Source organism: Teleopsis dalmanni, chromosome X, assembly GCF_002237135.1.
Source record: "Teleopsis dalmanni isolate 2A chromosome X, ASM223713v2, whole genome shotgun sequence".
Lineage (NCBI taxonomy): Eukaryota > Metazoa > Arthropoda > Insecta > Diptera > Diopsidae > Teleopsis > Teleopsis dalmanni.
This window is the reverse complement of record NC_051848.1, coordinates 10,430,730-10,489,416: the sequence shown is the minus strand read 5'-3', so window position 1 is coordinate 10,489,416 and position 58,687 is coordinate 10,430,730. Positions and strand designations below refer to the sequence as shown.

Below are 58,687 nucleotides of genomic sequence, written 5' to 3'. Positions count from 1 at the left end.
ATGTGTATGTGTATGTCTTATTATTCAATATAGATAGATGCACGTTTAGGAAAAGAGCATGAATTGAATCTATTGCTGCAGACCTTGTGAAGAAAGTTGATTTAATCAATGATATTAAAAGTAGGCTTGAGAATTTTAATTATAACCTCCATTATTTTTCAGCTGAACATCTTACTTATACGTATATACATTTTTTCCACTGTTGCTCTAGTAAATCTATCGGTCACACACGATTCACAGCTCATTTTGTCAAAGTCTGAATAACACCCCAGCGAAACAGGCTTTTTGGTTTGTGCAGGCCAGCATTTAATACATATTATCAGTACTGAATGCAGAAGCATTGAAAATTAGGTTTTGTCCCACTTTTTGTCCATTCACAAGATCATTGCTTATGTTCAACTGTTCAACTAATTGACCAAAGTGAGGAAAAAACAATTATTATTTGCATTGAGGACTGTTTCACTTCTCCGCGGTTTTACGGCTTAGCTGCATTGCAAATTTGAACAAAACTTTCTTTCGGAAATTCGTGACAAAGTCGCTTAACCTGATTTTCAATTTATTTATAAACAAATCACTTGTCAAATGAGCAAGATATTGTAAAAATACAGGGTGCTTTGTCGCATGTGGCGGTGTTGTTGTTTCATGCGCGTTGATGTTACAGAGCGACTTATTAAGCTTCGCTCATTAATCACACCTTAAGCGGACCTACAGAAACCGATATGAGAGATACTCGTAATCTTCTGCTTTTTATCTTGTTGCGATTCACTCCACTGCGTATCTGAAAGATGCAGATAACTGAAAAACAAATTATAAAAATATAAATTATTTGTATCTTTTGCTATTTGAAGCAACAGTTGCACTATGTGCGAAAGATGTCAATGTTTAATGGTTTAATGGTGTCGTGGAGGCCGTATATGGTTCCATTCGTATTATTTTAGTATTACTGGATTGTTTACTGTTTTGTTTGTTTATACAATTGGCATCCAAGTGTCGAAGCCATAAAAAATAATGTCTGTTCATTGTGGCAAAAAAAAATTTGAACATTGAGACACTTATATATCAGTCCATTTAATTACTAAATATTCACGTATTCATAATTTATTACAAGTATTTATTATTAATGGCAATCACTATTTCGGTTATTGAGAACCTGAACTGTATTATAGCGTTTTTATTTGGAGTAACCAAAATAATGCTACTGGAGCGAAGCGATCCATATTAGTTCCAAAAAATAGTCACCTGTATATAATTTATTGTGAGTGGCATTCCCTATCTCTCTATCACTATCCCTCTTTTTATTTGGAGTGCAACGAAGAAGAATGTAATTCTTCTATCAAAAACCTATCAGTTTTTTCAGACGACGTAAAGATATTATAATATTGATATGCAGATGTCTGAGTTGGTGATACAACACCTTAACTCTATTTTGTCTGTGGACAGTTTTAAGTCACACTAAGAATATCAGTTATTATACTAGGCTTTATAATATGATGGATCTGATGTCTTTGTATCTGCCTGTGTTTATCTGATTTCGCTGAATTTTTAGGTTGCTGAGTGTTGGATTATTGTGACTGTCAATTATATTGAACAATTTCAGTGCACGGTTTTTAATGTATTTTTCGACTGAATCGACTCTCAGATCTTTGTGGATATCCGCAGCGATCCATATTAGTTACACAATTGATTATAGCTTTTTTATTTGGAGTGTGCCGAAGAAGAATGTAATTACCTATAGATTTTTGTAATTCATTTACATTTCAGAACGAAAAGGTACCGGAGCGCAGCAATCGGAAGGCGTCGATATTAATATATGTAGATTATTATTTGAGAATTATAGAAATTATTTGTAGATTGCAAGTGCAGCAAATATTTTTCTCCGTGTTTTGTTTTTCAACCTAAACAATTACAAAGGTACACCAAAATGTCTTCATTGTACATCATACTACCAATGGCCAGTAGAAACCATTTCGCTGCTCTGTAGATCTTTCCATGAGTTCTCAGTGCTATCAAAGAAATAAAGTCTACGTCCTAAATTAATTGGTACTCATGTAGTTGGTACTTATATAGTACACAAAATAGTATATATTATAAATATCCTCACCTTTCAACTTTTATTTTATGTAATTGTGCCTAACAAAATTTTAAGATTTCCTCTAAAATTTATTAAAAAAAACTACGGAAACTAGAGATTACTAATGCCTAACATCAAAGTCCGCAATTCCGACTGGATCAATGTGGAAACCCGCGGGCAATGATTTTGTGAGTGCAAATATTGAACGCACTTGATTATTATATATAAATATGCATGTATTCGTACACTACAAATAAACATCGACGAAGGCATGAAGATGCATAACGCAAGCGTAGACCGAAGAAAGTGCCGCCTATTAACCGATTGCAGCATGTTACTCTCTCCGCAACGGAATGTTTAGTATTAGCCGTCGTCCGCTTGGAATGATCTTGACACTACAACAACTCTGTTGCATTCTTAATTCAACATTGAAAAGGAAAACACAAGTTTGTGTAGTGCGCATAAAACAAAAACCAAATAAAAAATAATAAATTAGTGCTGAATTATAATAAAAAAAAAGGGAAATCACAAGTCGGTACCTAAATGCTTTGACCACAGATGTCTATATTCATAGACAATAGAATGAAGCACAGGACATACACAAGATTTAGGTATTTTGCTTTTAAGCCCAAAAGACATGTGAACGAGGTCTTTTCGGTATTAAGACATACAAATGTTAATGGGAAAGTACAATGTGGGATCCATAACATATCTGGGCCATTATTTTTAGTTTGTTTTTCATTGATAATAAGTATATGTGAGGCAGTGCCTACATTAGCAGGGAATGCTTCTCAATTAGCACATGTACTTAGTAGGCGCAGTTGGCCGTCCTTAAAGCATTATGACATCTGGAATAGTGATTTTGCGGATAGCAGTGGAACTGATAATAGTATTGATACTAGAGATGCTGATATTGATTTTGAAATTTTAAATAAAGGAAATAATTTTCAAATTATATCAGAGTCATTCACAACAAACGCTCAACAGAACCAAAACTCTGTTTTCAACGAGACATTATACAATATATCAGAAAACGCTCAACATCAGCAATTAGCGCAAATTTATGCAAGCAGTAGAAAAAGTAAAGGTACGATATCTAATCTTTAACACTGAACTCAAGTTACCCATTTCAATTACACGAAATTCAGTAAAACCAGAATCCTTCTTTCCTTCTGTTTCTTTTTGGGTTCAGGCTAAAATATCTTTGAGTTGTATTTTAAATAAAGTTGTTTGTTTTTCACAGTAATACATCTATTCCCAGTACCAGTTGATGGGGAATGTGTTTCAGATGATGGCCGTCGTACAGGATCATGCTTCAATCCTTATGAGTGCCGTATGAAAGGAGGTTCAGCTAAGGGAGAGTGTGCAATGGGTTTCGGTGTATGTTGTATATGTAAGTCCACTGTTCTTCTACTATTATTTAATAATATACTTGCTCTTTTAGTTATTGCAAATTGTAACGAAACCATTATTCAAAACCTTACATATATCGTTTCGCCTAATTTTCCAAGTTTTATGCCCAGTAACTTTAGTTCTTGCACTATGAAGGTAAAAATACTCAACGAAGACATTAGTCAATTACGTATCGATTTTTATCATTTCTCATTGGGACAACCCAACAGACGTTCGGGTATATGCGACGGTGATATATTCAATGTGACCGGTGGACCTGCAGGCACTTTTTCACTTTGCGGACAGAATAGTGGGCAACACAGTATCTACTTACAATATTATTTTCTTGTATATTTTCTAATATTTATATATTTCTTACAGTTTATTATGATGTTGGCGGAAAGTTCTTACCAAGACAAACACTCTATGGTACTCTACGTCCATTGACATACAACCAGATATATCCAAATTTAAATGCTTCAGAATTCGGAAATGGAGAACAGCTCATTGAAATTTCATTGAATTTCTCAAAACGTTTTTTACCAATCAGACTATGGGAAATACGTATAGCGCAAATTCCATTTAGTCTGCGTGCTCCTGCAGGCTGTCTGCAATATCACACTTCAAATGAAGGCATTATACAAGTAAATGATTTTAATTCAATTCCTAACTGATATTTCATCTCATATTCTCCTTCAGACATTTAATTTCGCTGACAATGGACGCCATCTTGCTAATCAGCATTATCGCATTTGCATGCGTCAGGAGATTGAAATGTGCTCCATAGTTTATCAGCCATGTGATGAGCAGTCGTTTCGAATCGGTCCTAGTATCCCAGTACGCACGGGTATAATTTCCAATGGCGCCATCGATCTAAATACTATGGGTTCTATTATGAACATGAACACTAACAATGTAAACAACAATATGTTATTTGACCAAAATGTTATTATGTCAACCACAATGCCGCAAGAATCCCTGATATCACAGACTACACCTTTTCGTCCTACTAATATCGGTATTAACATGACAAGTCCAACAACAATGTTAAGCGTAGAAACATCTTCCACAGCAATGGCCATGCCAATAACTTCAACAACATTAACAACACCATCTACATCTACTATACCTACTACATCAACCATGTCTATCGCTTCAAATGCACCAGATGCGTTACCAACAACAGAATTATCAGCAACTACAGCAGTAGTGACTACAACACCTTCTCCGCCAGCTGCAAGTAAATCAAGAAATTACTTTCTTCAAAACTTAACATTACCTATTGTTTTTTTCAGGTACAAGTTCCGATACCGACGCAGCACCTGCACCCGCACCAGCGCCAGCTCCCAGTCCTGCACCTCCACCTGAAAGTTCTACTGCTAGCCCTGTCAACAACATAGTCAGCACGACAACTACGACAACAATTGCCCCCCAATTGAGCGACGACATTGATGGCTCAGGTGACGGAAGCGATATCTCAGTGACACCGTCTACTGGAACTGGAGCTTCACGCAGACCGCAAACAACAAGTGGTGGATTTGATCTTCTTGGATTTTTAAGAACTGCGTTTGCACTTGGTTTCCGTAACAAACGAAATGCCCGACAATTTTATAGTACATGCTCTGATCGTATTACCATGCCCTGCATAATTGAAGACTTTATTAATATTGGTCTTGGACCTCTACCTGGGTGTGAGCCTGTACATTGTGGCTTTCAGTTTTGTTCATCTGGAGTGTGGCCATGTATGATTGAATCAACTGTTACACCTTTTTATATTGGAATACATTTCGGCAATGGCATTGGTAAAGGAAGCGCAGAAGATAATATTGGCGCATGCCTACGGTTTAAGCAAGTTCAGTGCCCATAAAATAGGAAAAATGAAATGCAGTTTCGAAATAAGATAAATGTAAAAGCATAATATTAAATAATAAAAGATATGTCAATATGGGAAAAAATGAGTTTTTTACAGTTGTTGGAATAATGGCTAATTACTCAAATAACTATGCTTTCGAAAACAACCTAAACTTCTGTGCTTCCGCTCTGTTAAAAGAAATCCACCAAATATTTCATAATTTTAACCAGTAATAGTTTTAATTATTGTAGTCTCAGCAATGTTGAGATTTAAATTGGAATAGATTAATAGTCTCTTCTAAAACAGCACACCAGCCAATAGCATGACAGACGATGCAATAATCCAAAAAAATCAATTTATTTATTAAATTAAAATAGATGGCATTGAAATGATCAAAAAAGTTGAAAGCTTTTTCTATTCAGGAACAAACCACATAGAGTGATACTTGAACCCAATATATGCAATCCAAATACTTATATTAAATTAAAAGAATTATATTCAGCCATTTAGGTCTAACGACTTCTCTTGAGTCTATATCAAAATACATTACAGTAGCAATACTATGTAGAATTATTGTTAGTAGCATCAAAAGACATCACTTGATATAGTGGTATCATAAATATTTCACTTTTTACAATACATATATGTATATGTCTCTATTCTCCAAACTATACTGCATTACCTCTATGCAGTATTAATTATGATACCATTTCCTTTAATGTCAATTTATTTTGTTTTATAAAAAAAATGTTGATGTAATTTCTATATACAAATATTGTAGTACATATTTTCCTAACAAAAATAAAAGAAATTTCAGTAACTCATTTTGTACTTTTGCTATCAAATCTGTAGTTCAGATTACAGCTACAATGTCTAAAATACCAGAACATATAACACCTTTGCACGAATCGTTGTACAGTACTATTCTTGAAATTGCTAGTACTTCAAGCGTTATTAATGAAAGTGACTTGGATAAAATCTTTCCCGATAAATGTGACCATTCACATACTTTCAGAAAGGAGATAGCGACTTATGGTAGCAAGTCTACGCAAAGTACAGATAAGGACCGCGATCTCTCATTGACGTCGAAAAGTAAAACAGGGAAATCTTTTGAACAACCGTCTGACTCTTTACGAGCTAGTGATACGGATTCCGATAGCGGTTGGGTTGTTGTGTCACCATCTAAATCACTTATGATGCAACGGCGACCACCGCATTTAAACTCATATCTATTGGAGCAAAAGGAATTGAATCCTCCTCCATATAGTGCTTTAACATTAAGTGAAGAAGAAATGCTGCCTGGAATAAAACCAACAACAGATGAGTGCTCTACATACGCAGAACGATATTTATGTCAAGATATAGAACCTGAAGCGGAAGCATCAACGAAAACAACTCAATCGCGGATAGAAGAACGATTTCCATCTCGAATAAACCCAAGTATGGAACAGCTTCCTACCTACGTTGGGCGATATCTATGGCAGGAAGTGGATTCTAAGGCAAATTCTTCATCAGCTGAAATCCAACATCTGAGAGAAGAATGTACGCTGTCTCAAATAAAATCTACAACAAAAAAGTTGCCTGCATATGAAGGACGATATCTATGGCAAGAAACAAAAGCAGGGGCGCAACCCTTAGTGGCAAGTGGTGAAAATCCAAAAGAAAAAACAATGTCTCAAGTAACCCCGAGAGATCAACATTTGCCCTTATATGTAGAGCGTGCCTTGTTTCAGAAAATGGGATTGGAATGTAGATCTACACCAAATAATATTCAGCTACTGAGAGAAGAACATATGTCATCTCAAATTAAACTGTCCACACAGCAACGATCCATAAATGCCGATCGATGTCTATTTGAGGTAACACAACTGAATCCGAAACCGTCAACCAATGTCAAACTGCTGAAGCAGGAGAACAATCTGTCTCAAGCAAAACTAAAACCACAACAACTGTCCTCATATGCAAAACAGAGAGAGGAGAAGGAAGAACAGAGGTCACCTCAAATGAAACATATATCACCACAACTGTCCACTAATGCAGGTCGATACCAATTTGAGAAAACAGAAGCAGATCCGAAATCTTCATCAAAAGAAAAGCTACCCGAAATAAAATCTGAAACTCGGCACATACCTATCTATGTAGAGCAATGGCTATTTGAGAAGACGAAGTCAAAACTGAAAGAAGAACAGAGATCATATCTTATTGAACCAATAAAGTTACAGCGGCCCACAAATACAGATCTGTGTCTATTTGAGAAACCAGAACCAAATCGGAAATTATCACCAACTAGAGCAGAAATACTAAGGGAAAACGAAAAACAATCTCAACTAAAAGCAAATACTCAGCCCCTGCTCAAATACGTAGAGCGATGCCCATTTGAAAAGACGGAATCAAGACCAAAACCACCACTGGACAGTATTCAACAAAGAGAAGAACGGAGGTCATCTCAAATTAAGCCAACAACATCACAAGTTTTCATTAATGCAAGCCGTTCTCCGGTTGATATAACACTGCCATATCGGAAAGGTGTACAGACAATATCAGAACCAATGAAAGTAAAAGAAAAACAGAGCTCATCTCAAAATAAGCCGGCAACGCTACAACTGTCCACTAATGTGATTCGAAGTGTATATGAGAGACCAGAACTGTATGGGAAAGCCTCACAGACCAGAACAGAATCATTAAGGGAAAAAGAAAATTTATCTCAAACAAAACATACAGCTCAATTCTTACCTTTACATATAGAGCAGTTGCTATCTGAGACGACAGACCCAGAACGAAGATTTACACATGATAAAATTGATTTACTGAGAGAAGAACACAGATCATTTCAAGGTACACCGATAACGCCTACAAGTACGGATGGATATTTATTTGAGAAACCAAAACCGACAACTGAACTGTCCATAGAACCAGATCGATGTATATTTGAGAAAACAGGACCAGATCGGAATTCTTCACCAACCACAGTCCATCTCATGCGGGAAAATGGAAATACGTTTCGTAAAAAACCAATAACACAACACCTATCAACAGTTATAGATCAATTTCTATTTGCAGACACGGATTCCACTCGAATTTCATCATCAACTAGCCCCCAAAAAATAAAGGAAGATGTAGATCCGTCTCAAATAAAATTGAAAGCGCAACAATTGACTACATATGTAGATCGAGTTCTGTTTACGGGCACAGAATCGAAACGAAATCTTCAAGCGTCTAGTCCTCAGTCACTGAAGGAACAGCAAATATCGTTTCAAATGAAACTGACAACGCAAAAAATGTCTCCAAGTTCAAATCGATGTGCAATTGAAAAATCAAAATCGAATCAGACATCCCTTACAACTGCTGTGCAACAGCTGAGGGAAGAACAGGTGCCATCTAAAATAAAATTATCCACATACGTAGATCATTGTTTAACTGAGAAACAAGAATCGGAGTTCGATAGAGATCGATCAACGAGGGAAAAGCAGACTGCAATTCAACAGCCAACGCGTAATATAGGTCAATGTCAACATGAGCAATTAAAATTGCATCAAAAACCTTTGCCAAATAATATTCAGTTGATGAACGAAAAACAAATGCTGTCTAAAGTAAAGCAACTATCTACAGACGCACATCAACGACTATTTCCGCAAACAGTTTCCGATCGAAAATCTTGCCACGATACAACGAGACCACTGAATGAGAAACAGACTTTATGCCAAAAACAATCGACAATTCAAACACTGCCCCTAGATGATGTTCGCTGTCTACATAAGAAATCAGAATCGAATCAAAAATGTATGCCAAATAATTTGCAACAACTAATGCAAGAAGGGAGTTCGGTAAAATCGACAACACATTGGCTACCACCGGAGATAAATCAATACCTAATAGAGCAGGGAGAATTGGAGCTGGAACTGTACACATGTACAGGCCAATGTTTATTAGAAAAAACAAAATCAGAGAGATCGGATCAACCCCAAACAGTGAAGGAAACACAGATACCGTCTCAAAGAAAATCGGTAGCTATAAATATAAATCGACGTCTGCGTGAGCAAACATCGGTTCAGATGCCTTCATCAAACATAACTCAAAAAATGACTGAACAACAGTTACTATCCACATATGCTAACTCGAATATAAAGGAAAGAGCAGAGAGGAAGAGCGAACCTCTGCAGCATACAGTTCAACTTTCTGGAAAAGAACCTGTGTCATCTGAAATTGAGCAAACGGCTAAACGGCTGTCCACACAAATACGGCTACCTCCATCGGGTAGTGCTCAAATGGCAGGGGTAGGAGAGTTGGAGTTTAAAAAAAAACCAAAATTAGAACACTCACCCACATATGTAGAACAGTGTGGATGGGAGGGAATACAATTTAAGTCAAATCCCCGACCGCAAAATGCTCAACCTATAAAAAAAGAACATGTATTACACCAAATAAAACCGACAGCTCAACAGCAGTTGGCATACACAGGATCACAGACCGCAACTCAACCATTGGTGAAAGAAGAGTTGCTATCTAAAATAAAAGCAAAAAATGAGCAATTGCATACATATATAGATGGATTCATTCGAGAGAAAATGGAATTGGTGTCAAAAGATCCTCAAGTCACGTTTCAACCAATTATGGAACAACGAATGTCTTGTCAAATAAAATCAACAATAAAACAACCCACAGTTGAGGAACAATATATGTGTGAAAATAATGAATCGGTATCGAAAACTCTAACACATGAAGCTTCAGCACTGACAGAAGAAAATAAGCTACTTCACATAAAATCGATGGCACATCAGCTGTCGGCATATGTAGAGCAATGTTTGTTTGAGAAAAAAGAATCTGCGATAACATCTACAATGGATAAAACTGATTCAATGATGGAAAAACAGGATCCATCGCAAATAAAACATACATTACAGCCACAGTCCACGAATGTCGATCAATGTATACTTGAAGAAGTAGAATCTGAAGCGAAACCTCAAGCGGAAAAAGTTCAACCAGTGACGAAAACACAAATATCGTCTATATTTAAACCAATAACACAAACGGTGTTAACATATGTAAATCGATATATATTTAAGAAAGTAGAATCAGAGACAAATCACTTACTGGATCAATCTCAACCTCAACCCTTGAAAGAGGGACAAACCTCTATAATAAAATCGATAACACAATTTTTGTCGACAAATAAAGAGGTAAATCAAAAGTTGAACACTCAAACGGAGCTTAGTCAAAATGTTGATGAAGCAATAAAAGGTTTACCAATCAAATACCCAGCTTGCTTTGACATCTTTATAGATAACGACGACGAGTTGCAAATGTTTAGAAATCAAATCTTAGATACTTATAAAAGAAGATTGGAAGAAATTAGGATTTATGCTAACAATGATATAAATGTGAGTTAATAATTAATAATAATAATAATAATAATAATATATCTAACAATCTAACAACATATCATATAGGTACATATTTTAGTATGTAGTTTCATGATAGCACTTTAATCAATTAACTTATATACTATTATTATAAAATTTTTCAATTGAACTTACTTGAACTTATATATTTCTGATGTGGTTTACAAAGCATAATGATATCTAAATCTTGACGAAGGACATGCTAAACTTGTTTTCTGTATTTTTCGAATATATTTTAAGAACTATTTGGCTGCAAAATTGCGGCTGTGGGTCATCAACTTTGCCACTTCTGAAATCCATTACAGCTTTCAGAAACATCCAATTATAGCAATGTATTTTAATGAAAGTTTCCAAATCTACAGAACTATGTCTTTAATTATACACTTGCATCTCTCATCTTTTCTATATAACTACAGATAATACTATATAGTTTCAGTCGCCTTTGAGCATTTATGAAATGAAGTCTGCCTAGATTTTGTGATCGGTCGCTACATTCTATAATCGAAAGTAATTAAATTTATTAAAGTACATATGTGATTAAATTATCGTACAAACATATGAGTTAGTCCTTAGATTTTGAACATAAGTACATATTACATAAAGTGTATATCCAATAATTAATTAGAAATATTTTTAACTTCCAGCTCAGGAAAATAACTTATGAGGAACAGGAATCAATTATGGGTAAATTAGCCAGTTCAATGGCAGCTAATACTAAAGAGTTTGAAGAGGAACTAATGGAGCTCTTAAATAACGCTAAGGCCAAAACAAAGAAGAAAGCAAAAAAAGGTGGTAAAAATCAAAACAAACGCAGATGCGAACAATGCCGCAGCGATTTAGAAGAAAAAGTACAATTGGTTCGTAGCTCTTATAATAATGATAACTAGAACTGAGATAGTGCTTACTTAAAAACCGTATCTGTATCTGTAGATGTTAATTTTAATAGCTTTAATCAATTCTTTGCTTTAATCAAATTCTTATATTTTCTTTCTTTCCCTGCAGGATGAATCTAATGCGTGATGTGATGAAGATAAACAAAATTGGAAGTCTGGATCCTTAAATTAAATAGTTTCAATATATTTTATAAATTTAAATTATTGGTAGATTTTTTCGGTGAAGGCATAATATAACAAATCCTATTAAATTTGAAAATAGATTTAATTCATTAACGCCACTTTTTTTCTACTTAAAATGAAAATAAATTATAATCACATCGTGCGTAATGTAGACTATTTAATCGTATACCTCATGATATATTTGATATTTTAAAAAAAAGGACATACATTTAGCTTTAAGTTACTGTAGTCTATAAGCAAATTACTATGGATTACATGTTGTAAAATTATGTATTGCTCACTAGAGAATGTATTACAGTGTTATATGATTACATATGATAAGTTCCAGCAGTGAACCAGAAAACCACTTCATTGTCTTGATAAAACAGATAGTAGTTTTAGTATCTATAGTAATGATATCGGAGAGGCACTTAAGGAACGGAGATTGTAGAGCGTATAGATATTGCTGTCCAGTTAGCGACAGCGTAGATAAGTGAAAATACCTCTTGTGTTAATCAACGTAATCAACAACTATCTAAGCAATATTTACGTGGCACATAGGTGGTCACCGTAATAATATATTTAATAGTGCCCGTTGTTACCAAATGCTCCATTCGCCGTCACATTCCTTCGTGTCATGTTTATATTGACACTAATTGCAATTGAGCTAACATTAGTGATGTCGAATATAAACCTGGACTAACAGCCCTCAATACAGATGCAGTGTCCTCTTCGAGACCATAATTGCATAACAACAAACAGAACTCCCATTAATATCATCCAATTGTCCTAGCCCAATTGAAGTCAGGATATAGCTATGTACCAAACAGTTACATGCTACGCATAAATTATGTTGCCCATCTGTTTTCATACCCCAATGTACACACCAATTTGATTTTCGAGTTCTCTTCTCCTCTTAGCTCTCTTTCTACAGCTACGCATACAGCGCATCATTATCATTATATTAGCAGTTTTGTACCTGCGAAAGCAATTGTTTATAACAGGCTATCTTTCAGCTTGCTCTTTCAAGGAATATTGAAAAAAAAAAAACTATTTGATTTTTCAATTTATTTAGAAAAATTGAACTACACAAATAACAATATTTATTATATTATTCAGTTTGTTGTTTCGTAAATGTCTATAAAAAATGTATACCTAATATTAATTCTACAAATTAATTATAATTATTATAATTGATCTGAAGCTTTGGTTAGTTTGATATCAACATTCTATACAAGTGTGCTCATTTATAACTGAATGTTCCTTGCATTTCTATAAAAATGACATGAGAGCAGATTCATTCATTACCGTAAACAAAATAAACCAATATGGGCAATTAGAACCGATAATCGTTGATAATAGTTATGATTCAGTAGTTATACAGTATTATTCAAGTTATAATATATAAAGCTAATAGTTAATTATATATATATATATATAAAAATTTATGAGAGGAAATAGCCAATATAATTTTTTTCAATTGCACATTTTGGCTTATTTTGTTTAAAGATTCATTAATTCTAAAAGTTTGAATCGCGCTTATCGTCAAGTCACATTTAATTTTATTTAAAGTTAAATTATATTTATTTGAGCAAATTGACACAGACTCACAAGTCGGTCAATAGTGATTAACACCAATGTATGGGTATCAACGAGCATCTAAAAATTTGTACATAAATTCATAATCATACAGAAATTGTATATTTTTGGATTCGTTATATGTATTAGCGTTATATTAGATGTTCTAAAAGTATTCGCCAGCCGCTGCGTAAGCTTTTGGGCAGTTTAATTCAGCAAATTTTGCGTACGGTGCATTCGAACCAACCTTTACAAGCTTGCCTTTCGAATGCTTATTCCAAAAATGTAATACATATGATTGTTGTGTGCGAGCTTCTACGTCTTCAAGGCAGGTTTCATCAAAAAAGGCTTCCCAATCTACCCAGGGTATGGCATAAAAAGCTTCACGTGAAAACACGTTAAAACCCAAGCAACGAGTACGATCGTTAACCAAAAGATCCATATTTTCAGTGCTACAAATTGATTGCATGACACGTGTGATCACACCAGGACCATTATTACCCCAATCATTACCATCGAATTTTGTTTGAAAATCATGTAAGCATTTTGCGGCTATATCATGTCCAAAGCCATCAGGAGCAAAATTAATAACACCAGCTGCAATAAATCTATCTGATTCAGCGCCACTAAAATTCGGTGCTATGTCTTCAATTGTTTGCAACATTATTATGTCCATATCCAAATATGTACCACCCCAACGGTACAACGTTAAAAATCGCAAAAAATCTGATATGTGCGATATCACATATCTAAAAATAACAAGTATAAATTATTGGCTTCATAAATTCATACTACAAATAATCTTTAAAAAGTGCTCACTTGGATTTGAAAAGTTCGCCATCGAGAAACCATTCATGTATAGGCGTATTGGCAGCATATGTCCACATATTTAAATTCCGTAAAAATATATTTGGGTAGGACAGTAAAGCTTTGATAACAGGATGATGAAGAGTTTGGTTCGTTTGGTATGTTGGACTAGCAAATAAAACAAATACATCTAAATTTGGATTGTGTAGTGCGGCAGACTCAATGGCGCAAGCTTGACGAGCGTTTAATTCGACTAAATTAATATGTGTGTTTAAAGGTTTCGCTAACTGTCGGCAGCTAGTCTCATGAAAGAATATACTGCGTCCCGGCTTTGGTTTCAGTTCTGCTATAAGTACATCCTCCAACAATTGGGGGACAGTATTGCCAACAGATGGGTCAGTATATGCAACCATTTCGGGCATCTCTGAATTTATATAGCAATACCTTATATCCACATTTGATTTAAATATAATATATATCAACAATGGTATCGTGAACACCATTAAAATCACCAGCACAATCCGAACACGAAGTACAGATCTCATAAAGCGTGCTAATAAGTTGTGGAACATTTTTACGTTATCCAATGGCAGATTACTCACTATAGCTGCCAATTGATACAAATTCAACGATTATATATAATATCTTACATATTTATTATCATTTGAAAAAGACTGACTTAACACGAAAACAATAATGCACAACAAACAAATACAAGAAAATCATATGTCATTTTGACATTTGCTTTTTAACTCTTCTTCACAGTATCCTTGTGGTGTGATGTTATATATGATAACACAGTATCAAAAAATTTATCTGTTTTTTAAAATAATATATACAATACAAGTAAATATGCAGACTGAGATTCGGTGGTAAAAACTCCAATGATAAACATTATATGTCTTACAACGTAGTTATATTATACTGGCATTGTTAAAAAAGATAGGAACAGGATATCACTCAGTGTGAATTATCTCTATTATAATATCCACACGATTTAAAATCTTCTTATGGCTCATAAAATTTTAAGCCTGCTATAACAACCCTTAAATGATTTTGGTTTAATCACTTATAACTTAATAATAACAATTCATTTCATATATTTAATATTAGGAATTTTCGTGCTGAAGGCAAAAGTGAATTTGCCGAAATATGTATAGATATATACTAAAAATTAACGTTCGAAGTAAAAGTTAATATTCTTAAAAAAAACCGACTTTAAAACAATTTATTATCAATTTTCGTAAAAACCATCACTTTGAATCAGTATGTAAATACATTAAATCTAGTTTAATGTAGCTTCAAGTTTCAAAACTTTAAAATTTATTTTAAAACAGATTAAAAGTAACAATATTAATAAACTTAATTCATCAAAGCCAGAAATAGGCACAGTCAGACACAGTTATTAACAATATCTAAAATTCTTCCGAAAAAATATTTTATTAAAAATAATGATGGTGAGACAATTTAAAAGAAGTCAAAAAACAATGAATTGACATGAAGAATATTGTCAAGAGGACATGATATTAATTAAATTATCATCTAACAACAGTGGCGTAACTACATTTTTTAGGCCCATAAGCGAATTATAATTAGGGAACTCCTACTAATATCTTTTTATACCCTTTACACGAAAAAGTGTAAAAAAGCTATATTAGGTTTGTGAAGATTTTCGTATCGTCTGTTTGAAGTCTGTTTCAGTTTCTGAACAATGTGTCAATTTATTCTGTGTATCACAATTAGCAAAGGCATCATTTAAATCGTTTACTCCTTCAGTTTTGTTTTCATTTATTTTAAGAAAATTGTCTAGTTTTGGTAATTTCTTTAATGTTAATAATGAATGCATAAATTTATAATGGGGCCCCCTAAGTTCGGGGGCCCGAAAGCGTTGCTTCCAGTCGCTTCCCTGTAGTTACGCCACTGTCTAACAATAAAGAATTAGTAATCATTAATGCCATATACTTTCAAATAGTTATAAAGAAAGGAAACTATACGCATTTGTAATGTATATAATCACGAAGAACTTTTTTTTCAAAGGAATAAATTAATTCGATTTGTTAGGAGTTGATTCCTAGCCACAAGGGCTAAAGAAAGGTACAGAAAAATTGACTATAGTGTTATATTTCAACTTTTTTGACTTTTAGTTAAATATTCGATATTCCAAAAATATTATTAATAGCGTTTTGATAATGCAAAATTAAATGAAAATTTTCAACACAACTCTAAATAGTAATATGGAAAATTTAGAAAAAAATGCGTGAAAGACATAATTTTAGTGATTTAATTTATTTTTTTTTTTTACAACGGCAGGACTAAATGTTTAGGCACACAAAATGACTTATTTCAATACTCAGACATTTTTAGGCTTGATGCACGATTAGGAGAAAAAACACTTTATGTTACCCAGTTTTTAATAAAATTCCAGCCTTACTGCAATTTCAATCATCCAAACTTCTATAATAGATCTGTTCGTAGTAAAACTCAAGTAAATCATAAGTAAAGTACAAACTGAGAGCGTAACACAAATAAAGTGCCAAATTACGCTCTTTACACAGATTTTCATGGAACAGCTTTGTATTAAATCTGGTGAGAACACCGGTACCCCGCAAATAAACAATACAAAAATATAAATTCAAACCAAAACAGCTGATTCACACAACACAAATATTTCTTGAAATAAAATGTTTGAGTAAAGTTTGTGTAGCATTTTCAAATTTCGACAGGGATGTTATGTGCTCTCAGATACACTCATTTATTCGAAAATTTGCTTGTGGAACGCACTTGTGTATACACAGAGTTACTCAAAGTTACTATGAGTAGCTCGTGGAACAGATCTAATGTGAATGTAAACTTTCAGTAATAAATGTAGGTGTATCATTTAATAATAAAATATGTCTACAGTACGCATTAATTTTTCTTAGTTTTTACTGCTTTTTGCCAGTTTTTACTTGTACAGAATAAATGAGCAAAATCAGGCACAATAAGAGAGATAAAGAGAAATTGTTTTTACTGGTAATATTTTGACAAAAATTAACGATAATAAGAAGGCATTCAAATAAAATTAAATAAAAATTATAACTCCATTAAGTTGCAAAAAGTATTTTTATATTTGTTATATGTGGGTTTTATAATCATTCATATAAATTTAATTAAAAATTTTAATGTAACAAATATTTTGTGATTTTTGTTATTCAACTTGTTTTTACTGATTTTGTGTTTTCATACATTAATCAGCAATTGACAAAAGAATTTTTACACACTTCATTTTAGGAAATCATAAATAAAGGAAGTATTAATTCATGGCAATATCGAAGAGCATTAAATTAATAACATAAAACTATTTCTCAATTTTTGTTTGCGTTTCAAAAGAACCTTGTAAAAGAGTGCAATTTGCAATTTTCTAAATTATTAAATAATATGCAAAGATAAATGACATATCAATACAATTGGTTTAAATTCTCGTAACGAAATTATCTCTGATCTATTAACAATACCAGAACTGTCAAGTATTAAAATCCGTATGTCTGACAGTCAGAAAATATACTGATACATAATTCTCGTGACGAAATTTTGACATCAAAAAACTGAATTCAAACAACGAAATTACTCAGAAACTATCTTATTTTAACAAACACCGAGGTAAGTAAGGACGGATGGGCAATATAACAAAACCAGGAGGGAAAAATTATTGATTACCATTACTTAGCATAAGGTTTTTGTTTTTGTACGACATAATATTTTCGCCTTATCACACAACATTTTAAATATTATTCCTATAATTCAGAAATTTTTATAAACAATTTTTCAAATAATTCTCAGTTTCTTTTGCTTCTCTTCTTTGGTTAATGTGTTTGAAAGAAATGTTTTTTTAAATAGCGGGAAAATGCAACTATGCGATTTTTGCTTGTTTCTTTTGTGCTGTCATTTTCGTACGGCTAACGCCGCTGTTGGCGTACAAAATTTTAAGTATATTTGTAAACGGTTCCGAGAACTTTACAAATTCGCAAAACATGCTAGTTATGCGGAATTGATTGAGCGTCAAATATAAAGTAAGAGCAAAAAGACAATTGTAGCTGAAATAAAAATTGGTGCAAGTTTCGTTATTTGCTTCTTGGCTGATTTATTTGATTGAGGTTAAGTTTCTGTATCTAAATTATTAAAGGAACAGTCTGGAACTAAGAAACGGTCTTCAATATGAATGGGCCACCTGCAGCTGTGCCTGTGCCGCCTGCAATGGGTTACCCGCCGTCAATTGTGCCACAATTTAGTATTCCGCCTCCGGGTTTCGGTGCACCTCCAGCTGAAATTGTTGCATTTGGTGGTGCATTACCTACTACCGAGTGGACTGAACATAAAGCACCGGACGGGCGTCCATATTATTACAACAATACAACAAAGCAAAGTTCTTGGGAGAAACCCGAAATATTAATGTCGCCCGCTGAACGTATTATTTATCAATGTCCTTGGAAAGAATATCGTTCAGATGTAGGCAAAGTGTACTTTCATAACATTAAAACAAAAGAATCATGTTGGGAGGCGCCTGCTGAATATATTGAAATGCAAGCGAAAGTTAAGGCTGAAGAGTAAGTAATTCAATATGCATTGCGATTGTAATTTTACGATTTGATTAACTTTAATGTATTTTTCTTTATAATTTGAAGAGCTGCTGTTGCTGCTAAGGCTGTGGCGGCGCTAACTTCTTCAACGTTAGTGGGAATAATGCCACCTGCTGCGCTTGCTAACATTATTCCTGCTACGTTACCTACGGTTAAAAAACCAATTACTCCTGATATACATTCTCCATTAACCCCAGGTAGCAATGAAAACTCTTCGTCAGCGTTAGATCAAGCAATGGCTGCAACATTGGCAGCGATTCAAATTCCAGAGCCAAGTCCTGAACTAAAAGAAGGTAAATGTAATGATTAAATGTTGAAACTTCATCATTTTTACACTTCATATTTTGTTTTAGATAAAAAAGATATTCCAGCTGAAAAAACAAAAATTGTGTTTAAAGATCGTAGAGAAGCAATAGATGCCTTTAAAGATTTACTGCGTGAGAAGAATATACCATCCAATGCCAACTGGGACCAATGCGTCAAAATTTTATCAAAGGACTCTAGATATAGTGCCTTTAAGAATTTAAATGAAAAGAAGCAAACTTTTAATGCGTATAAAACTCAAAAATTAAAAGATGAACGAGAAGAATCTCGTTTACGCGCAAAGAAAGCAAAAGAAGACTTGGAACGCTTTCTTATGACTACTGACAAAATGAATTCGCAAATGAAGTTTTATAAATGTGAAGAAGAATTTGCAGCTAATAGAATTTGGACAAGTGTTCCGGAACAAGACAGGCGGGATATATACGAGGATTGTGTATTTAATTTAGCTAAGCGCGAACGGGAAGATTCGCGTCAACTTAAAAAACGAAACATGAAGGTGTTAAGTGAACTTCTAGAGTCAATGTCTTCTGTTACTTATGGATCTACATGGTCTGAAGCACAAGTTATGCTATTAGAAAATGCTTCTTTTAAAAATGATGTTAATTTGTTGGGTATGGATAAAGAAGATGCTTTATTAGTATTCGAAGAACATATACGTAATTTGGAAAAAGAAGATGAAGAGGAACAAGAACGTGAAAAGAAACGCCTCAAACGACAACAACGTAAGAATCGAGATGCGTTCATTAATTTACTCGATCTTTTACACGAAGAAGGAAAGCTGACATCGATGTCGCTTTGGGTAGAATTGTATCCTGTAATATCTTCAGACCTTAGATTTTCAGCAATGCTTGGGCAACCGGGCTCTACTCCACTCGACTTATTTAAATTTTATGTTGAAGACTTAAAAGCTCGCTTCCATGATGAAAAGAAAATTATACGTGAAATACTCAAGGAGAAAGAATACGTTGTGCAAACAAATACTACATTTGAAAATTTCGCAACGGTTGTTTGTGAAGATAAACGTTCAGCGAATCTAGATGCTGGCAATGTGAAATTGACATATAACTCACTTTTAGAAAAGGTAATAAGGCATAAAATACAACAACAAATATCACATTTATACGATCTATTTTTTCATTATACAGGCTGAAACGGCAGAAAAAGAACGCGTCAAAGAGCAAACGCGCATTCGTCGTAAATTGGAAAATGACATTAAAACCGTTTGGTTAGAAGCTAATTTAAATATAAATGCAACATATGAGGAGGCAAAGAAATTGGTGGATCATTTAGATACATCTTCTCATGTTGATAAGGCAACTGAGGTACGACGTATTTGGGAAGAGTATGTTAAAGAAAGTGAAGATGCTTGCAGTCATCATCATGTTCGTCCTAAAAAATCTAAGAAGAATAAAAAGCATAGAAAGAGAACTTTGTCTAGCTCGAAATCTGTAAGTATATTAAAGTATTATTTGATAATATATATAATGTAATTCCTTAATCCTTAACGTAGGATATTGAAAATGAACAATCAGATGTGGAGCGCGACAAAGTTAAGAAAGTTAAAAAATCCAGAACAAGATCGGTGAGTGATTTTTGTTAAATTTTTTTTTAGAAATTTAAAAACACTATTTGTATTTTTTTAATTTGTTTATGTTTTAAGTGCTTGTAAATAATTTGTAAACTTCACGAGTGCTTTCACGAATAAGTTTTCGTAGATATTTCGAAATTTGTACTGCAATTAGGTATTAGGTATTTCTGTTGGGTTTTCACCATCACTTGCTAAAAGGTAAACATACGATTTAAAAATTGGTGGTGGTGGATAGATTTTAAGTAATTTAATATTATTAACGAAAACTTGTTCATGTAAGCATTTTACGATATTGTTACCGATTTTTTTGCGATTTGGTATGTTATTAATAGAGTATTGTTACCATTTTTTGTTTCTGTTTTTTAGCGCTCACAAAACTCAAGCGTTGAAGTTGAGAATGAAATTGTTAAGAAAAAGAAAAATAAACGAAAAAATAAGGCTTTCTTTAAATCGGTAAGTAGATCGAACATAGTGCAGTGAATATGCAGTAAATATGTTACAATTCAGTCCTTCAGTTTCTCAAATAAAAAGCATAAAAAATATATAAACATAAATGTTAAATAATCTTCATACAGCGTTATTTTAATAATTTTTTGGTGTCGAATCTTACCTAAATCAAATTAAACTTTGTTAAAAATAATAAGGTAACATACTTAGAAAATAGGATACTGTTAAAGGTATCTTCACGATACCGAGCTTGATATACTCTGTAAGGTTAAATGAACTTTGGCTGTACGCATCCACTATTCAATTGGATATTAAGTGTTTGGCAGTGTTGCTTTATATGTGACCATTCGTGATTCGTGACCAGATCACAAAAGTTTTAATGAATTAGATACTATACTCTACTAAATTTTACAGTTGCTGCTAGCTAATAGCACTAAAAATTAGGAATGGTTTGACAAAAACCATCTCAAAAATGGCAGTAATTGACGAATAAGTGTACCACTATGCTTTAAAATGTCTGAAGAAAACTTCTGTACAAACAATTTCAATGCTAAAAACATATACTATATTTTGAAAGTGTCGTCGATATTTCTTTATAGCATTCAATAGATCTTGATGAATTGTGCGAGTTATAGTTTATGCTAACATAATAAAATGTAAACAAATATTTATATTAAATTTGAAAATGTGTTTCTTTTACTTCCTTTTAGAGCTCGTGTGAATCCGATTTAGGATCGTTTACCGGTTCCCCATCAATTATACAAAATGATGATATAGTTAGTGCTAATTCTAAGAAAAAAAAGAAAGAGAAAAAGAGTAAAAAGGACAAGGAATCACGAAAACATCATTACCACCGACGATCAGTTACACCGTCTAGTCCTGCAGTCAGTAATTCAGATAATACAAGCTCGCACAATGGTGATGATCAAGCGCTCAGTGAAACTGAATTGGAATCTAAACGTGCAGCCCTTTTGGCTCAGCTAAAAGAACAAATGGATGAATGACATGCCAAAATTCTCAAATAATAGCACAAGTATATTTATACAGAAGTCTTAATAAGAAAGGTTCCTTAAAAAACAAAAATTGATTTTTAGTTTTAGAATATTGAATCAAATATAAGACGTTTTGCATCAAAAGCCTACTCCATCAATGATGGGATTACACATCTAGAACCGAATTGTTCGCAGTTTCAAACAAAGCTGAAAAAAGTGTCCCAAATGCCTTTTTTTTTTTTTTTTTTTAATTTTTAATTACAATTTTGAATGTAATTATTTGTTCTTTAATTAAGCATTTATTGATTCTTAATTTTATAAAAATACATTCGATTTCAAAAACACGCTCCAAAACCCTTTCGAGTATTTTAGATGTTAGTGAAGACAACGTACTCCTGTGCTTTCGTTATTTTATCAGCGATAAGTAAAACAAATATCATGTCGGGAATGCATATTCATTGAAGATGTTTTTGCAACAACATATGGAAAAGTTTTCATTTGTATATCTTAACTTCAATATATATACTTATGAATGTAAATTTTTGTATGTTAATATTTTTTATTAATTTAAAACTTAAATACGAAATAGCTTTTAAACACTAACGAGGACATATTTTAAAATATAAGAATTATGACAAATAAAAGTACAATCTAAAAAATAATTTATAAACGGCATTTTATTATTTTTATTCAAGTTTAATTAATTTGTATTCAGGTTCTGAGTTTTTTTATCAGTCAAGGCTTGGACCGCCTGGAGCGCAAATTGCGCAGATTACTTGATTAATCGCGCTCGTTAACATTTCTTTTCAAACAGTTTGATTTCCTTTTTATGTTAAAATCGCATTACCACTGGCGAGAAGTGCTCTATGTGTATCGTCACCTTGCGTCAAAATATTTTATTTAAGATTTTAACTTCAATTGAATTTGTAGGGATATTTCCGTTGTCGAAAATTCTGCTGAGATTGTAACTTCTTTTTTTCAATTTATTTTTAATTGGTTTATTGTTAAAAATTCCTACATCTTAACGATATGAAAAATAAAATGTTATTTGGACAAATTTTAATTTTGGTTTAGAATTTGAATTCTTTATATTTCTTAGTGGTTTTGGTTTGTTCAGTTTGTTGACGTTTCCGTTTGGATTTCTGGCGTGCTACATGTTCTGCCAACATATCTGAAAGATCTTCTTTCTGTAAATTATTCTGTTGTTCCCGCATTTGTTGTTCGTAGCGCATAGCCATAGCTTCGTTGTCCATATCCAATTCGGATGGATCAAGAGCTAACTCAACAGTGCCTTCCCTTTCTACAGCTACTGTGGTGCGAACTGTGGCTTGTTTATTAACGCCGGCCATTTCGTATACATGAGTGGAGCCCATCATAGATGCTCCGACACGTTCGCCTCGTTTTTCAGGTAACACTTGGTACAATACAGGGGTTTCATTACTAGGATAAAAGACAAAAATTATTTTTCTTCAGTAATTGTGATAAAATTATCTACTCACTCTTCAATTTCAGCTTCAATCTTCTTTTTGCGCAATTCAATGTTTTCTGGCGTTTCCATTCCGGCAGGTACGCTAGTAAGGCCAGATGGAGTTACCAAACCTCCAGCTGGTGTAATCAGGCCACTCTCATCTTGTCCAGCGGTTAGATCTTCACCATCTTCATCTTCTTCATCGGATGATTCCTCAGATTCTGATTCTAGTTCACCCCACTGGTTACGTTCAATATCACCTTCATCTATACCAGTCTATAAAACAGAAAAAAAAATTATTTTATTATAGTATTTTTTAATAAGCTTTTGTAACTTACGTCCATATCCATAATGTTGGTACCAAAAACATCACCATACAAAGGTTTACCATTCTCATCGACTGGTGGTTTTCCCCAACCTCCAGCATGATAACCGAAGGACGTAGCTTCGGGAATCGGTGCATTCAAACCAGGTATCTTGAGGTTTGGGTATGATGGTGGAGGTCCATATCGTTGTTGTGCAATTAACCAGGGAGGTGGTATTTTATGTGAATTTGGACCCACTGGCATACCTAAAGCAATACGCAACTCTTCAGATAAGTCACCTGGTTTCTTTTCTTTAAGACGTGTTTCAAATTCTTTTCCTTCGTAGTATAAATCACCATGTATAGTCATACGTGGTTTAGTTTGCCATTTAAAGAATGCATCATGTAGTTTTTGATAATCTATATCGATTTTACCCATTTTTGGGCGAACACGTTCTCTCATTTTGGTTTTCAATGATTTAGCATCATCTTTCTCCTGTAGTGATTCTCGCATCTCCATTATACCAGTTTTCTTGATAAATGCAGGAAGGTCAAAAGGTGGTTTTTCAATACCTCGCTTGCCTTGCAAGTACTTACGTTTGAAACACCAATGCCGTGGCACTTGAACCGTATTACGATAAGCTTTTAATTGCACTAACAATTTGGGATCACGCGCAGTAACGTCATGCATTTCGACCACATCAGGACGTGAAACTAATTGCTTAAGTTCTGCGACGCTTAGTCGAGTTAACTTCTTTAATTTCCGTTTTGACAGCTTCTCTTTGTCTTCCTTGCCTTCCTAAAAATTAAAAAAAAAAGTTACAAATACATTTCAATATAGTAAAATTCGTGTTCATACTTCTTCTATTTCATCATCATCGTCGTCTTGCGACTTTTCATTAAATTTTCTGTGCGCATTAGGACCATTACTTTCACTAGCTGCTTTATCTTTTTCTGTGCCCTTAGGTTTATTCTCTAATTTAAATATTTCAAAAACTCTGTAAAATTGACGATACATTGGCGCTAAATCGGCTATTGTAATTTTTTCAGGCACATATCTGCAATTAAATTAGACTATAGAATCATGCATTAACAAATAATGAACTACTTACTCAATAGAGACATCATCACCTGCTTTGCCTTTGTCTTTGGTGGTATTCTTTTCCACAATTTTATTACTAGATTTCTTATCTTTAGGTTTTTGTTCAGACTTTTCATGGACTGTACTAACATCAATTTCATGCCTTTCCAACGTAAATTTCTGTTGTTGTTGTTGTCGTATTTTGCGGTTTTGCTTCTTACGCTTCTTCTTCTTTTTATTTTTTTCAGCCCTACTTTGTTTCTCACTTTTTGACTTCACACCATTATGTGTAGCATCATCCAATTCATCGTCAGATTCGTCGCCACCATCTACATAATCACTACTGATCACGCTGTTTGTTAAATTGTCTTTCATGTTTGAACGTGCGTTTCTCTCATTTATATAATCATCATTTTCATCAAATGCCGCAGCTCGTTGGTCCTTTAAAGCCAAAACATCCTCTAAAGCTTTAGGCAACACTACTTCTACAGATTTCTTTGTTTTGTCATCCAAATTTGCATCAGCATTCTCATTTGAAGTACCTGAATTATTCAATGCAGCATCTGACATGGGCGACTGTTGTTTGGAAACTTGCTCTGCGATTGTTTCAGGTCTTATTGACGGATTCCACTGCTGAGGTGGAATGTTTGGTTTATTTACACCGATATTTGAGAAGTTGGGAGGAGTTTGCATAATGATCGGAGGTGGCGTACGCAAATTTGGCATTGGCATAAGCGACGAAGCACCTGGCGGCATCATTTGTTGTGGCGGAGGGGGAAGACGGTGTTGGACCTGCAAAATTATAGATGTTAAATAGTTGAATGGCATTAAATATAATAGCCTTTCATTACCTCAACAATGTGATCACCCATTTTAATATTACTTATCTTTTTTTGCTATGAATTTCTCAAGAATCGCCGACTTTATATTTTTCTTTTGCAAAAAGAAATGCAACGGCGTAATGCCAGCTCGATATAAAAATATGCGTTGCCAACCTTTTTTTTTTTTAAAGACTGAGCTACCGCGCACACAGCCAGATATATAACACATACGTCGATTTCTTTGACTTTATTTTCTATAAGTTGTTATATTCATTTGTTTTCGAAACCAAAAAAAAAATAATGATCATGATTTATCGATATAATTATATAAGGAGGACTATTTACAAGGACGGACAGACACGGCATCCAGTTACCGGTTACAAAAAATCTTTCATATATAAAAAAAAAACGTTATGCAGCCAGTTTGCATGACCATGGATTTTGAATGTATCAGTGAAATATATTTGAATGCGTGCATAAAGACTGCTGTTGAAATGTTTGACAAAATATTGAATTATTTTAACTTATCTGCATGCAATATATTATCGATAAATAAATAAACACGGTGTGTATGTGAATTTAAATACGAAATTTATCTATAAGTGTGTGGTATGTAGTCGATTTTTCGCACAAAATCTAATGCATTTCTTTTATGAAAGCACATACATTTTGGAAATGTGGCAATAATGGAAGCAAGTTTTAATAAAACTAAGAAGAAAACTCATATACGGGTCTTCAGTGGGATAAATTTAAACAAAGCATAACGACTGACTGGTAACTCTATGTAAAAAGAGTTAAAAAGTTTATATAATATGCTGTTAATTGTATGAAATTGTACGAAATACTTGAACTTTCCAAAAGTAATGGCATTTTCGATCGGTAAAATTGGATTCAATCTAGTTTAACAAGCCAATTGAATTAAAATTTAATTTCTAACTTGTTTTTCTATGTAGTTGTACCCAACATTTACCACAAAATTTTCAACAATACTGTTTTTTTGTTTTTGTAATTCGCATAAAGTTGAAAAATATATCTTCATTCAAAGCCGAATGTGTTATTATTTTGATTTTATATAATTTTTTTTAAAACTGCAGCCAAATATATAAGCAAACAACATATTGGGTTCAAGTGGAAACATATCACACTTTTTATGTCAAGTCATATAAAATAGCTGTTAATTTCAGGGTAATCTTGCTACTCTGGCAAAATACTTTGAAAATGTAAAGTTTTAAAGAAAACTCAAAAAATTAAGGCGATGTGGCATCACTATTTCTTCACGTGTATTTTGTTGAGTTGGTAAACTGCTCACTAATTATTATTTAAATTGTAAATATTTCTGAATTCAATATGTTTAAATTTAATTTTAATGTTGAGGAAGATTGTGACAATAAATTTTTAAAAGGATTATCAGAAGAGAAAGATTTATGGTAAAAAGTTTGTATTTGATTTTAATTTATTTGTAAAAGACTTCAAAGAGTTTTTGGTTTTTTCAGCTCGAACAGTGATGCGAACATTGACTGGTACGATTCCCAAAAGATTGATATTGACGAAGAAATAATCAACAAATTGGATGTATTTAAACTAAATTCAGTAGAGAAAAGATTTGGTGAAGTTACTATAATATATATAAAATCGGGTCTTTTACTTCAAAATGTATTTCATGATGAAATGTTAAAAGACATAAAAGCGGCAGAGGAAAGCCACTCTGATTTGCTACCAGGCATTTACGAAGGTTAGCGCAACACAATTTTAAAGTGATTTTGATTTTAAATATACGATTTTTTAGAAGTTTATTTACATTGAACGTAGGTGGTGCTAAAATTTGGGAATGCACTGATGATTTATTAGAATATATTAGCGCACACAAGTTTTCGTTTGCTTGGCAGGAAAAACTCGTGTTGGACTTGGGATGTGGTTCGGGACTACTTGGGATTTACTCATATAAATGCGGAGCAACTGTGCACTTCCAAGATTATGTATAAATCTACTTTTTTTGTACAAATATTATTTTATTTATGTATATATTTTAAGAATGAGGACGTTTTAAAAGAAATAACTATACCAAACTTTTTGCTGAACAATTTGCAGTCTGTTGATGACAAAGAATTGGATATTAAAAAAATAAATGGGATTGCAAAATTTTATTCTGGTGATTGGGAGAAATATTATAACGTAACCAAAAATGATGCAAGATTTGATTTGATTTTGACTTCGGAAACAATTTATAATATCCAAAATCAGGAAAAGTTACTTAATTGCTTTGATACCAGGCTTGCATCAAATGGAATTATTTTAGTGGCAGCAAAGACTTATTATTTTGGTGTTGGGGGTGGTGTAAAGCAGTTCGAGAAATTGATCGCTGAAGATGGCCGATTTTGTGCTAAAGTAGTGTGGACTGTAACGGAAGGAATCGGTAGAGCCATATTAGAACTAAGGAGAAAGGATATATAGTGGTCCTAGAATAATTTATTTCAGGCTGTAATACAATAAATTTCTTATTTCGGTTTGTCTCAAGCTGTAACGTAAGTATTGCTAATAACAGCAATATTTTTGACAATAACAAAACAGAGAACCTAACCGAACAACTTATCACTTTAAAAAATGTTTTCTGTTAAAAATAGATTAATTTTAATATATGAACTTTTTTAAAACAATTTGTTTTAAATTTATATTAAGTAAAGCAAGTTAAGTAAAAAGGTCAATTACATAGAAATAAAAAAAAACTATAATTTATTATTTAACTAACAAAATATACAATGCTTTTATTTCGATTAAATTGACCAATTAGCCCACTAATAAAATATATATTTTTGGTCACAAATAAAAGAATAAAATATTTTAAGTAAGAAGGTTAATTGTTTTTTTTTTAAATAAATAAAGACATTTTTGAGAAGTAGTAAACTACAACAACAAAAATTCTTTTTTATATCATTTTAATTAATTAAATTTTCGGCTGACCATACAGCTGTTTCGAGTATTGCCAAATACCCATCATCAGTGGTCTTGGAAATAATTCTTGTATTTTAATTATTCGGAAATAATTTTTTTTTTGAGACTACAAGTATCAGTAATTAAAATCGTGCCTGCCAAATTTGAAGCTCAGAGTCAGCGCTCCTTAACCAACTGATTCAAAGCCGTACTTGACTAGTATAAAATAAATAAATTTAATGAAAAATATTTTTAAAGTTACAAGTAGGTTATATATCTGGATTTTTACCTTTTAATGTTTGTTCACAAGAATGCAAACCTAACTGATAAATACTAGAGCTGTTCGTATTTGGTTTTACGAATTATTCGAAGAATCCGATTAATCGGATAGTAAACGAAGTCTACGGAGTTGAAAAACTTATTGGATATTTTGAAAACCCGGAGTCTACGAAAATCCGGATTTGCGATTATTATTCGCAGTGAAATTATTTGGGGACTTTGTGGAGAAAAGTTATTTAAGCACAAGATGCGAACGAACGAGCATCATACAAATAAACACAAATTTTTTTAGGGATAGAATTTGTTGTTGTTTGTACGATTGTCTATGTTTGGTATTTTACTCAGAAAATTATATGTGTGTAATGTTTGTTTTTCGTTTTATTTTATTTATTCTATTACATATTATTAAATAAACAAATAATAAATTCAAATGACATTTGTTAGTAATGGCGTTTTCGACTGGTAAATCTAGAACACATTTTTCAGTCGAGATGCTCTTTTAGGGCAACTTTATTTTCGTTTGGTAAATCTGAGCTAAAATGTAAAACACTCGAGACTAATTTATAACACACTAGATATTTTGCCGGTATAGCAAGATTACCCTGAAATTAATAGCAGTTTTACTTGATTTGAAATATAAAGTATGTTTTGATTCGATATATATATTAAAAAAAACATAAATGTTTACCAACACTACTATTAAAATGTTAGATTACTCTAAAAAAACGTTCGATTAGGCTATATACTTTGTCAGATTGAGAATAAATCTAGATTGAATCCAGATTTACCATTTGAAAACGCCATAAGCAAGACATGTCGAGGCACATAAAGCCCCATCTTGTGATCAAATTTTAATCGAAATATCTTACGTTCTTAATTTTTTTTTTGATTTAAATTGAAAACAATAACAAATTTTCATTTGACGTAACCGTGACTGTCTATATGGCTCTTAGGCTCTCAGCTCTTCTGGAATAAATCTATAATTTAATTTTGAAAAAAATTGTTTATTATATTCCATCCAGTTATTTCAGACTGACAATATTTTTTTATAAATGGTCGTAATTGTGTGGTTCGGAAAATACACTATATAAATAATCAATAAAATTTTTATTTTCGATGAATTAGGACGGCAACTCTACTCCATTGCGGTTGTCAAAGTTCTGCCGTTGCTGTAGCTGACGCTGACGCCGTCGCTGTTTTCTTAAAAATCAATCGTTGTGAACCCAATTCCGTTTATTTGTGTAAGATGCTTGATTTATTTTTAGTATAAAATATGTGATACATAACACACCCAAGTATATTGTAAATTAATTATTTTATTTTTGTAAAGTACAATTTTCAGTTAACAACACAGAAACTAGTCTCAAATCTTATCTAGATTTAAATTTATTTATTTTACCAATTTGTAACATGCTGCTCGGTGTTTTGCTATCAATTTTGTTATCGCTTTGATTACTACAATGACTGCATTTTCTAAAACAATTGGAGCAGCTGAAGCTGACAAGGAGAGGTTATATGATTTGCCTAGTTGCAATTGCTTTAACAAGGGAATCGGAAGTCCATTTTTATTAGGAAACTGTTGCAATAAGTCGGGCGCTGCTTTATTATCAACACGGTAAGTTAAACCATTAAAATAATGATAGTTTAAAATATATTAAACAATGGTTTCCTATTTGGTTAGACCAGTTGCCTTCCACGTTCCAGAGAAACGAAGTTTTGTTGGCATGTTACTTGCATTTCAGGATCGATTAAGGATTCCATGGCGGGGCGGTGCCAAACAATTCTCATTTGATGTTATATTGCCCATATTCGTTTTGCCCATATTGATCGGCATAGCGGCTATTAATGCTTATACAGCTACTGTGATATTCGTGTCGGGAACCGTTTTCATTACCTATGCTTACCTGCAAGTCAAACGCGCACTGGTGCGCACGCGTTTCTTCTGCTTGTGGATATTATGGTCCATTTTATATATGCTAATTCTTTTCGAATTCACGGTGCCTTTGTTTGAGTTGCTGCCGGAAGAAAATATTATTTTAATGATGCTTGTGTTTGGAGCTTTCTTCTGTTTACTACGCACTAAGCAGCGAGCTGTTTTAAATGTAATTGTTTATGATAAGAGTTCCGTAAACAAAACTGATCTGCCAAATATAATTGAGGATTCTCCTGATGAGGAAGTCGATGCACCGTCGCAAACTACATTACTGCTTGAACAGGATTATCATGACGGCGATGTTATGGGCGAACGTCCATTAACGTCTAAAATGAATGCATGTCCCACTTGCCGCAAATATACATCTTTCAAAGCTGGACATTGTACTGTATGCACGGCATGTATTATGCGACATGATCATCACAGCTATTGGCTTGACTGCTGCATAGGAATGTCAAATCATCTTTACTATTTAATAGGACTACTTTTGGCAGAACTTGCTTTACTTCTTGGTGCTTATTTAACTCTTACAGCTGTGTGCCATCCCTTCTTATTGCTTCGAGTGGTAAATGTACCGATTATGCTACCAGACGATTGTACAGATGTTTTCGATGAGTACGAGTAAGTTTGCAGCACATACGACTATGAGCTATATTAAATTCAAATAACACGAAAATAATTTTTTTTAGGCTCGGCGTATCTTTTGTGGTTGCAGTTTATGCAGTAATAATTGCGGCTTACGTATTGATGGCGTTGGTTCGACAAATATATAGAATATCGCGTGGACAACCCGAAGAACAAAATACTTGCTTCTATAACTGGAGAGCGTTTTTATTTTGAATGGACAACATTAGCATACAAAATTGTGGAAGTGGTAGTTCAAGTCTGTGTATATATATTTGTAAATTGCGCTGGTAAAGTTTGATAGCGGCAATTAAGGTATGCAATGCATTACAGTTGCTCACTGTCGCATATTTAGGACAAAATCTGTTCAAACATATGTTGATTGCAGTTTCGGAGTGTCAATATAAGAGAGCCAAAGTAGCGGAAAGACTCAAAAACCAACGAAATATGTGGTTTGGATATAGAAGATTTGATGCAGTGCAGAATAGATTTTTTTTTTTCAATTCAATTACTTACTGAATTATTAGTAATCGTTCCGTTGTATTATAGTGACTAGTAGGCAAAAATTTAATCACGAGTGTTGTGAGCGAATACAATGTTATTCTAGCCAATCCAATGCAGCAAAATTTTTATATGCAATCGTAGTATAAAATTTATTTTTGTATTTATGTAATATAGTATCGCTTATGATATATACTAAAATAGTTGAAGGATATTTAACACTCAATGGTATCACTCCAAGTATTAATTTTCAGTATTAAACTTAAGTCAAATCAATCGGGATTTGAGATTTGGTTCTCAATGCTTTCCCAGATCTTAAGTTCAAAAGACGGGGGAATGTATTAAGATTGTATAGTATCATTGTTAAGACCCTTACTCTATGCCACAGCATTTGTTTTAGTAGTGTATGGTCTTGCCGAAATTGCTTTGAAGAGCTTGACTCAAAATGCTGCATTAAGATTTTACACAGCATCATCACCCAGACTCCTAACTTCTAATATTTCATTCACAATTCAGATTATAGAAAGAAAACTAATTCATTATTAAAAAATTGCAAATAGTCAAAGTACATATAGTGTGCAAAGTAGTAACCTAATAGGACCTTTATAGTTACTTATTACATTTAACAAAATTACAGTTACTTCTACATAAATTAAATTAAATTACAATACATAAATGTACTTACAATAAAACTTCAACTAATAAACACACTATTATGATGAAACTTAGCAAAATGTTTAAATTACTGCAGTATGGTTAGATCAAATTCTGCATAACTAGTCCGGATATAGATATGTGTGCAACAAATGCCTTTCTATGTTGAGGTAAACACGAATTTTCAGTTATTTCTCCTTCAATCACCTTCCTAATATAATCATCATCCATCAAGTTGCTTGCCTTTCTAATTCATCCCACCTCACGTGTTTGTCTTTTAATCCATTTATGTTCCTGATTTTGGGATGCCTAAATAGCTTAGATTAAAAACAAATTCTAATATTGCTTTTGTAGCTCTAAGTATATTTATCTCAATGGCTTCCAGAAATGTAAACTGAGATCAAATAGAAAGAGTCAATGTAGACTTGACCGCTTCTTGCACCTGAATGCATTAAATATTAAAATAGAATTTAAATTTTCTTAGTTGATATTTCTAACTTTTATTACAACCAAAATAAATGAAAAACAATTCACATATAAAGTACAAAAAATAAAACAACAAAATTAACTAATTTCGATTTAATGGAACATAATCCGGTAGAAGTTCCCATATTTTCATTCTCCATCGTTGACGACGTTCTTCAGTTTCACGTTCTAGGCACAAAATATGTGGAAGACGCCGCCAACAATCTATAACCTTCCAACGTGTGTGCCTAAAGTTAAAAATATTTATATATTTATATATAATATTTAAGAGTTTATCAATTGTTATAATATAAAATATTAATTCGAGTATTAGTAGAACATATGCGCCTTAACATATATACTTCAAAAACAATCTATATTTTTTAAGGAGAAAGAAACTTACCATTCATAATGTAGTTTGGCTTTTTCCATTTTCATATTTTCAATTGTTTTCATTTTTTTAGTGTAGGTAAACCACGTTTGGAACACTGATTCAGTCAGTTTCAGATCGTACCAATCTATAGCCGTTTGATATTTTTTGCGTTCTTCGTGAACGTATTCCTTCCATGCATGTATAGCATTGCGCTTCAGTATCACATCATGAAGAGCATCAGCACGTTCAATGTTCTGAGTACGTTGAGTGACATAAAAGTCGCGCCATGCCCAAAAGTAGTTCCTTTTGAATATGTTTCGTTTCAAAACTTCACATTTGCGTATGTAAGTGTGTTTCAGTTGTATTAATCGCTTAAATCCCTCCATGCCAACTCGACGTAACAGCAGTATACGATGAAATTCCTGTGCTTTGCGATTGTTTTCTATGGCTCGTTGGCGTTCCCGTTCTTTTATAATTTTAGCCATCTTTTCTTGGCGACGTTTTTCTCTAAGCGCCTCAATTCTCATTCGCTTTGCTTCTTCGTCTTCCAGTCTCTGTAATAATTAATGACATTAATAATTTTAAACACTTTTTAAATTTGCAAAGTTTTTTGATATTCTGATAACGTGAGCAGTGTGTGACATTTTATTCATTACTGGAAATGAAGAAATTCTAACAACTCTGGTAAGCGTTCCATAGTATTCCCTGACAAGTGATATCGGGAACTGCAGTTAGGCGTTCGTACAACCCGCATAAGATATGTTTACGAATAATAATTATCCTAGAAAATAATAGGTGTTCTAGGGTAAGTTGCCTAGTTAAGATGAGTTGAGTCATCCCTTTAAAATTAACGAAAAAGCAAAATACTAATCTTAATGTCTTTACTTAATACTTAATTGATAAAGTGACTTTTTCGACAACGTGCCTGCATCGACATAAGGTTCTAAAATAAGTTTATGTCTGACATCTTGAGAGATAGAAGGTGTTTTCTTCCTGTACTGTACAACTGTACTAACCAGCCCAATTTTAGATGGCGTACAACCATGAGGCTAAAATACGAGTATGCGCGATGTGTGCACCACTACTCCACTAATGACGCTGTGGAGTAGCGCAATCTTTCCTATTGCGTTCAAGAATTTGAATCTTTTTGACTTAAAGGTCTCAGTGAGGGTAACAGTCAGTGAGGTAATAAGTTTTCTTTATCTTCAATTGGACTAATTTTAATACGCAACCTACTTTTCCTCTTCCACATATTACTCTAACTCTTCCATTAAGCTTCTAGCTACATAAGATAGAACAACAGTAATTAATTACTTACCTTTGCCTCTTCCAGTGCTGCTTTCTGCGCCTCTCTTTCGGCTTCTTTTTGTAGTCGTCTTTGCCGCGCCTGTTCATGTTTAACGCTGCGCTCTAAAGCTCGTTCTTGCATATTTTGTAGAAATTTCGGTAGTAACATTGCTTTTCCCCTCAAGCGGGCCAGGTTACTTTCGTCGTCGGAATCTTGTAAATTACCAATGATTTGCAGACATTTCGCTTTAGCTTTAGATTTCGGATCACCAGATTTGAGCACTGCTTTTAGTTCGTTTTTAATGTCCTGTCGTGCTTCCTGTGCTTCTTTCGTAAAATTATTCACCTTCAATTGCATTATCAGGCGCTCCTGTTTCTCGAGTTTTAGTTTTTGTAAATCGATGATGTCCTGTTGAATTTTTATTCTAGCAAAGAAAATAACAAGTGAAAGTGCATACAAGTGAACAGATTATATTACTTGTTGAATTTACAATAGGCCCTAAACCTTTCTCCTATAATATCACTTACTTGTTTTGATATTTCTTCGTGGCATATATATTATCGAATTTTTTTTTGTGCACATCTACCACATTATGTTCTCGCTCATTCTCTCCGTCTGTTGGCTCGTTTTCAGATCCTTCGTTATCCTTGCATATGCGGTTATTTCGTAGAGGTCGCGATTTTACTTTACGTATTTGATCCAAAAAAAGGTTAATCTTTCGAACGCGATTGTTATTGCTAATGACATTTTCCCGTTCGATTTTCTCGATTGTTGTAAAATGGATCCATTTCAGAAAATACTTTCGCAAAGTCTTAATGTCTCTTTTGGCACGAACTTGAAATAGCTGTGTAATAATTAAATTCTGTTCTTGAGTGGATGAAGTCGTCTCTAAATCCTCTGAAGATGTCAGCTCAAATTCCTCAATATCCTCTTTAGCACAAGTAGTAGTTGCTTCCAAGCGCTTTATTATTAACATATCTGTAACACATGTTGGCTGAGATACCGGAATTTGTTCTGCTCTAATTTTCAAATCTAACGTGACCTCATTTTTTTCATCTACATCTGCGTTGTGTTGTGTAGCTTTAAGTGATTCTTCTGATTGTAGTTCCTTTAAAGCCTCTTCTGCTAAGTCGGATATAACTGAGTCTATATCATCTCCACTGTCTGAGTGATGTATTTTTTCTGAAATGTAACTGCGTCTCCAATCTTGATCCTCAAATTTTACACAACGACCACACATCACATCTCTCTCCCAGTCAGGAAGAGAACTTAATGTTTTTGTGTGAATATTGTGATCTTTGACTGTAGGTTTATTGATATGCATTTCATTTATCACATTTATGTCAGTAAGGTCACCGTCATTATGATAGATCGGTAGGGACGCAGTATTTTTATTTACTTCAGTTTTTGATACTGTGTTATTGGCTTCTTTTATCAAACTATTTTCTTTGTTGTGCTGTTCAGTGGTTGGTGGTGTCGCTGTTATTTCATTTATTGGAACTGAGTTTGCCTTATGAATATCTTCAGTGGTGATTTCGTTATTTGTATTTCTGGTTTCAGCTATCTTGCAATTTTTTGAAAGGCTCGCTGATTTGGGGTTTATGTTACTTGCATCGTTCGAACACGAGTTTTCATTTAAGGATGTAATGGTCTGTACCTGATTTTTTGTGCAGTCAGAGTTTGATTTTGAGATTTTAGATTCACGACCAGTATATCCTGCACCGTTAAAATTTGTTTGTGCAATGAACGTTTCAGAAAAGTTTTTCGATACTATATTTACTTTTTTGAACGATTTTAGTGGTGTCAATCGAAAGTCTTCAATATCCCAGGAACCAGTGGAAGAACGACGTTCTATGACTGCAGAATCAGCTATGAAGGAGTCGGCTTTCGTTTTGACGCTTTTAGGAATACTGGTAAGTTGGTATTGTCTTTCTAATTGTTGGCGATATTTCTTCAATTCATTGTCAAGATAATGTTCCTCTACAGCGGCATTGTGCGCACGACATGTTTCGAGACTGCGGCTTGCAACAATTTGCGCCGGCCTTTTTGGTATGTCCTGAAACTTAAATATGGTTCTAATTAAAAACTAACTTTAAAATTCGTCTGTCTGTCAATCCTTCATAGCTGGTCCTTTTTAAAGGTATAAACATATATGTACAATATGTTCCCAGCTCAGTGATAGTTTTTATTGCTTGTTTAAACGAATTAATAAAATAAAACGATTTGAAATTGAGTCAAGAAGTAATTAAAAATATGTATGTATATATTCTTTCTTTGCTAATATAAGAACAAGTATAAAATGAAAAAATGGGACTAATGCGAACTTACCACTTTGTGACGAATATCCATAACCAGCAGCGGATCCAGTCGTGATCTCTGACCAATTTCACCTTTGAGTATGCTTTCATTATGTTTGCCAATAAAATCCTTGTCTATAAAGCGCCGGATTGCATCGGAGTTTAGCGGTACCGTAGAGCTAGAGGAGTACCGCTTTCTAATACGATCCCAACGTGAATCTTTGCTTAGAACCATTTTTTCATGGCGGTTTTGCTTAATTAATGTCATCGGATATTTGTTTTTGATGTAAAATTGAAGTTTTTGAATAAAATATCTATGCTTTTGTTAAAAAAATTCTGTAACTGTTTGAATTGTTTTCTTTCTCGTAAACAAAATATGACATTTGTCTCCATGGGAACAGGAACATTTCAGGGTAGGCTTTATAAGGGCCATGTTATGCAGAGTGTCTCGGGCACGGCAAATTACGCTCTTTCGGGCTATGCCGAAAATGCATATTATGCAGAGTGTCACACCAGTATTGCCAATTTTATGTTTTTACTACTTCTTGGTACTTCTTGGTTGTGCCTAAATTTAAAAGGAAATTTAGATATCCTCACTTTCAATTTACCACCAAAAATAACTCGCATAAAAAAACTCATAGAGGCTGTAATAATGTTAATTTATTATTATATTATCTTATAATAATTGTTAACAGTACTTACGCGTTTCTTTAAAATCGAAAAGTGTAATAATTATATTATTAGCGATTTGTAAAAAAAATGCTGTGTTGCTTACTGCCATTTTTTCTCCAAAACGTACTAGAATTGTAGTAGTTTGCTCCTAAAAGGCACAAATTTTGAAATTTATTACTAAACAACACTGTTTTGCCTTAGTGCCGGGGCACAAATACGCCGGCTCTCATGCCGGAGTTCGAACGGCCATATTGTTTTTTCTCTCACTCTCAAATTTAAAATTTGCATTGAAAACAAAAACAATTGTACTCATGCCGTGCCCGAGACACTCTGCATAACATGGCCCTAACATGGCCCTAACATGGCCCTAAAAGAAGTAATACATTCAAGTGACAGTATAAATGTATGTTAGTATTGTAGAATAGAGAACACATATATGTAGTGACATAAAGTTGCTTCTTCTTAGTAATGATATGAATTACTCCTATTTATAATTAATAATAATTTACATATGTATATAGGTTATTGTTATATGGGTTTAAGATTTCATTCCTTTCAGAAATAACCTTTTGCAAATAAAGACTCAGAATCAAATCTTATTGTATAAAAGAACTTTATTGCACGATAATAATACTGCCTTGTTGTACGGCAGTACTTGACTATACGATTAAAAAATACAGAATGTATAAAGCCCTGAAACTATCTACGAAAACCGACAGACTTACCAACAGCCAGTTATCAAATCTCAGAATGGTTACTGGCTCCTCGGAGAGGTATGTAGATCTTAGGTCAGTTATTACTTAGTGTGATGAAGTGATAAACAATAATCCAGTCAAGGCGTAGAGAGGGGTTATGAAGAAACCTCCCAGTTAATAGAAAGTAAAAATGCTCAAGTGCTTAAGTGCACTGACTCAACTAGCCTCAACATAATAATAAAAAGATTAAAAATAAATTATTTATATTATATTAGTTACTTTTACGAAGATGACTACCTGAGATACTCAAAATATCGGAAAATAATTCAAGAAAAATACATAAAAAAATAACAATAAACGAACTCACACAATGTACTGTTTGGTGGCAAGTTTCGAGAGGAATGCTTGGTTATGGTTGGATCCAAAATTTTTGCAAATTTGTGCTTTTTGTTGAGTCTTATAGTTCATTCATAACCCCACCAAAAGTTACTAACACTAGAGAAGAACCCATATATAAACACGACAAATGTCAAAACAACCACCTTGTGTAGGCCCTCTTTGGTTTTGGCAAATGGCACTTGATCGTAGAACGGGATAATTGGCTCCGGGATGTAGACCAATCCGTTCTCGGATTCCAACCATCTCTCAATCCATTCTCACTTCTAAACAATTGTCTTTCCTTTCACAGAACCAATACCCATCCAAATCCTAATCCATGCATTCATTTTGTAACTCCTTTCACGAAAAAGAGTACTTAACATGTCAGCAATTTTATGTTTGTGCAGAATTGCTTGAAGAATTTTTGCTTATATTAAAGGCTGTTCACCTTACAAGTTATTGATGTCCACACATAAAACATCATCTTTCTGGGATTAAATGAGATGAACTCACAAAAGAAATTAATAACATTCCTCTAACAATATGTTGTCAGGGTATGGCCAGACGCAGGGTAACCTGCATCGTGGGTAGTGGTGTTACAACCTTAGCATCCAACGTCCAAACGTCCTCGCTTCAAATAGCTTTTTTGTTGCAGCATTGTATTCTATACTCAGGATATGATCAAGCCAGCGATGTAAATTCGCAGTAGTCGTTGACAGCTTGTAAGAGAGCAAGAACTTTCAGTGCTGCTTCATAACTCTATGATAGCATTAATACTTCTGTATTCTTTAATAGCAAATAGCAAACTTTTAAAGTAGCTAAATTTGGACCCACATTCCGATCATAGCCTGATCATTAGTTGATGTTTTGGAATAAATAAGTGAAAGAAATTTCTAGAATATTTTCCCAACATTTTTTACTAAGTTTTAAATATTTTTCATGATCCTTTTGTCGGTATATATATTGTACCATGTGCCATGGAACCGATAAGGTTCCCTGAGTTGATCGTATGATCTAAGTGTAACAAATAAACATTATTTTCGAGAATAGTTTGGCAGTTGAGTTTGTAAAAGTAAAAGCTTGTAAAAGTTTGCCAAAGACATGGAATTATAAAAAGTTAACGTCATAATTTTAAATACATTTGTCTTCTTATTTTCAATTAATTTGTTGAATCGTCTTAAAAGGAAGCTGGAGGGTTGACACCGTGATTGGCAGTATGTGTTGATATTAACCCTAGCTAGGCAACTATCTATAAAAAACAAACATTTATGAGTAGAGTAAGCATTACTTTTAATTTAAATTAAAAAAAGCAGATAAATAAATGCATTAATACGAAAATAAAAAAGAAAAACTTAAATTTTAAATAATTATTTAAATTAAATTTGAATTTTCCTTCAGAAAATGTCCAGTTGATTTGAAGACTGCCAATAGCAATACAAAACTAACAGCAGTTGCACCCATGCGTGCGCTTTATAGTTTTAAAATCCCTCCATTAAGCAGCTGCATCCTTTTTATTGGGATTCTTTTTGTTTGGAACTGTTTCGACGTCTATTGGTGCTGGTTTTACGAACGGAATCTCCTCTTGATACTTCTTGGGCATATACTTTTTGAGTGGTTCTGGCACTTTGATACCGGTTTCTGTTTGGTGTGTCTCCAGTATGGCGCATATTACGCGCGTTGTTGCGCACATAGTTGCGTTCAACATATGAACGTAGTCGACCGCGGCATTCATTTTCTTTGTTTGCCCATAACGCACAAGCAAACGACGCGCTTGGTAGTCTAGACAATTTGAGCATGAGACCAATTCTCTAAATGCGCCACTGCCACTGAACCAAGCCTCCAAATCTAATTTCTTAGAGGCAGCATGATTTAGTGCTCCTGAAACGATATTAACAATGCGATATGGTATACCAAGTGACTGACAGAAGTTTTCTGCATTTGCAATCATTTCGTCCATCATTTCCCACGATTTATTATCATGAGGTGAGGTAAGTACAAATTGTTCCACCTTTTCAAATTGATGCACACGGAAAATACCACGTGTGTCACGGCCGTGAGAACCAACTTCTTGTCTGAAGCATGTTGACAAACCGGCATACTTAATCGGTAATGAAGCCTCTGGCAACCATTCGTTTCTATGATAGGCAGCAATTGGTTGTTCTGAGGTAGCAATGAGATATTTTTCATCTACTCCGCCCTCGTCAGCACGTTCACTACCTTTGCCAACAACTTTATAAAGCTCTTCGTCGAATTGTGAAAGTTGGGCGACTTCCTGCATTACTTCTTTACGCATGAAGAATGGTGTGTAGAGGGGAGTGTAGTCACGCTCGTGTAATAAATGCAAAGCATGCTGTATCAACGCTTGCTCTAGAAAGACTGCTGCACCAGTTAGAAAATAACCTCGTCCACCCGACACTACGGCACCTTTTTCACCGTTCATACCATCAATCATGACAATGAGATCAACATGCGAATATTTGGCTTTACTTTCGCAATTGCCATAAGTGCGTTCCACGCGATTTTCATCCTCGTCGTTCGATACTGGTACTGATTCATGCAGATGATTGCCAACTTCGCGTAATGCTGTATTTCGTTTTTGTTCAGCTTCTTGCAATAGGCGCTCGTTTTCCACCATTGCCTCATCAATAAGTACGCGTACTTTTTTAATTTGATTAACAGTGAGTTGACGCAATATATCTGCAGTTAATTGGGTCAAATCCTTTTGTATCTCGTCTGGCACAGCATCGGATACATCACCCACTGCCTCTTTCTTTTTCATTTTTTCACCTATTTCCTTACTGCACACATTTTTGACTTTGTTCAAATTATCGGCACGGTGTCGTCTTTGTCGCCACTCTGTATCTTCATTGATGACTGTCTCAACTAAGGCCACATCTTTAAAGCGTTTTTTCTGGTTTTCCTTGACCGCCTCTGGATTCCCTCCTTTGTCACTGCGAAACAAATCCAAATCGAGCACCATGATGAAATAATTCAATATACTTAGTTCACTTAGTTCTTAGTTCTCAGTTCTCGGTTAATTATATTACGAACACAGCCGTGATTCACAACAACGTGGCTGACCAACGAAACAAAATGTTGACGTTTGTTTTTGTGTCATTCGTAGTAACGAAGTCGGCCGCGTAACAGTGTTGCCCTGTACCTCAAAATAAATGCATGCTAATTCCTTGTCAAAAATATACTACCATTTCATACATGTGTACATATGTGTGCATTGATATGAATATGGTATTTTATATATATAAATTACATTTAAAAATGTTATTATAATGTGTATCATAAAAATTTTCTTCATCAAAAAAGCACAAACTTTTTAATGGGTTAAATTACGCGAATTTCATTCCGATTTATTTCGATACAAAATTTCCGTCACTTGCTTGCTTCGGTAGTTGGCCATTCCTTTATTCCATCATTCGTTAGTATAGAAAGTGCAAGTTGCTCGAACGCACTTTTCAATTTCTAAGAAATAAATAAGTTTGTATAATAGTTTGTATGTAAATCGATATACACAACAAAACCGAATTTAATAGTGAATAGTATTTGTCCGCGCTCTCCATTGGCCTACGGGAAGGAATATTATGAGCATTATTGATTTTGAACTTGAAGAATTCCGTAAACTCTGCGAAAATGTCGTGCCCAACTCAAAAATAATTGCTTGCACTACTGACAATCCGTTCGTGCGCGTAGAGATCTGTGAGAACAAATTCAATCGCAATATTGTTTGTTGTCTTCGGTTTCCGGATTTGTATCCCCAGCAACCTGTGCTGGTAGAATTAAAAAGCCGTACACTATCAGATAAGTTTTTACAAGGACTTTCCAAACTTTGCGAAACGAAGGCGCGCGAACATCTTGGAAAGCCCCAATGTGTGTTGGTGCTGAAGTTTTTGCAGCAATATTTGGTTGAGAATCCACTTTGTGTCTGTTTTGACGAAATACAACAGCTGCGGCGCGACTTACAATCCGAAGAAACTGATGGCGAACAATTGAAGCTGAAGCAGAAAATCCAAACTGTTCAATTTTGTGCAAGAGGAGGTGCCTATTTTTATCGTCTACGTGCTGTCATACCGGATGATTATCCACAGCAATGCGTCGATTTGCAGAATGCCGAAACGAATTTGCCGGCTGTACTCCTGCGTTACTTGAATGGTCAGTCGCGCGAAATTGCACGACAATGTGTACAAGAGCCTTTACGTGTAACGAAGGGTAAAAAGCAAACTAACACTACGTTTAAGCCGGTGCCAAGTTTGTATCGATCACTAAAATTTTGCCTTGAGGCAACACGAGATTTCTATAAAGAGTTGTGCCCAATATGTAGTTCGGGAGTTTTACCACCTGATCCAGAAAAATTGGTGGTAGATGACACTAAAGACGAATACGTTGAACGAGTATACTGTGGACACCTCTTTCATCAAGGTTGCCTAAAACGCTTTCTACGTGAACCACCATTTCCAAAAGGCGGCAAGTTATGCCCAGCAAAACGTCGTCATCCACGTTCGGATGCAAACAATTACTTGGGCGGTGGGATTGGCAAGCAGATCGCAGATGTACGTGAACAATGTTCTAGTGAAACGTGTGGCATACGTTTAGCACACGATCGTTGGGTAGTAAATGTCAAAGTTGCTGAATCACGCTGGGCCCAGAAGCAGGCACGCGAGCGTGAACTTGAAGAAGTGGTCGATTTCTTGAAGTGAGCAGCAATTTAAAATTTATATAAGCAAGTAAATACTTAATTTTGACGATACAAATATTTTATCAGAATATTGTCAAATATGTTTCTAATGTAGTTTAAGGTAAAATTCCAAATAAAAAGTGTAAAACATATGTCAATTGGGGTTTCTAAAATTTCACGTTTAGTTTTTTTTCTTCTAAATATATATTCTTTCGAGCTTTACTGTAGAGAAATCAAGTGGCACACGTTGGACACAATCAAATACTGCGCTAATACAGTTCTTAATTTGACTGCAGGAGAAACGATTAAATTAAAGCTCCTACCCTCGCTCAACTAATATCTATCCAAATCGCAATTCATATATTCGTCCTGTAATTTCTTTCATGTAATCTGCTTTACTGACCCATGCGAACCGCAACAGCAACAACAATATTCTCTGCTAAGAACTGAAATATAATTAGAAAATCTCATATTAATATTACTGATGCTTTTTCGTTTAATTTTTACTGGAGTGTTGATATTCCTAATATCAACTAACATAAAATTCACAACTGCGCTTAGCAACTTCATATAATTCCAATAAGCTGTCCACTTGTTGGCTTCCCGTCTTACAAGAAGGTATTAGAATTTCGTTGTGAATTGCGCTTAGTTCCATATATCTTGACATTTATCTATATTAGTTTGGAAGGTCTCAACGCTACCCCTGGTATTATTAACATACGTCTCTAGTATTGTTTATCACTACAAGTTGACAAATTCCGAAATGGAAATAGATATATATGGATTTAATATATAATGTATAGATTTAATAAAGATGGATTGATTGGATAATGCATTTGCCATTTAATAATTGCTATATGACGCTTATATAGGCGCTGCAGCTTCTATTATTCTAATATAAAATCATTAAAAATGAAATAAAAGTAAACCATGTGATAAAAAGATCTTAGAAAGTGAACTTTCCATTAGTTGCACAGTTAATATAATATAATATAAAATAAAAAAAATAAGGAAACATTTTTTCTGTATTAAATTTATTTAACGTTTATTCAAATTTCAAACAATAAATTAAACAAAACATTTGTACGATTTTAATATCAATGAGTTATTTGAGACTAGTGACCAGTAGTACCTATGCACGTACTAGTTTTTGAGATTCAGTGCATTTTGATGTATTCGCGTATATACATTCAGAGAATGTCTACAGCTATTTGCGGAAATATATTGTCCATTGTCTATTGTGCCATAGCGTCCATATAAATGAAAAGACAGTTGTCTTCAAGCATTGAACAGCTTCTATTAATAGTCTAAATGGCTAAATGGCACATAGGCCAGATAATGGACAAGATATTTCCCTGTGCATTAGGTGCTAATAAATGTCATAATTGGAAGACGAAACGCTTAAAATTAAAACATTTAGAATAATTTTATAAAAGTCTTATAATAAATAATAAATTCGTATGATTGTGTTTTCGATTCTTCACGTCTTCTGCAACAGTTTACAGTTTCAAATAAAATTATGTATAATATATAAAATATTGAAATAATCAATTTGAAGATAGATAGATGTCATGAATTAGTTTGGTATTCGTATTTTTGACATACATATATCGTTTATATAGTGTATATTTTTTAATATCTAGTTATCGTCATAAAAAATAATAGCCGTGTGAAAATTTTGCTGATATTGATGCAGTGGAGTGGAAGCGGATTAAGCTCCTTCAGGCTATTTACAGCAATGGATGAAAATACGTACGAGGATGTCTATTTTCATAGAACTTATCCGACTTTAAACATAACGTCTAGACTTTATGGCACGTGATATGATGAACTGACTGATTGTAATATACTAACACTTTCAGTTAAACTGCAGAATTTGTTCATATGAACACAGATTTCTTCCTACTGCTTTCATAGACACACTAAGTTTGTTGTTAGTCATTTTAATTATTGAGAAATGTTGTGCATTGAGGATAAAATAATTGCAAAAAATTGTGGGATATATCGTTCACTTATATAACTTAACGTATCTGATATTAAAGTAGATGTTAATATCTAAAATTCTGTTACAATTTCGCCTTCCTCGTGCCGTTTAATAGGGTCACCTTTTAGTAGCGCAGATATCATGCTGAAAAGTTGAAAAATTAATATACTTTATTTTAGCATTTTCACTTTTAATTCTCACCAATAGAGTGCCACAAAGAACATAGTAAAATAGTAGCCTAAGTATATCATACAATTACGTAGATGTACTTTGAGCAGACCGCGACTGTGTATGTCGACAGGATCATAAACGCCGAGGCTATCACGCGGCTGCTTGTAAATTTCGTATCCCAGCCAAACGACAATGGGTAAATTCAACAAAAACATAATCCAATGACCGCCCAACAGCAGTAAAATGCAAAGTAAAGCATGTGAACCGAATTTTGGATGCACCCAAAAATTAAGACGTGCGCAACATTCCTGTGCATTTAAGTAATCGCACTCTAAGTCGGCCAAAGTTAGAACCTGCAACGAAGAAGCAATTCATGTCTTTAGTGAATATTTATGCGTATAGCTTCGATTATAATAGCCAATCCAGCCCATCCGCAGAAGGCTGTAAACTTACATAGTATATCAGTAATAGTAATATAGCACCATAGACTAATAAGGTAATGGCATACGTAGCTGGTTCCGGTAACATATTCAATTTTAATTGAAAATATCACGAATTTTGCAGTTCAAAGTGAATGGAGTCTAATTTCGAATGAAGCACCACTTATTCTTTTTTATAAGTATTGTAAAAATGAATATATCACTTATTGTAGTTAAGTTTAATTCACTTTTAAGCGATCATTTAATACACTTTACTCCTCCCTTCTACACTAATGACAAAATAAATTAATGCATGTTTGTTTATTTTCTTATTTTTGTTTTTTATTGTACTTCGTTCTGCACAAACAAAACCTATTATTCAGACAATAATAAGAGTTCTGCTGAACTGTCAAAAAAAAGTAAATCAAACACTGCTACTAGATGTTGCATATTTTGACATTTCAAAATCGTCTTTGATGAACGCATAAAATCAAAATAAATTTAACATGATATAATATCACATAGCGCTATTTATGGTATAAAAATATTTCTGATTACGTAAAAACAAATTTTCTTAGGAAATGATATATTTGTAACTAAAATTTAAACCTTATTTCGCTATAAACAATAATCTGTTAAAGTAAGTAATAACGAATTATTTCGAAAAACTTGAGGCGCGCAAGATTGCTGCTGTCAGGAGTTTTATTTTTTACACTTAAGATGGCCCCATGTATATAGCATGGTAAAGCACCTTTCCAAAAATGAATGCTATAGGTATTTTATACTTTAAGTTGGAAGGAAGTGAAATTTTTTTTTGTTAGATGGCAGTGTAAAATATATTATCTAATTGCACTGTGGGTGGATATATTTGTTTGAATTAGCGGATCGAGAATTGTATAATTCGTCTGTCAGATCCACATAAGTTATAATTAACGCCTCTTGAAGAAATATCTTAACTGTTTGGTTAATAATTTCCCAGATTAATAAAATTATCCTGAAATTAACAGCTGTTTTATGTTATTTGTTAATTGAAATGTGTTTGCCATTTTACATATTTTAAATACTGTGTTTACTTGTAAACTAACAGTAAAAAATTAAATTAAAATATAGCAAATAATACTAAAAATAAATAAAATAATTCACTTTATTTCCATTCATTTTATTAAGTGGTACTGACTTGTCAACATAAAATATATGAAGCAGCCTAATAGCGTTAGGATTACCCTAAAAATACACGATTTTTACAAATTCATAACAAAATTTGAAATTCGAAAAAAAAGTGACAAATCGAGTGGATGCAAATCTAGATTTGCCAACGTCATAAGCACAGCACATCGTGGGTCTTGACTTCTTATGGCCGAATAACACTTGCTTGTATAATTTAAAGTGAAATAAATCATTTTAAATGTTTACTAATTGTGGCATAATTCCTATTCTTCGAATACTCGAATACAATAACTGATTTTATTAAATCCACATATTCTAGACCACTTGCTATTATGTCATATATCAATATAGCTAGTTTTTGAGATATCAGATTTTAAGGAGAGAAATCTCTACTACTAAATTGTTTTTTGAGTTTGACAGTTTTTCACTTTTATTGTTGTTCAATGACTTTGGTGTTACTTAATAACACCAACCTCCCTCCTACATCTCAGCCCAAAGTACTCTTCCCGTGGACTTCGTCCAGACCTTGCGTCATAAACCCCCCAATAACTCTCCCTTTATTTTGATAAGTGAGAATCCGATCTCTCCATCATCCCTCTCTATAATGGCGGCTTTCGTAATCCAGGTCATAGAGTCTACCGCTACTACCCCCGCGCTTGCGCTGTAACCCCACCCCCTTCACTATTTCCCAATCTCCCTTATTTACGCCCATGCCAAGCAAGAAACTTAGATGAAACTAGCCCGCTAGGTATTAAGCCTATCTGCTTTCATCTCCTTCCCCTGATAATTAGAATGAAGTTTCCTCATTGCTGTGGAAATCGATTATATTGTCTGAAATCTATCACAATTTCAAAAGCCTTGATTTGAACTTAATAGGAACACCGAGTTCAGACAGAACAGTGCTGATGTAATATTTTTCTGAAGCTATTGAATGCTGTCTTGTAATCGATAAAGCGGGCGTAGTTTTTTATGTTACATAAATTCTTGAGCTTTTTTTAGAAATAGGTACTTCCTAAAAACCTGGCCTACAGCAAAATATTTAAGTTTAAAAGCAGGACTGATAGGTTAATTAGACCAGATTATTATTATTATTATTATCTTTGTGGAATTTACACTGTGATCTAGAGATCAATTGTTAACCTTTCATATTTCTCCAAATATATCAGTTTTGATAGTTGGATAGTTGGATAGTATTACTTTGAAATAGAACGAAGGTTGGTAAGATTTAGACCATTGCTTGAGACTCTAGTGTTGTAGACTGCTGTTTCATGTATAAAGATTTGAGTCAGACGATTAAACTTGATTAATAAGCTTTTGTAAAAGCCGGTCCAATATTGTCCAATACGGCTGTAAGACTACGAGTTTTTGTGCCACTTATTATCCAAACTTATTTCATGTGTACAGACATACTGGATTATGTTTTAAACTACACCCGCATATAAAGAGATGAAAGAGACTTTTATGGACAATAATAGTTTATTATACGCTTTACGCTTGCGATAAAAAACACTTCCTTCACTTTAAATTTCCTCTCCTTTTCTCTACCTCGACTGCACCAGTGGAAATGAGTTGTGCCTATACGAGTAGTTAAAGATTTGATTAAAAATTTTTACTACGTACTCGTATATCCGATATGAGTTATTTAATTAGTTGGACAACAAGTGTGCACGGGGTTAAATGATGTGCTTCGCTCGATGCGATTGCAGTTATGGCCGGTTTTCGTAATCGTATTCGTATTCGAATTTGTTGATTCGGTGAATGAAACAAAGACATAGATTGGACAATGAAATGCCAAACAAATGCGCATATAAAAAAGTTGTTAACTTTTATTAATTAAAGAACATAAACCACATGGCTAAGGCTTTATGACTTTCCTGCCACTGTTGCTGTGGACCGAACTCTCATGGGACTAAAGGTTCGTGCGTTGCTATGCGTAAGCTGATACAAAAGCAGAGATACTCACCATTGTCTTTTTTATTGGACTATTAAAATGCTACGCAAGATACTTGAAACATAAAAATGTTTATTCAATAATAAACAAAAGATATTCACAGCGACCAATTTCGTAATTCACTTAACTTTCTTTTAATTCCAACAATAATAACAACAACAACACCAACGACAAAATCAACGGTAATTTCAACCTGAAGAACTGGTCATCTCGGCACTTAATTAAATTCGGTGTCACTATTACGTTCTGAACCACGTAAAGTAACTCCAACGTAAGGTTGCATTTCAAGCTAAAAAATCAAAAATTTAATGTCACTTTTGGAAAGTCGCATAATGCCGATTATGTTTTAAGTGCATATAAGCTTAGTTAGCTTAGCCCTTAGTCTCAGTAGTAGCTGCACTCTATATCTCAATTATTATAAAAGAGAACAATTGGAACAATATTTTGTATAGCTTTGATATTTAGAAATCTTTTGACATTAGTTTCAATTGATGAAGTGTTTTCATCTAATAAATACTTTGCTGGTGCTTTATAATTATCTGATCTCAATTAGCGATAATTGCGCAATTAATATTTTGAGTGTTTGTAGTTGCAATTAGTAAAAAACGAGTAAGGCAAAATGTCTTTCGTTGATATTCGCAACAATTTAAAATTTGCCTTCAGTGCTAGGTAAGGTTAGGTTGGAGTGGCGGTCTTGTGGCCAAAGGTTAGGTTGAGCTCAAATAATAGCTCGTTGTGATACCACAGTTTATCGTTGTTCATATGCAAACTGTAGGTCAAAGTCTAAGCAACGCTAAAAGGCTCGACAATTGAAGTAAAAGTGAACCAACCTACAAAGTCAACGCGTATAAACTTGGAGGAGTCCTTAATTGCGCGGGATGGCAACGATATCAGTTCGTTCGATAACATGACCTTGAAGAATTTAAATCTTCTCTTATCCAATAATGAACATTGATACATGAGGTAGAGTATAGTTTCCTCCTAACTTCTATATAAAAGTTAGTTTAGTTGAAAAATTCTCATGATACACGGAAGTAAAAATACTAGACTCATGTTCTTCTATGAGAATCTATCTGACTTGACGAACAATCTTCCTATAAAAAATTTCTATAAAAATAAAAATTATTATATTATAGGGTAGGGTACATCAAAATCCAAAAGTGAAATTGAAAAGGTAGCCGTCGTTAAGATGGATGCAGACTAATGTTGCTACAATATATAATCAAACAAAGCCAATAGAAAGCACCATTGAGCTGAATACTCTAGGCAGGATATGGATTTGTTTTTATAGAAATTTTGTTTGTGTTCAATGCTCTGAATAGGAAAGCTCATACATTAATCATTATTGTTTATAACGTTTATATAGTATTATTCAGTATTTGAAATAGGCTGGCAAGGTACTAATGGATATATTCATAAGATTATCCTTACTAAGTATTAGTAACAATAAATTGTATTTAACTTTTAAACAAGTTTTTTGGTATTTACAGCATAAATTTCTGTTAAAGAATTGATTGTTATAAGGACCTGGTCTTTCCGTAATTTCCCTGTAACACTCAGAAGAGGAAAATCAAAGCACAATTGTGAGTTCAAGAGAAAAGTTGGAATCAAGTTAAACCATTGGTAGAGTTCAATGAAAACTATTTGGTATGAATGTAAGTTCCCTATTGAAATTTTAAGGATTTCGGAAAAATATATGTCGTTGCTAAAAACATTATGGAATTAAGGCATTCTGTCGTAAGGACTTGTTTTTTGAAATTTTTTTTATTTTTTATCAAAATATTTCTTTCATTATTTCTAATGCACTAAGTAGACTGCCTGAGTCAAGTAGGAGAGCGAAGGAAATTTCCGTTTAATTACGCAATAGAAAATTAATTGAAGGCAATAATTGAAGAGCATTTCACTTAATTTTTGACAGAATAAAAACCGAAAATGATACGGGGTGAAAAGGAGTGGTACTGTTTCTAAGTAAAACTGAGTGACTACGCATTTATAAGTGAAAATTAAAAACGAATTGCCAAATGCCAGAAATGGTCTATAAATTTACTAATAAAACAATAAGAGTTTACAGTCATTTCGATAGAAACACTCATAAAAACTTCTGGACTTTGAGTTTAGAAACTCTAATTTTCTGATAAAAAGAATATAATTTTTAAAGTGATAAAATTTATCCATAAATACTAACATCGGTATTTGGATACATAGGCCTATGTCATGGATTATAAGTGACAATCGCAGAAAAGTAGATTGATGATGAAATTAGTTCCATAGAATGTTGAATGTCCAAAAAAAAAACGGCAAGGATGTTTGAATAATCGACAAGGACAAAATAATATTCTAGACAATGGAGACTTGAACTTAATCCTTTTACTTAAATAGAATATTCTAAAAATCAATTGAAAATGGGAAGAAAGTCATCCTTTTTGAAGTTTTCGTTCCGTTGAAAAATTTAATTAGTATCTGATAAAAGTTTAGGAATTTCATAATTGCAAATCACAATTCTAGTGTGACAATAATCTCCTACAAGTTTTTACAGACTCTGCCATATTTAGCTGGCGTCATCATTTAAGTAAGGAGAAGGATAGCACTTTAAAGAAGTCTCAAAATTAATGTAGTCCCATCTGTCGCAACAAGGTACACTCTCCAAATTAAGAACAAAGCATTACTCAACAGTCAGTACTTTCAGATCATGCAATCTGTCTCGATTTTACGCTATATAGGCATAATAATACTATTGGAGAGATTAATCCCTAATCAATAAATTATATCTATTCAATGTGTTTATTTTGATTATGAAAAATGCGTAAAAGTAAAAAAAAGGCTCGTAAAATCCATATTAATTTAGCGTAGAAATTTGAGAAATTACAAGATAGGGTCGAAACAATCGATAATTAAAACATTCGAACAAAAAACTCTTTGAAAATGAATATAGTCCAATTTTTGAAGATGGTCGATTAGTGAGGTGCAAATTTTAGTTGCTGATTCGATATTGTAATCGATATAAAAATATCGTGCTTACGACGAATTGGCCATTCCGCAGAAGAGATGTAGACAGTGCGCCAAGAAAAATAGTGAAAGCTAAGTCATCGCTAAGAAATAATTATGGTAGATTGGAAATCAAATGGATAGACAAAAAGAAAGGAAACATGTATCATCACTTTCTAGCACTTTGCGAAAAATTGAACAACATGAATACCGAATACTAGAAACTATGATATTGATGATTATAGCATTATTATAGTATTGAGATGATATTTATAATGATTTCAATATAATTTAATACAACGTATAAGAAAAACAAAAACTTTCAATTCGCAATAAATAAGGTTAGTTTATAATGGCGACACTAAGTCATTTAGTCGTGCAAAACTCTTACTAATTCTGCACTAAATTGATTCTCCTTTTACATAAGTGAGCAAAGTAGGAAAAATACTTGTTATAAACTGCATAGAACTTTAACACTTTCAGAAACAAAGAGATCATAGAAAAAACTGGGGTCTTACAGAAAGTTATAATTCCCTTCTATCACTGACCAATTGAGTAACACAGTTGAGTGTTCGTTTCAATTAACTGAGTCCTCCATCCGATCTAATTGTTAATAGAACGCTATGATGTTCATCTTAGTCATTTACTCAATATTTTCAGTTATGACATTATACCATTCGCATAAGGTGGTTAGACTTAGCCTGTTTTTATTCTACTAGGAAAGAAATTGTGATAGCCGCATTCAGACCTGAACTGTAGATTGGCTACCCAATAAGTCTACGTTTTTGCATGGATTTATACATTGCACTGTTTTAGCTATCACATGATTTTAATTAATTAACATTATCTGTGGTACTACGATTTTCTTTAAAACATTCAGCTATCGACATTGATTTCAAGAATTCATTATTCCATTTGAAACTTCGTTATCCTATCGACAAGTTGCTGAATGTACTATATGTATTTATTTTGCTATTATAACTAAGAATTACTTAAGCACTATAAAGCATCTACATACCATGATCTGAGAGATCTATTAGGTTATCATTACGGAAGTGTCCTATTCAAACTACGATCTGTGAAATTTATTATGCTATTCTTAGAGAACTCTGTTATTCGAACCGAGTTGTGGATTATAGTAAAACCTTTTAATATGCTTAGTAGACTTTTATATTTCTCCTTCAATTCGATAAAAGTCAAATGTAGGTACTTGATAAATGCAGAGTACGATCAAACTAGTTATGGGCACAATTATCTTTGGTCAAGGTTGCATCTGCAAACGAAACTACTACAATATCACATCCCTGTGTTGCTTCGGTGACAATAATAATATTCTTAAATGAAGTAAGTTTACACTTTTTTCGAATCATATGGTTAGAAAGTGGGAAAAAGGGGGTAAGTATTTAATTTTGAATACATATAGTTAATGATTCTTTGGAACCCAAAATCAAAAACATCTCACTTGGTGTATGTTAATGAATGATTTTGTTATACAACCTGCGGTTTTATAAAGATTATGCTTGCTGTACTGTAGAAACCAATACCAATAGGAGATTTCATCGCTATACCACCTGCGGAGTTGAGACTGGCATCAAATTTCATCCAGTCTCAAAAACAAAAAAATGCAAATTACAATCAAAGTAACGAATTTTAAGCTGTTAAGTTTCCAATGGAATTACTTGAGCAAGGAAAGCAGAAAAACAAACAGCGCAGATAAAATGCCACCGAAACGAGTAGCATTCGATCTGTGCCCTCTTCCCATCACATACGCCATTGTTGCTTCCTCTTATGTCAATAAAATGCAAATTGTAATCCGCAAACGCATTAATCACCACAACATGGCTACATTCGCAACTCAATGCTGCATATGCTGGCCTGCCAATATGTTGCACACCACATAGCAAGTCGCACTCTACATTCCACATGCCGCATGCCACATGCCACATACTGCCGCTGCATCGAAAGTGATTCTTACTTGAATTTTATTGCATCCGACATATGAGTTTCATAAACAACTCGCATCCCAACCAGCTCCGTTTCGTGCCATCAGTTCTGGTGTCCTTTGTTGCTTTGCTGCTCTTCTGCTTTTCTGCCGCAGTTGCAGTTGCATGTGCTGTTGTGATTGTTGTGATTGTTGTTATTGTTGTTACTTTTTGTTATTGTCTTTATTTCTGTTTTCGTTGTTTTTGCATGTTGTCAACTTCTTTTAATCATATCCTTTCGGTTCGGAGCTACGAAATGGCTACGAAGCAGACACACGTGAGCACACAACGGCCATACTGACGTGGTAAATTCATTATTACAAAACCGATGACTTTATTGAGCAAACGGCAGATTAAAAAACTTGTGTCATAACGTTTTAAACCAATATTGACATCAACACAAGCACATCCCCTTCTGGACTGTTCATCAAAATCACGTTCACGTTCATATTCACGCTCATAACCGCCTTTACATATCGAACACACACATAACCTAACGCAACGAGTGGAAGATTCGCATTCTGAACTAAATTTTTGCAGAACTTTAATTGTGGCGCTCAAGTGCTGTAAATTGGAGCAAATTAAAATTCAAGACTCTTTAATGGAAGACCAACCTCCGTCTTTGGTCACTTCTTTCGTAACTTAACTCTTTAAACGGCATTATATTTTCGGCAGCAGATGGATCGCTCAGCACTGAATTAATCTTTTTTTGTAACCCAGCACACCAACGCCCCAAACGAGAATGCTAGAAACTCATATTCATCGCTGGCCAACTGGGCATGCTGATGTGGTTGTTAGATTCTTGTTAAGGTCTTTTAAATTATGAACCCCTCAATACCCTTTGTGCTTTCACTCCTATTATTGTCAGTGTCAAATTCATCGCAGAAGTTGTTGTTGTATTTTTGTTATTAATTTATCATGAAAATCTAAGCGATTTAAGTAAAATAATATGGAATAAATTATCTTAATTAATAGGTTTTTAGGGAAGCCAATGAGTAATGTGTAATGCGGAACCAACTGCGCATTTAAAGCATATCCAAAATCGATTTTTGGTTTATGGCACCTAACTAGTGGGAGGTGGTTCTAGAGGAGTGGTCGTGTGAATACATATAAACTGTTATGTATTTAAAATAGAAACATTTTTAAAAGCAAATTTTTTATTAAAATTAATGGATTTCTGATATTTACATTTTTAGCTGCGTTTATGATGAAAATTTTAATGAATATTGTATTTTAATGAATAACGTTAATGCGTCGTTTTTCCACCACAAACTTCATAAAGGTTCTAAACGGATAAAAATGTTCTATATGCATCCGATTGTATTTAGAAAATTCCACAGATCTTCCGCCTTTCTCGATAAACAGTCCGATAAAATGTCATAGAAGTACTGCCCTAAAAACGTTCTTCTTTTGGAAGCCAAAGGTGAATAACCATAGCGACCTCTAAGTATCCACAACATCCACAATGAGGATTAAAAGAAATGCGCAGTTTCACTGTCTGTGTGCTTCTATATTCCAGTTACCAGAGAAAACAGCTGGTAGCCTTGGTAGCCCTTTTAAGGAGTACTCAAGATCTGGTCTTGCTAAATAAAATCAGAATAATGTTTATAAATAAGTTTAAAATCTTTGAAGGAAGTGCCTATTAGAATCTAATAAAATATTTTACTTAAAAAGGGTAATCTGTTTTTTCTGAAGTACGCTAAGTTGAAGTTATCTCTCGTAATACAAAATTGCAGATATCCATGTTGTATCCATCAAAAAGACGAAAAGCGACGCACTTAGTATTTATCACCACATTGTATTTATAGATAATCTATATAAACTTCCGTTGTTTTATTAATTTTTTAAAAGCAAGTAAACTTTACTAATTATGTTACAATGGTGATCCAGCTAAGCTCGGTGTTTTTTATAAAAATTTTATATTTTTATTTTATAGTTATATATAGTTTTATAATATTTTATAGTTTCCAATTAAGTACTTTACTAAAGAAAACAATTCCTTTCCATAATCTTTTCTAAACCCTTCAAGGGTTCGTTTATTTTTTTAGGCAATGAGTTTGGAATATATTTGGACTATATTAATATAGATGCACTTGTACGATTATAAATGGTTACGTCGTCGCTAAAATAGAAACAAAAATATGTTTAAGCTGATTGAAAACTACCAAAACTAGGATCACTTGTACTTTATAGATATTTTACCATTAGTTTCTTTATTCGTTGCACATTGAAGGATAATAGTCGTTAAAGAACGATAGCATTTGCATATAAATACATTAGTCTGACAGAGTCTAGACCTACTTGTAGTTTTCACGCACATCCTTCATTAGGGTATCGTGATGAAGGATAGCCTGTCAATGATATAGTATTTATCAAAGTAGATAATTCAGACCTTCATCGGAATGTTTTTATGGAGAGAATATTTTTTAATTCGCACTGTCAACCTTTTTCTGATGATCATAGCCGTAGAGTATTTCAATATCTTTTATGGATAGTATATTTTTAATTCGCACTATCAATCTCTTTTCTGATTATCGTAGCCGTAAAGTATTTCAATATTTTCTATGGATAACACAGTTTTTTATTCTGTCTATCATTCTCTTTTCTCAGTGGAGAATAGCGTTTTTATCATCGAATTGTCATGAAATCTGTTTTTTGTTATTTGGCAGATATCAATCAAGTCGTAATTTCTTATAACACCCGTTTTTTATTCTCTCTATCGTTCTCATTTCACAGTTAAGAATAGTGTTTCTATCATCACCTTGTCTTGAACTTTGTTTTTTGTTACTTGGTAGATATCAGTCAAGTCCGAACACCTTATATCTGTATTATTATTATCGTTAAGGGATGAGACACTGCGGCCGTCTGGTCTATTGTACCCCCTTCTGGGTTTAGAGTAGGTCTCTAAGCACTGCTGCGTCAATAAAAAGTAATATGGAACCTACTTCACAAAGATTTATTGCCTCTGCTTTCTTCACGAAACAATTAGTTTCTCATGCTATCTTGGTCTATTGAATTCCAGCTTGAATTGCTGAAGTTGACAAACTAGTGACATTAACAAGATATTTACTTTGTTATTGGTGAGTAACATTTTAAGATCTGAAATTCCTATGTTATTGAAATTGTTTCATTCAAAAATCGAACACAAATTCTTCTTCACTTTGGCACGTACTTCAAATTCGAAGTTTTGGTATTTCGATGCTCTGTTCGATATAACTTCGGGAGTGGTGAAGATATTATTTAGCTGAGCAAAAATAGTAATTGGGTCAATTCTGGATTAGATTTAAGCACACATTCAAATGGTTGGTTGATTTTGGTTGATGCTGCTGTTGTCAGATTTAAAGTAGTTATTTTTGTTGAGCGGAGAATCCAAGTATTTTTCAGAAATGGGTGTGGATGCACGCTTATGTGACATGAACTTTGTATCGTAGAGCAAATTTGAATGGAGCAAAGCAAATATTGGAACAGAATTTACGAGTGCCAGTAACTAAATTACAAGTCCAGCAAATATGATGCATTCTCCATTGAAGGCGATAATATGGCAAACAGAGTTCGCTGCAATACATACTCGTATATACTAAATTGTTTGCCAGCTCCAAACCATAACAGCAAAATCCTTAAGTCAAATGGTAAATGCTTGAGTACTACAGCATGGCAACATTGGATGATGAGCACACACACTCAAATCCATCAGAAGTGAAATGCTTGCATTTGTGATAACTGGTGTGTTTTGGGGTTGGAGTAGGGCAGGTGAGTCGAGAATAGCGCATAATCCAATCTGTATAAAATGGGACCCGAGAACGCAGCTGCTAGTATAATGCAGATTAAAATTTTTCACTGACACACATGTGCACAGATGGAGATGAAGACGCAGATGGAAGTACAGCAAGGAACATTCATATACAAAAGTAAAGGCAATGGCACACACGGACATACAGACCAAGGGATTTGAACGAATACAATTGGAAAGCAAAAACAAAGGATGTCAGTTACTAAAATTGCAATTTATGTTTTTGATGTCATTGCTGCCGTCAGTGCACGTTGTTGTTCCTGCTGTTGATGCTGTTGATGCTACTGTTACTCAAGCAATCCTGCTGTTGTAGCAGGAGTTTCAGTAACTGCAGTCACTCTTGGTCATCAACGCTAGCAAATGCAGTTTCCATTTTTGTTGCTGTCGCTGCTGTTCATGTTGTAACCTTACAAGCTCGTACCTGGTCAATCTGGTCGCTATTCTTTGCTGGATTTCCATTATCTGTTGCGCTTTGTATGCGGATGTCCACAAAAGCTACTATGGTCGAGTTGAATCGAGTAGAGTCGAGTTGAGCTGAGTTGAGCTAAGTTGAGTTCGGTTCGGTTGAGCTAAGCTGAGTCTACTAATCCTAATAAACAGGCAGACGCATAAACACACAAAATACGGAACAGACAAATAGAAAGACGTATAGATAGACACTCAAGCGGA

At 33.7% G+C, this 58,687-nt stretch overlaps 11 protein-coding genes across 16 annotated transcripts; 6 read left to right on the top strand and 5 right to left on the bottom strand.

The window, feature by feature from the left end:
* The first annotated feature begins 2,544 nt into the window (after positions 1–2,544).
* LOC119689857 lies at positions 2,545–5,358 on the top strand. Its single transcript, XM_038104782.1, has 6 exons — positions 2,545–3,158; positions 3,315–3,464; positions 3,516–3,785; positions 3,845–4,107; positions 4,163–4,703; positions 4,759–5,358. Exons 1-6 carry the CDS (start codon positions 2,630–2,632, stop codon positions 5,328–5,330), a joined length of 2,325 nt encoding a protein of 774 aa, XP_037960710.1. The 5' UTR covers positions 2,545–2,629; the 3' UTR covers positions 5,331–5,358.
* Positions 5,359–6,109: 751 nt separating this feature from the next.
* On the top strand, positions 6,110–11,880 carry LOC119688955. 2 transcript variants are annotated; one of them, XM_038103649.1, is made up of 4 exons: positions 6,110–8,318; positions 8,376–10,693; positions 11,359–11,571; positions 11,717–11,880. In XM_038103649.1, exons 1-4 carry the CDS (start codon positions 6,185–6,187, stop codon positions 11,732–11,734), a joined length of 4,683 nt encoding a protein of 1,560 aa, XP_037959577.1. In that variant the 5' UTR covers positions 6,110–6,184; the 3' UTR covers positions 11,735–11,880. The 2 variants fall into 2 exon arrangements, with proteins under 2 accessions (XP_037959577.1, XP_037959576.1); XM_038103648.1 differs by having other exon boundaries at positions 6,110–10,693.
* A 1,599-nt stretch (positions 11,881–13,479) lies between these two features.
* Positions 13,480–14,873, bottom strand: LOC119690031 (lactosylceramide 4-alpha-galactosyltransferase). The gene is made up of 2 exons (XM_038105014.1): positions 14,167–14,873; positions 13,480–14,096 (listed from the first exon to the last, which is right to left on the bottom strand). The coding sequence occupies exons 1-2, from the start codon at positions 14,724–14,726 to the stop codon at positions 13,514–13,516; spliced, it is 1,143 nt and encodes a 380-aa protein (XP_037960942.1). The 5' UTR covers positions 14,727–14,873; the 3' UTR covers positions 13,480–13,513.
* A 2,811-nt stretch (positions 14,874–17,684) lies between these two features.
* LOC119662614 (pre-mRNA-processing factor 40 homolog A) lies at positions 17,685–22,975 on the top strand. Of its 2 annotated transcripts, none has more exons than XM_038072271.1 (9): positions 17,685–17,793; positions 18,317–18,737; positions 18,816–19,063; positions 19,124–20,175; positions 20,240–20,542; positions 20,605–20,676; positions 21,049–21,135; positions 21,840–22,162; positions 22,224–22,975. In XM_038072271.1, exons 2-8 carry the CDS (start codon positions 18,349–18,351, stop codon positions 22,131–22,133), a joined length of 2,445 nt encoding a protein of 814 aa, XP_037928199.1. In that variant the 5' UTR covers positions 17,685–17,793; positions 18,317–18,348; the 3' UTR covers positions 22,134–22,162; positions 22,224–22,975. The 2 variants fall into 2 exon arrangements, with proteins under 2 accessions (XP_037928199.1, XP_037928198.1); XM_038072270.1 differs by lacking the exon at positions 17,685–17,793 and adding an exon at positions 18,072–18,203.
* LOC119662615 (splicing factor 3B subunit 2) lies at positions 22,781–25,951 on the bottom strand. The gene is made up of 6 exons (XM_038072272.1): positions 25,826–25,951; positions 25,006–25,766; positions 24,753–24,951; positions 23,928–24,692; positions 23,621–23,865; positions 22,781–23,561 (listed from the first exon to the last, which is right to left on the bottom strand). Exons 1-6 carry the CDS (start codon positions 25,844–25,846, stop codon positions 23,192–23,194), a joined length of 2,361 nt encoding a protein of 786 aa, XP_037928200.1. The 5' UTR covers positions 25,847–25,951; the 3' UTR covers positions 22,781–23,191.
* Positions 25,952–27,087: 1,136 nt separating this feature from the next.
* Positions 27,088–28,440, top strand: LOC119689050 (histidine protein methyltransferase 1 homolog). Its single transcript, XM_038103792.1, has 4 exons — positions 27,088–27,222; positions 27,289–27,527; positions 27,605–27,771; positions 27,827–28,440. The coding sequence occupies exons 1-4, from the start codon at positions 27,143–27,145 to the stop codon at positions 28,244–28,246; spliced, it is 906 nt and encodes a 301-aa protein (XP_037959720.1). The 5' UTR covers positions 27,088–27,142; the 3' UTR covers positions 28,247–28,440.
* A 1,702-nt stretch (positions 28,441–30,142) lies between these two features.
* LOC119687233 (palmitoyltransferase ZDHHC23-B) lies at positions 30,143–33,222 on the top strand. Of its 4 annotated transcripts, XR_005253119.1 has the most exons (5): positions 30,143–30,243; positions 30,333–30,617; positions 30,684–31,556; positions 31,625–31,874; positions 31,948–33,222. XR_005253119.1 is itself a non-coding variant. In XM_038101490.1 (4 exons), the coding sequence occupies exons 3-4, from the start codon at positions 30,727–30,729 to the stop codon at positions 31,773–31,775; spliced, it is 981 nt and encodes a 326-aa protein (XP_037957418.1). In that variant the 5' UTR covers positions 30,143–30,243; positions 30,494–30,617; positions 30,684–30,726; the 3' UTR covers positions 31,776–33,222. The 4 variants fall into 4 exon arrangements, 3 of the variants coding, with proteins under 3 accessions (XP_037957418.1, XP_037957416.1, XP_037957417.1); XM_038101490.1 differs by having other exon boundaries at positions 30,494–30,617; positions 31,625–33,222; XM_038101488.1 differs by having other exon boundaries at positions 31,625–33,222.
* Positions 33,218–37,553, bottom strand: LOC119687232. Its single transcript, XM_038101487.1, has 5 exons — positions 37,169–37,553; positions 35,368–36,902; positions 34,871–35,264; positions 33,583–34,106; positions 33,218–33,427 (listed from the first exon to the last, which is right to left on the bottom strand). The coding sequence occupies exons 1-5, from the start codon at positions 37,403–37,405 to the stop codon at positions 33,283–33,285; spliced, it is 2,835 nt and encodes a 944-aa protein (XP_037957415.1). The 5' UTR covers positions 37,406–37,553; the 3' UTR covers positions 33,218–33,282.
* A 2,609-nt stretch (positions 37,554–40,162) lies between these two features.
* LOC119687392 (serine--tRNA ligase, cytoplasmic) lies at positions 40,163–42,024 on the bottom strand. The gene has a single exon (XM_038101683.1). The coding sequence runs from the start codon at positions 41,860–41,862 to the stop codon at positions 40,375–40,377; it is 1,488 nt and encodes a 495-aa protein (XP_037957611.1). The 5' UTR covers positions 41,863–42,024; the 3' UTR covers positions 40,163–40,374.
* A 161-nt stretch (positions 42,025–42,185) lies between these two features.
* Positions 42,186–43,721, top strand: LOC119687391. Its single transcript, XM_038101682.1, has one exon. It carries the CDS (start codon positions 42,479–42,481, stop codon positions 43,589–43,591), a length of 1,113 nt encoding a protein of 370 aa, XP_037957610.1. The 5' UTR covers positions 42,186–42,478; the 3' UTR covers positions 43,592–43,721.
* Positions 43,722–44,596: 875 nt separating this feature from the next.
* On the bottom strand, positions 44,597–46,512 carry LOC119662245 (protein cornichon homolog 4). The gene is made up of 3 exons (XM_038071824.1): positions 46,178–46,512; positions 45,755–46,077; positions 44,597–45,697 (listed from the first exon to the last, which is right to left on the bottom strand). The coding sequence occupies exons 1-3, from the start codon at positions 46,250–46,252 to the stop codon at positions 45,625–45,627; spliced, it is 471 nt and encodes a 156-aa protein (XP_037927752.1). The 5' UTR covers positions 46,253–46,512; the 3' UTR covers positions 44,597–45,624.
* Positions 46,513–58,687: the final 12,175 nt, after the last annotated feature.

Excerpts from the sequence above, each read along its gene's own strand:
- LOC119689857 (XM_038104782.1), top strand. The coding sequence starts at position 2,630 with ATGTCTATATTCATAGACAATAGAATGAAGCACAGGACATACACAAGA. Across the intron at positions 3,159-3,314 it reads AAGCAGTAGAAAAAGTAAAG|TAATACATCTATTCCCAGTA; the intron begins GTACGATATCTA and ends TGTTTTTCACAG. Across the intron at positions 4,704-4,758 it reads ACCTTCTCCGCCAGCTGCAA|GTACAAGTTCCGATACCGAC; the intron begins GTAAATCAAGAA and ends TGTTTTTTTCAG.
- LOC119688955 (XM_038103648.1), top strand. The coding sequence starts at position 6,185 with ATGTCTAAAATACCAGAACATATAACACCTTTGCACGAATCGTTGTAC. Across the intron at positions 10,694-11,358 it reads ATGCTAACAATGATATAAAT|CTCAGGAAAATAACTTATGA; the intron begins GTGAGTTAATAA and ends TTTAACTTCCAG.
- LOC119690031 (XM_038105014.1), bottom strand. The coding sequence starts at position 14,726 with ATGTTCCACAACTTATTAGCACGCTTTATGAGATCTGTACTTCGTGTT. Across the intron at positions 14,097-14,166 it reads GGCGAACTTTTCAAATCCAA|ATATGTGATATCGCACATAT; the intron begins GTGAGCACTTTT and ends TGTTATTTTTAG.
- LOC119662614 (XM_038072271.1), top strand. The coding sequence starts at position 18,349 with ATGAATGGGCCACCTGCAGCTGTGCCTGTGCCGCCTGCAATGGGTTAC. Across the intron at positions 18,738-18,815 it reads GCGAAAGTTAAGGCTGAAGA|AGCTGCTGTTGCTGCTAAGG; the intron begins GTAAGTAATTCA and ends TATAATTTGAAG. Across the intron at positions 21,136-21,839 it reads ATAAGGCTTTCTTTAAATCG|AGCTCGTGTGAATCCGATTT; the intron begins GTAAGTAGATCG and ends ACTTCCTTTTAG.
- LOC119662615 (XM_038072272.1), bottom strand. The coding sequence starts at position 25,846 with ATGGGTGATCACATTGTTGAG. Across the intron at positions 25,767-25,825 it reads TGGGTGATCACATTGTTGAG|GTCCAACACCGTCTTCCCCC; the intron begins GTAATGAAAGGC and ends ATAATTTTGCAG. Across the intron at positions 24,952-25,005 it reads GGTGATGATGTCTCTATTGA|ATATGTGCCTGAAAAAATTA; the intron begins GTAAGTAGTTCA and ends ATTTAATTGCAG.
- LOC119689050 (XM_038103792.1), top strand. The coding sequence starts at position 27,143 with ATGTTTAAATTTAATTTTAATGTTGAGGAAGATTGTGACAATAAATTT. Across the intron at positions 27,528-27,604 it reads GCTACCAGGCATTTACGAAG|GTGGTGCTAAAATTTGGGAA; the intron begins GTTAGCGCAACA and ends CATTGAACGTAG. Across the intron at positions 27,772-27,826 it reads CTGTGCACTTCCAAGATTAT|AATGAGGACGTTTTAAAAGA; the intron begins GTATAAATCTAC and ends ATATATTTTAAG.
- LOC119687233 (XM_038101488.1), top strand. The coding sequence starts at position 30,463 with ATGACTGCATTTTCTAAAACAATTGGAGCAGCTGAAGCTGACAAGGAG. Across the intron at positions 30,618-30,683 it reads GCTGCTTTATTATCAACACG|ACCAGTTGCCTTCCACGTTC; the intron begins GTAAGTTAAACC and ends CTATTTGGTTAG. Across the intron at positions 31,557-31,624 it reads GATGTTTTCGATGAGTACGA|GCTCGGCGTATCTTTTGTGG; the intron begins GTAAGTTTGCAG and ends AATTTTTTTTAG.
- LOC119687232 (XM_038101487.1), bottom strand. The coding sequence starts at position 37,405 with ATGACATTAATTAAGCAAAACCGCCATGAAAAAATGGTTCTAAGCAAA. Across the intron at positions 35,265-35,367 it reads ACGAAGAAATATCAAAACAA|AATAAAAATTCAACAGGACA; the intron begins GTAAGTGATATT and ends TTTCTTTGCTAG. Across the intron at positions 33,428-33,582 it reads GCCAAACTACATTATGAATG|GCACACACGTTGGAAGGTTA; the intron begins GTAAGTTTCTTT and ends TTTTAACTTTAG.
- LOC119687392 (XM_038101683.1), bottom strand. The coding sequence starts at position 41,862 with ATGGTGCTCGATTTGGATTTGTTTCGCAGTGACAAAGGAGGGAATCCA.
- LOC119687391 (XM_038101682.1), top strand. The coding sequence starts at position 42,479 with ATGAGCATTATTGATTTTGAACTTGAAGAATTCCGTAAACTCTGCGAA.
- LOC119662245 (XM_038071824.1), bottom strand. The coding sequence starts at position 46,252 with ATGTTACCGGAACCAGCTACGTATGCCATTACCTTATTAGTCTATGGT. Across the intron at positions 46,078-46,177 it reads TACTATTACTGATATACTAT|GTTCTAACTTTGGCCGACTT; the intron begins GTAAGTTTACAG and ends TCTTCGTTGCAG. Across the intron at positions 45,698-45,754 it reads TTCTTTGTGGCACTCTATTG|CATGATATCTGCGCTACTAA; the intron begins GTGAGAATTAAA and ends TCAACTTTTCAG.